At 34.6% G+C, this 71,436-nt stretch overlaps 6 protein-coding genes and 1 pseudogene across 7 annotated transcripts in view; 1 reads left to right on the forward strand and 6 right to left on the reverse strand.

Moving 5' to 3' along the window:
* Window positions 1–812: 812 nt before the first annotated feature.
* Window positions 813–8,357, reverse strand: LOC112038915 (putative disease resistance protein RGA1). The gene is made up of 12 exons (XM_065764643.1): window positions 6,545–8,357; window positions 6,301–6,447; window positions 6,131–6,203; window positions 5,858–5,950; window positions 5,449–5,630; window positions 5,146–5,352; window positions 3,952–4,092; window positions 3,726–3,807; window positions 3,136–3,494; window positions 2,068–2,507; window positions 1,453–1,548; window positions 813–1,348 (listed from the first exon to the last, which is right to left on the reverse strand). The coding sequence occupies exons 1-2, from the start codon at window positions 8,254–8,256 to the stop codon at window positions 6,402–6,404; spliced, it is 1,758 nt and encodes a 585-aa protein (XP_065620715.1). The 5' UTR covers window positions 8,257–8,357; the 3' UTR covers window positions 813–1,348; window positions 1,453–1,548; window positions 2,068–2,507; window positions 3,136–3,494; window positions 3,726–3,807; window positions 3,952–4,092; window positions 5,146–5,352; window positions 5,449–5,630; window positions 5,858–5,950; window positions 6,131–6,203; window positions 6,301–6,401.
* Window positions 8,358–8,772: 415 nt separating this feature from the next.
* Window positions 8,773–10,144, reverse strand: LOC112017947 (putative disease resistance protein RGA3; annotated as a pseudogene).
* Window positions 10,145–13,426: 3,282 nt separating this feature from the next.
* Window positions 13,427–20,887, reverse strand: LOC112038914 (DNA topoisomerase 2). Its single transcript, XM_024071751.2, has 19 exons — window positions 20,250–20,887; window positions 19,177–19,469; window positions 19,018–19,084; window positions 18,657–18,927; window positions 18,364–18,563; window positions 18,056–18,265; window positions 17,826–17,939; window positions 17,620–17,730; window positions 17,353–17,517; window positions 16,926–17,267; window positions 16,676–16,809; window positions 16,207–16,564; window positions 15,927–16,113; window positions 15,786–15,835; window positions 15,249–15,680; window positions 14,970–15,159; window positions 14,828–14,889; window positions 14,629–14,746; window positions 13,427–14,243 (listed from the first exon to the last, which is right to left on the reverse strand). Exons 1-19 carry the CDS (start codon window positions 20,844–20,846, stop codon window positions 13,609–13,611), a joined length of 4,536 nt encoding a protein of 1,511 aa, XP_023927519.1. The 5' UTR covers window positions 20,847–20,887; the 3' UTR covers window positions 13,427–13,608.
* Window positions 20,888–26,903: 6,016 nt separating this feature from the next.
* LOC112038918 (protein OBERON 4) lies at window positions 26,904–32,689 on the reverse strand. The gene is made up of 2 exons (XM_024071754.2): window positions 29,052–32,689; window positions 26,904–27,747 (listed from the first exon to the last, which is right to left on the reverse strand). The coding sequence occupies exons 1-2, from the start codon at window positions 32,281–32,283 to the stop codon at window positions 27,197–27,199; spliced, it is 3,783 nt and encodes a 1,260-aa protein (XP_023927522.2). The 5' UTR covers window positions 32,284–32,689; the 3' UTR covers window positions 26,904–27,196.
* Window positions 32,690–41,939: 9,250 nt separating this feature from the next.
* On the reverse strand, window positions 41,940–48,566 carry LOC112017986 (peptidyl-prolyl cis-trans isomerase FKBP42). The gene is made up of 8 exons (XM_024050490.2): window positions 48,414–48,566; window positions 48,080–48,169; window positions 46,902–47,084; window positions 45,077–45,166; window positions 44,051–44,235; window positions 43,824–43,946; window positions 43,560–43,712; window positions 41,940–42,597 (listed from the first exon to the last, which is right to left on the reverse strand). Exons 2-8 carry the CDS (start codon window positions 48,114–48,116, stop codon window positions 42,271–42,273), a joined length of 1,098 nt encoding a protein of 365 aa, XP_023906258.2. The 5' UTR covers window positions 48,117–48,169; window positions 48,414–48,566; the 3' UTR covers window positions 41,940–42,270.
* Window positions 48,567–57,004: 8,438 nt separating this feature from the next.
* Window positions 57,005–67,212, reverse strand: LOC112017946 (protein SEMI-ROLLED LEAF 2). Of its 2 annotated transcripts, none has more exons than XM_065764636.1 (13): window positions 66,776–67,212; window positions 65,764–65,838; window positions 64,050–64,165; window positions 62,489–62,603; window positions 62,221–62,349; window positions 60,779–60,826; window positions 60,145–60,326; window positions 59,841–60,037; window positions 59,413–59,705; window positions 59,120–59,269; window positions 58,467–59,003; window positions 58,204–58,350; window positions 57,005–57,181 (listed from the first exon to the last, which is right to left on the reverse strand). In XM_065764636.1, the coding sequence occupies exons 1-13, from the start codon at window positions 66,908–66,910 to the stop codon at window positions 57,020–57,022; spliced, it is 2,286 nt and encodes a 761-aa protein (XP_065620708.1). In that variant the 5' UTR covers window positions 66,911–67,212; the 3' UTR covers window positions 57,005–57,019. The 2 variants fall into 2 exon arrangements, with proteins under 2 accessions (XP_065620708.1, XP_065620709.1); XM_065764637.1 differs by having other exon boundaries at window positions 64,050–64,199; window positions 66,776–66,788.
* Window positions 67,213–69,641: 2,429 nt separating this feature from the next.
* Window positions 69,642–71,436, forward strand: part of LOC112017954 (cation/H(+) antiporter 28) — a gene marked incomplete at its 3' end in the record, with an annotated part of 2,789 nt that continues 994 nt past the window's right edge. Inside the window, exons 1-2 of the mRNA XM_065764627.1 lie at window positions 69,642–69,852; window positions 70,934–71,436. The exon at window positions 70,934–71,436 is cut by the window's right edge and continues 490 nt beyond it. Of these exons, the coding sequence (XP_065620699.1) occupies window positions 69,688–69,852; window positions 70,934–71,436 (668 nt within the window). The remainder of the gene's footprint in view (window positions 69,853–70,933) is intronic.

Raw genomic sequence — 71,436 nt, forward strand, 5'->3', positions numbered from 1 at the left:
CATAAATCATCGATTTTTAGACCAAGATAGTGCCTCTTCTTTGCAAAAAAGGTCTCACTGTTTGTCTCTAGAGCTTGATCTAATCAACATTTATAATCAATTGCTTCAACTTTATAGCTCTTCTCCTCTATATAGGGCAAACTTTGAGGTACAAAAATTGTGCTTCCTAACCAAATAGAAAGGGGTAAGAAAATTACACCAAACAATTAGCAAATATCTATTTACAGGAGATAATGAAATTTTTTTGGCAGATAAATTGGTTCAGTAAGTGGAACTAAATGATAATAGGAAAGCACGCAAGACAATTGATCTCCAGATTATCAAATGCATATATCTGCAATTTGCAGAGATTGAATTGGTATATTCATAAAATTCCACTACATGAAGCTTGATTTACAAGTACTTTTCAACCAAGTACATATATAAACATGGACTCGTCAAAAGGCACAAATAAAATAAAGAAATTATGGATGCCTTAAACTTAAGGAGATAAACTATGAAAAACTCATTGTATAGCTCACAACAACACTAAACATACTTAGAATTGCAAAATTCATCCAAAGAAATGGGGACAAAAAGGAATGAAACAAAATCAAGCTTGCAAGTTTTCTGCCAATGAAATAACCAAAAGATAAAGGGGGAATAGATTACCCTTCTAAATGACTAGCAGGAGAGAGGGATCAATAGAAGAGATTTATTGACATAGCAGAAGTTTTAATGTCAATTTTTTTGAAAGTGTGGAGAATAATAATGGGTTTATGTGAATATAAACAGAAAAATAGAAGCAAGAATCACACAAAAAAAGACAAAGATTTACGTGGTTCAGCCTTAGGCCTACATCCACAGGCAGTGTCAAGAAAGTTTCACTAAGAAAATAAGGAGATTACAAATGTGATACAAAGACACTCTCATAGAACCCCAACTCCAAATACATTCAAAGAACTCTCACTCTCTCAGTTGACAAGAGCCAAGGCTGAAGATATTTACATAAAGAGCCCACATATATACAGTACCCCAAGTCAAGGTGTAGTAGGAAAATGATTCAAATCCTAAACCAAGTAGAGTACAAAACCAAAAAGGAATGGAGTCCAAGCCAAAGTCAACAAAAGGAGTCCAAGTCAGATACGGCTCAAATTTGACTTTCACACTTGACATTGGTGGTTGAATTCCTAACTTAAGAATATCCCTCCCAGTTGGGGATAGAGAAGCTCTTCTTGATGGTTGTTAGGTCTTTGACTACATGGAACAAACAAGAACTTCAATTGCTTCCTTCATCGGCTAATTCTCATTCTCTTCTTGGTTTAAAATCAAATTTATATCTGCTCCAACATGATACCTAAACATTTTTCTGGACATAGAAGTCTATCATAAGACAATATGCAAGTTATGCAAAACCAGTCAACCAAATACAAAACCAAAAATTGATGTTTTTCTTTTATTATATCCACTTACCCTTATTTTCCATTCTACTGCACAAAAGCACGAGTCCTTCAAGGTGGTGGACTTCACAGTGCTATGAGATGACATTTGTTGCTCTTGTCATCTAATCTGCAAAAAAAGAGTAACCTGGCATTTGTTAGGACAAAACTTAATATTGGATGAATAACAAATGAAATTGATTAATTGTGTTAACTCCAATTAACATATTGAAAATTCTGAGTTGATCAGTGCCTAACAAGAAATGCATTCAAATAAGGTTAGCTAATTGCACATGTGGTTAATTTTCCACTCTCGTGGAAGAAGAAAGAACTCAAACACATAATCAATGCTTAAACAAAATAATATGGAACTTCATCCAAACATTCATATGGTGATTATCTTAAGAAATATTTTGAAAATCTTGTGGGTGAAAAAAACAATAATGCAAATTTTGTAACTGAATGCTATATGAGGTTTTTGTTTCCTAAAGTTAGTGAGTGCAAGTACTTATACTTAAATTTTATCCATTAAGTGAAAATAACTTCTTTCTCACAATATCTAGAAAGGATACTTCACACATTTATCAACCAATCAAAAATTTCTAAGATAAACAATCCATTCTAATGTTTAAATGTGAGAGAAACTAACCACCAAGGAGGACCAATAAAATCTCCAGGAACTGCAAACTAACCACAAATAGTTTGATCAATGGAAAACTCCTTGGCAGGAAAAAAACTCTCTAATCCACTTGTTAATCAGTTGAGACAATAAGAATTCAGAAGCCCATTTTTCCATGGGTTCTGAAAAGCTGCTACTTGAGAAAATTGTTGTGGAAAACCTTTGCAGTCATTCGTGCAGCAATTTTATTTGGCATACTGGGAACATTTCATAATTTCTAGTAAGAAAAAATGTCAAATAAGAGTCAGGTAGAAAACTAGGAGCTTCATTTGGATGAATTGAGACAGAGCCTTACCTTCTCCTAAAATGCAAATTTCTGTCCAGAGAAGTGTTGATATATCTAACTTGATTCATAGAATGAAACTTCTAGAACATGTGCCCAATTCCAATACTCACCGATACAAGAACCACTACCAAAAAAGTGAATATAATTGAAACATTAATATGAGCAATATGAAGAGAGGAGTTCCTATTAGTAACAATAATGTATTCATAATTTTACTTACAGACCCAAACAGTTGGAAGAGTACTTATTTGTTGTCTTTTGTTTGATAGCTATAGTTATTTAGCAATCACACACACACACACACACACACACATATATATATATATATATTTTGGCTTAATAAAAAATTTATTAAAATGAGTGGACCTCTACCCGTACAAGCAGCAGAAAAACTCTAAAGAATTACAAGCTAAAATGTAAATGATCAACAAAGTCTACAAAAGAGAAGGAACTGTAGCTCTGTCAATGCCGGTAGGCCACTAATTGCACTCATAAAAACAGCCAAATTTAGTTCAAGAGTAGACAACTCAATGCCATTAAGCATGCAATTATTTAGCATTCCATTTAAAGCCTTGTGAAAACGGAGTTCCTGTTATTGAGACTAGAAGGCGCTGGATTCAAGTGATATGCCATAGGCGTCATAACCATAATTTTCCATTGGTGGATTATTTTGTATGCCAAGCGTACTTAAGAATGTAAGGCAATTTCAAAGATGAAAGCAAATGTCATGCTAATGAACCGAATGCACTCACCAAGAAATCATTGTTCATGGAAAGTCTAAGGAGCCATCTCACTGGAAAATTATGCATTTTCCCTGCAAAACAGCTAGTCACTTGAACATGGATCCTGACAATGCTAATCTCTTATTTTCTTTAGTAAGTTGTAAATCAACCACTTTTCTGTCAGAGCAAGTTCAAATGGTATTCTCATCGAAATACATGGATCAAGTCTGGACCTTGCACAATATGTATTTTCCCTGCAAAACAGCTAGTCACTTGAACATGGATCCTGACAATGCTAATCTCTTATTATCTTTAGTAAGTTGTATATCAACCACTTTTCTGTCAGAGCAAGTTCAGATGGCATTCTCATCGAAATACATGGATCAAGTCTGGACCTTGCACAAATAGAGAAAATAATAATATCAAAACCTATTGTAGTAACTAGTTGCATCTTTAGTCCAGATTAAATCTTTCTCTTGAGAGTTCTTGTGATTAATTTCTATGAGAAGCTTTAAGAATACTGTTATGTAGGAATAAAGGTTATGCTTTGAGAAGCACAAAAAATAACATTTATGAAGAAAACAACGTCACAAGTGGTGAAAAGTCCAAGAATCATTTACCATGAAATCAAGCTATCAATGAAATCAGGGAGTTCTCTGTAGTCTACTCTGACAACAAGCTATGCTCTTCATTCATTAGAACCTACCAAAGATCTGTTTGAGAATGAAATAAAAACAGAATAAGAGAGGAAACTAATAATATGCCAACCATATTGCGAATAAATTTCCAAAAAATGAAACCTACATTATGAGAAAAGATTAAATTTGGTAATAATGAGATTGTTACCATTCCTTTTCTAATAGTTTGCTGCATAATCTTATTACCAGCTAGGTTTGAAGAAACATGCACTCTTAAGCTTTGTTGGCTTCAGTTTTCAATACTCCTCAGGCTTCTGTTAAGATCCAGTAACTGATAAACTCACCAAACCTGATGAAAGAGAAGAATTAAGATAGAGCTAGACTGGTATTCATAGAATTAATTCCTCATTTCAAGAAAGATTCATTGGGATTTTTGTATTCTCTACCAGAAAGTATTTTTCTTTCTTTCTCCCTCCCCAATCCTTCTCATCACACCCCAACAAAAGTAATGGGAAAAACTTGGTTGCCCATTCGCCTTAATAGGTAAAGCTAAAATGTACTAGCTAAGGCAATACTATGAAAATTCAAACAGAATCAAGTCGTGAAGAGGTGAAGGAAGAGTCAAATGACAAAGGACTCTAAATGGGGAAGTTAGTAACTAATGATACTGTATATGACTACACTCATGGATGATTCATGCAAAGAAACACATAAATAAACAGAGATATTGCATCAAAATCAAGTCCAAGAATCCAAATCCACCCCTAAAATTGTGAAATCCAAGTGCAGCACCAAGTGAAATCCACCCCTAAAATTGTGAACTTCTAGAACACCAAGTGTAGCACTAGCACCTTTCTTTTCAATTAACACCAAGATACTAAACAAAATAAGGAGGAAATGCAAAAATTATCTGTTATTGACAAAATGGTTCTTAGCAACTTAACTTAAATTTTGTGAATTTTGTTTGTGGTTGTCATCATCAATTGTAGATACTACACAACACGAAAAGGAATAAACCCAAATACTGCACAACAAGCTAATTATTGTACTGTAGATGTATATGCTAGATTTACTCCTCCCCACAAACATTACCACAATATCACCAAGTGCCAATTTTGACACTATTTACAAGTTACACGGTGAGAAACCATGGCAGCCAGATACGCCACCTAATCAACTCAGTTTGAGATACCATGATATAAATAAGAAATATATAAAAGGAAAATTCACATATTTTGTTGAGTTGTAGAGAACAAAAATACTAATACCATTGAGTTGTTGTTGAAACCAAAAAGTTTTTCATTAAGCTCCATTTCTTGGAGAGAACAAAGAAGAAATTTTGATTTTGATTTCTATCAAGGACAGGGAAAAAAGAATGATAGGTAGACATAAGTTTTCTTACCACCGAATTGGATCTCCTTCCAACTCTAGAATGTAACAAATCTTATGGAAAACCTCACGTACTTCCTTTTGCATCTTTGTGGTAAGATGGGACACTGATGAATTCCCAGTATCTACAAATCTCTGGGAAATCCTCACTGGTAAGGGCACAAATATCAGCGGCAAATCCACCTCTCCAATATCCTGCATTGCTTCATGCTTCATTCTCCTAAAAGTGACATACACACCTCAAAAATAAATAAAAATTACCATTCAAAAAAAAAATTTCCACAATCAACAGATGAGAGATAGAAAGAGTGCTAACCATCAGTCAAGAGAATCATGCAGAGAGGAAGTGCACATTTCAAAGCATTGATCTTTCTGAATTAGCTTGATTGAGATGGATCCTCGCCTTCACCTTGTAAGCCAATTCCAGAAAATTGTATACATATATAAATAGAATGAAGCTTCAAGATGTGCTAAATCCCTTACTGAATGATATGTCTCCTACAATAAATGAAATTTTTTATTAAAAACTGAAAAGTGAGGACTATTCAGTATCAAGACTGTGTTTTACAGATACTGAAATAAAATCAGGATGAAATACAAAAATTACTCTGTTAATTCAGATACTAAACTGTCTATCATTATTTGAAGATATAGTAGTATTTACCCCAAAAAAATAAAAAGTTCCGTAGATATAACAAGAAATTGAAATTAAATCAACCAAATACCTGCACAACATGCTAGTTCCTGCAGAATGGCTACCAGATTTTATTCTTCTCACAATATTACCCAATATCATCTTGTACCATTGATCTTTTACTCTGTTTATAAAGCATATAAAACAGATCAACTCAGTTCAAAATACAAAGATTTAATTTGCCAAAATGAAGAAATAGATTTGGAAAAATTCACATATTCTTTTTCCTAATATGGGAATTCATAAATTAAAGAATGAAAATCCTATGGGCATCTAAAAGACGAAAAAAGAAAAGAGATATTACCAGTGAGTTTGTTGACTTGTTGAGCAATTGTAGCACCAAAAGGTTTGATTAAGCTACAAATCGTACGAGTAATCTGAAATTTAATTACCAGGAAATTTAGTGAAGAAGAAGAAATTGGATTTTTGATGTTCTATCAAGGACTAGGATAAAACCGTGACTTAGATAGCTACCTGTCTATACGTAAGTCTGGGATGTGCGCAATCTTACTCCAATCTTCCCCCGCTTCCCTTTCGCATCTCTTCGATAAGATGGAACATTCCCAAATTCCATCTTAAAAGGTTTGATTAAGCTCCAAATCGTAAGAGTAGGTTCTCCATCTGAAATTTAATTACCAGGAAATTTAGTGAAGAAGAAGAAATTGGATTTTTGATGTTCTGTCAAGGACTGGGATAAAAGAGAGACTTAGATAGCTACCTGTCTATAAGTAAGTGTGGGATGTGCGCAATCTTACTCCAATCTTCACCCGCTTCCCTTTCGCATCTTCTCGATAAGATTGGACAATCGAGAATTTGCAGTGTCTGCAAAGAGTTAAGGTTACAGATCCATTCCGGTATAGCTAGCAAACTCGGACAATTGAAAATCTCAAGTGTTTGCAAAGAGGTGAGATGTTGAATCCCCACCGGTAGAGTGGCCAAATTTGGAAGATATGAGAAGTTTAACTTGCGAAGGCTCTGAAGGCCATGCCATTCCATCTCATCTCCATCGTTTGTTAAATCAACCTCTTTAGAACCAACAACTCTCAAATTCTGAAGGGCAGTGAGATGTCGAGAGAGAGGGAGAGGACCACAACAATTTTCTATATCTAAATGTTGGAGAGAAATGAGGTTGCACATCAACTCCTTGGGCAGAGTTTCCTCCATATTCCAAATTGACATGGACTTCAATTTGGAGAGAGGGATGAACGAGGAAGCGGCAAGTGAAGAAGAAGAAGAGGTTGATGTTGCTGCTATTGATGTCAGGTTCTTTGGGGTTGCCGTGTTTATCACCTCCATTCTCAGTGTTTGCTCCAATGGCTTCAAGCTACATTTATGCAGCTCTAGCTTTTCGAGATATGGAAAGAGGGGTAAGGATATCAGCTTAGGGCATATCCGAATTTGTAAGATGGAAAGATGAGGAAATGAAGGTAGTGAATGATTATGGAACTCCTCAACAGAATCCCTCTGTCGTTGCCACCATCCTTTTAGATTACGGCAATATCCAATTGTGAGTTGCTCTAGAGATGGGAGAAATGAAGAATCAGAGAACTCCCCGTTGTTTTCTCTCTCTGATATGTACTCCAAATCATTCATTTTATAAAGAGAGAGAGTTTTGAGAGAATGAAACTGATCCAACGGTGGAAGATGTTGGCATTTGTTACAGTCATCTAAGGACAATTTTACGAGATTTGAAAGCAAAGAAATCGCACTTGGAAGTTTCACTCCCCCGTATCTAATTAAACACAATTCTTGAAGATTTGAAGGTGGGCCATGTGGGAGCAAGGCTACAAGTAACTCTTCATCATACCCAACGTCGGACTCATCCACGTCTTCTTTTATCCATGATAACTTCAGGTCTTGAAGATGTATTTTCACTTTCATATTTGAATCCTTAGATTCTGATGCAGCTTCTTGAAGTAAGGATATCAGCTTAGGGCATTCCCAAATATGTAAGTAGGAAAGATGGGGAAATGAAGGCAGTGAATGATTATGGAACTCCTCAACAGAATCCCTCTGTCGTTGCCACCATCCTTTTAGATTACGGCATTCTTCAATTGTGAGTTGCTCTAGAGATGGGAGGAATGAAGAATCAGAGAACTCCCCGTTGTTTTCTCTCTCTGATATGTACTCCAAATCATTCATTTTATAAAGAGAGAGAGTTTTGAGAGAATGAAACTGATCCAACGGTGGAAGATGTTGGCATTTGTTACATTCATCTAAGGACAATTTTACAAGATTTGAAAGCGAAGAAATCCCACTTGGAATTTTCACTCCACCGTATCTATTTAAACTCAATTGTTGAAGATTTGAAAGTGGGCCGTGTGGGAGCAAGGCTTCAAGTGACTCTTCATCATACCCAACGTTAGACTCATCCACGTCTTCTTCTATCCATGATAACGTCAAGTCTTGAAGATGTATTTTCTCTTTCATATTTGAATCCTTAGATTCTGATGCAGCTTCTTTCCCGTGTCTCAATCCCTTAATCTCTAGTGTTCCTCTCAGCTTGTTTAGCCCGTTGAGTTCCTTCAATCCACCGTTTTCCTTGGAGGGAAGAATTTAGTGGGATTACAACTAACACAAAGTAATTCATACAAGTCACTTTGACATTAATCCTTGATATATAATTTCTAAGAAATTGTTTGATTTGAAGATCTATAAATAAGAAATGTTCTTATCCTGCTTCCTTATACAAGAGAAACATTCTATCAAATGACACGTGGAGAGTTTTCTCATGAATATCTTCCTCTTTGAATAAAAAGTGGCGCAATCATGATTCTGCTACTAATTTCGCAAGATCATGCATAAGGTCATGTACTTTGAATGTGATATATCTCCCCACTCATCTTCCAACTTCCTGAAAAAATGATCTCCAAAGTAATTCCATAAAATAGTCATGACCAATATCTTCTAAGCATTGTAATGAAGCTTGTGCCATCCACATTTTAATCAATGTTGGTTTATGAATTCAAAAATCCTTGGAAATAAACAACAATAAGCAAAGCATTGCTTCAAATAGTGCGGAAGATGATCATAACTCAATTTAAGTGTTGGTAGGATATCATCTTCTTTTTGAGCCACTTGTGAAAGTTCATTATTCTTAAAAGACTCCATTCTTTTCTGTATTTTTAAAATATAATAAACTTCCTATAGTCCTTATGGCAAGAGGGACTCCTCTACATTTTTCAAGGATTTCATTTCCAACTTCCTTAAAGATTGGTTTCTCTGGATCTTGTCCATTTTCAAATGCCATTTGTTTAAATAAAGACCAAGACTCTTTTTCGTCCAAACCCTTCAAGACGTATGGTTCAACCGTTTGTGTAATCTTTGCAACTTTATTACTGCGTGTAGTCACTAATATTCTACTATCTCTTGCTCCACCCATTAAAAGATCTTTTAGGCTAAGCCATTTATGAGGATCCTCATTCCATACATCATCCAACACAAGTAGGTATCTCTTTCCATCAATTTCTTTCTTAAGATCATTAGTCAATGTGTTCATTTCGAGATTTTCTTGTTTCATATTTTTTGCGCACTCTAAAATTTTTTTAACAATTACTTTTACTTCAAAGTCATCAGAGACACACACCCAAAGCTTTTGCTCAAAATGATTTCGGATTTTTTCATCATTGAATACAAGTTGAGCTAAGGTAGTCTTTCCTAGGCCTCCAAGTCCTACTATCGGAAGGATCAAAAGACTCTCTTTATCATTGGGTTCCAAAAGAATTTTTATAATCTCTTTCTTATCATTGTCTCTTCCAATGACTTTTTCAGTAGGTACAAAAGAATGAGTTTCTCTCACCCTATAACCCCTCACATGTGTCTCTACATGACGTTCATCTAAGTGGAACCCAGCCCTATCCTTTGCTATGGTATCTAGCCTTTCCCTCATTGCCTTAACCTTATGACCCATTTTAAAACCATATGCAAGCTGGTTCGATTTGGAAAAGAAAATGCGTACCTCTTTTGCCTTCTTATTCCGTGTCATTACCTCCCGTCGTAAAGCTTCAGTGGAGATGTCATCCAACAAGTTGTCTGCATCATAAATGGCATCCTTCAGCCTTTTCAGCCACACTTTGATTTGATTGTTGTGCTGCTGCTGCTCCTCAGCATCCAGAAGCACAGCACTGATTGTCGAAACTGTGTCATTGAGCTTTTCAATCTCATCTTTGAGACTCCGCAGTAATCCAATCTCCTGGATTGCAAGGTTGCCGGCTTTCTCAATGATTCCCTTAGCAACTTCGAAAAGAACTCCTTCCGCCATTTCTTTCTGGGAATTAAATGAATGCTATCTTTGTGAAGAGGGTAAAATTAGAACAATTTCTGTGAGGAGGATGAACTAGACAGAGCAACCAACATATATGCTAATTGCTTTTGCGTGCTTGCATTACATTGAGATTAACACACGTATTCTTTGCTTATGAACGATGACAAACAAAATATTCCCCTTCATGTTCACGAGTGTCGGCCTGCAATCATTTTATGTATGTTTGATTCTTTTCTCTGCAAACAAGAAATGGTCTCCTTCACATTCACGAAGTGCCAGCTTATTATGTCTGATTCTTTTCTCTCAATCGATTGCTCATTTGTTAAGTCACCTTATGTTACAATCTCACAAAAAATAATTAAATTAAAGAAAAAGTTGATTCCTTCCCGTTAATCATTACCTTTGTGTTCCTTTAAATAAAAACATACTCCAAACTCATGCAGAGCAAAAGCAACCTATAAATTCTCAAGAATCTAATTACAAAGCTTAGAACTTTGTAATTATCAAGTATCTAATAGAGCCTAAGATTTTTTATTCTATGTAAGCTTTTTTTATTTCATAGGTTTATATTGTTATTTGAATCGCTTAACATGGCAAATTGCATTTCACTCTTCACCATTATGGTTCGTGTAGTAATTCTAAGGACTAGCCGTCCCCCACATAATTTTGAAACATCTTGCAAGAAAGTATTTTATGGCCCTTGTATTATAATTATTATGTGCTATAATATTTGAAGGAATCAACTTCAAGTTTATTATTTCTTCTCAAAAAAAAAATTCAAGTACATTGCATGTCATTTAGAAATAGAGTAGACAAAGATAGTTTTAAGGGTAAATTATAACAATCTCCCTTTAGGTTCCATAGTACGTCCAATTTTTAAAAAATCTACAGTTAAATTTTCATTACTAAAATATTTTATTTTAAAAAAAGATTTCTATTAATTTATACATATCTCAAGGAAGTGTTATTCATCCACAAACCTCAACAAACTAAGACAAGTATCATTTTGTCCAAAATTTGGGTAAGAATCTTGAAAACGCAATTAACTATAACATTTATATATATGAACCTTAGACTTAGAGGAAGAGTGCTATTTCATGAAACATTTTGGAGTATGAATTTGTAAAACCTCAATGAAAGTTGGTGTAATGTACCCTTATTATAATTAAAAATATGAATCTATTGCTTGAGTGAATTAAAAGACTATTTAGTCATTTTTATTAATTTAATCTTACATTTATTTTTGTATTCTTGATTTTATGTTAATAAATTTTTTTATTTTTTACTAGACTTTGTTTTAATTGTTACCAAAGCAACTCAATTTGAGCAAGAATGTTATCTCCCAATTTCCAAATCTGTTTTTTATAAATAATATTTACAAAAAATTAATCATAATTTTTTTTACACCGTTACTATGCAGCTTCATTGGAGATATTTTATTAGAGTTAATAGTTACAAATTAATTACTTGTTAATTCATTAATATTCACAAAATTAATGAGATAACATTAACTACCACCACCTCACTTTTTTCTTTTTTCTTTTTTCTTTTTCTTTTTTTTGAGAATCACCCCACTTTATTCTTGAATATTCAAAATTCCACACATTCATCTCTCTAATAAGTAAAGTCATCATCACCTCCTCCTTATCCACATTTCCGAAATTCCACTTGTCATGGGTATGGCAGTGAGAGAATAACACAGTGAGCCAGCAAACTAAAAGCTCTTTCCCATTATTTCTGTTTTTTTTTTTTTTTTTGGGTAAATTTTTAGTGTTTTTTAAATCCATCCATTCCAACGACTATAGCAACAAGGCCATAAACATGGATCCCCACGTTTAGATTCAAAGGGATGATGGCTTGAACCCATACAGTGTCACATGCATAGAATTCCATGCACAGAGTTCTTTTTCTTTTTCTTTTTCTTTTTTGAGAAACCACATAGAGTTCTTTTAATAGGAACATTTTATTTTAAAATAAATAGTTCAAATTATACTATGTCATTAATTCACTAACTAAAACTTGAAAACAATGATATCACATCAGCTATAAAAATTAATGACAAATAAATAAATAAAAAGAAAACCGACATGTCATAGACTCATAGTGTTAGTTCCATGTTTATATATATATATATATATATATTTTACATAATATAGGTTCAAGTTACACCGTTATTTGATGTAGCTTCATTGGAAATATTGTATACTGAAAAAAACACTACTCAAAATTAATGAGATAACATCAACTACCACCACCTTACTTTATTCTTCATTTTTCAAAATTCCACAAATTCTATCTCTCTAATACGTAAAGTCATCACCTCCTCCTCATCCTCATTTTCAAAATTCCACTTTTCATGGGTATACTAGTTAGAGAATTATACTGTGAGCTAGCTAACTAAGGCTCTTTCCCACCATTTCTGGTTTTTTCCTTTTGTAAATTTTTAGTGTTTTTTAAATCCATCCATTCCAACAACTATAGCAACAACAAGGCCATAAACATGTAGGAAAAACGTGACCAGAGGGTTCAAAACATCATTAAAACTGCTACAAAGCATTATCCCCAATTTAGATTCAAAGTGATGATGGTTTGAACCCCCACACACAGTGCCACATGCATAGGATGCCATTTGAGAGGGGTGTGATATTTCCCAAGGTCACGTTCAAATCTAGTGCTCATTTCATACATGCAACATTGGTGAACTACAATATTATTTACTATATGATTTATAAGTTTACATTTTATGCATAATTTTAAACTATAAAAACTTTTAATTTAAACAATTTATTAATGACATAACTATTGATCTTTATTTTTCTAGATATTTTGCAAACATAGAACATATAAAAAGAAGATGTAATCCATTTGTCAAAATTCATCTCCAATAAAAATATATTAAATAAGATTATAGCCTTAGGCTAAGACTAAACCAATTTTATAATAAACTTTGTCCAAAGTACAATAATAATATACTACCTCCTCCTACGTTAATAATGAATTTCACGCTCGTGCTTTATAAATCAAGAATTTTAAAATATTATTCGCAATAATTTGACACACTCAAAACCCAAAAGTTCAACACTCTTTTTGATGGAGCGCAAGGAAATCCTCTTTAGACTTCTTAAATCCTCTTTCCATCCCTTTTAGACAATAAATCAAAATTAGTAAGTGACACTTGGGAAACCAACTCACACCTGGAAATGTTATTATATATCTCTTCGAGTTCAAGACTCCAATTATTTGGTACATCTATTTCTTTTGAAAATATTCCACTTATATAAATTGCAGACATTCTAATTCGTAATATATTAGTAAGTTGTTAAAGTAGAATTGCAATGAAGGAGAAAGAACATCCTTGCCCCATAACAAATCACAATAGACAAAGATCATTGCCAGGAAATGCAGTTTACAAATTATCCAAGTCACAACGAAGAGTAATGGAGTACGTTACAAGGGGAATGAGATTAAGTTCCCATTTCAAGAATTCCATCAGTCACTTTCTCAACAGAACTACTACTCTATTCATCTTCACTTTCATCAGTCACTTCATCAAATTCAGAATCCTCAGTGGCATGTTCACTTTCAGAGTCACTCAACACATACCTTGTCTGCGCACGGTTCACCCTTTGAGGTCTTGCTCTTGCTGGTGCAACTTCAACAGTTTCTTCAGTACTGGCAGAAGTAGAAGCAGAACCCGAATTTTCTTCATTTTCAGTCACTTCATTTACCATACCAACCCTTCCCAACACAGAACCACTTTTCTTGTTGAATGGAGATGCCCTCATCTTTCTAACTTTCTTCTCTGGTGAAATCCCAGAATTTTCAGCAGGCTTTAACATGTCAGTTAAAAGCTTCTGGCCCAATGTCTGAGGCTGCTGCTTTTTGGCTGCACCTCTCTTCTTTGCCGCTGCGGGGGCCTTACCTGCCTTAGCATTTGCAGCCGGTTTTCTCCCGCCCTTTTTCCCGGCTTCTGGAGCAGCTACAACTTCTATCTCACTATCTTCATCATCATCATCAAGTTCATTAATATCATCATCATCACCATCAGATATCTCCGAAACAGTTGCCAAGGGCTTCTTCTTCTGTGCAGCAGCAGCCCTTTTGCTAGGTTCTTTCTTCTTGGCTGGTACTTTGGGCACTTCAGTCTCCATGGCTGTCAGGCATAAAAACAAAGAGAAATTAACCTCACAAATACTTACAGAAAAAACTCTCCAACACATTCCTAATGATCACAGTAAAAGATCATGGAAAAATTCACAAGAAGCTAATTATTAGTTCTACCGAATCTCAAGTGGAAATTTTAGTTGATGCTTGTAACATGGAAATTTTTTATCTATGTACATTCCAGTATTTTGTTCTCTTGGAATTGGTTTTATGAAGAAGAATAATAGAAACACAATTTCTCACGCAAGATCATATATTATCCGGTTTGCAAATAATATCCCCATACCATCCACTGTAATTTTTCTTACATTTCAGCTGAGTTGTGTAAAGATAATAATAAATAGTCTAATAAAATATAATAATATAGCATTTACCGGCTGATTGATCAGGAGACGAGTCAAGGTTATAGGCAGCAAGTCGTTCTTTAAGCTCAAGCACGTCGTCGTCATCGTCGTCGTCATCATCATTCAAGACTAAAGTTTGCTTTTTCGGCTGAAAAGAAAAAGTAATATCAACACGAGTTCTAGAGAAATCCATTACAAGGAAAAATAGAACATAATAACAGAAACAGACCTTAGCAGGAGCTTTCCTAGAGCCTGCTCTGCCTTTGGGTTTTGCTGCCTCAGGAGCTTTCTCTGGTAAATCAAGCAGATGTAAATCAAAAATCAAACAAAAACTAATACATATAATAGACATAAAATTGTTTGACACTTACCAATTTCCATTGCAGCCATAGATGACGACACAGCTTCCGCAACAGATTCTGCATTATTTGCCTTCTTATTATTGTTCTTCCGTGGGTTCTTGGGTGCTTGTCTAGTAGACTTCATAGCAGCTTCACCCCTTGCTTTGCCTCTCATTTTCTTTCTTGACTCCTCTGACTGAGCATCACTTTTCTCAAGCTCCTAAATGACATAAAACTAAACAGTCAAGAAACAGAAAGACACAAAAATAACCAAATCATCACAAGGAATTCTTAATTTTTCAGTCATACATCGAGTTGCCCATCCAAAGCGTCAAGATCTTTCCTCCAAAAGGACTTTGGAGTTTCCTTTCTCAAATCATCAACCTCCTTATTGAGCTTATCCCTTTCAGCACATAGCTCCTGAACTTTCTCAATGGTCAAGCTTCCAATTGCCATGGCCAGTAGATACTCATAATCACTGATCTGTACCCCATTACTACTGCTGTCAGCAGGAGATTTCACTTCTGTTTCTTCTGTATCATCAGTTGCACCAGCAACTTCTGGCTCAACAGCTTTCGTTTTCTTTGGAAAAGGAGTGAAACCTTTTGTTTGCAGCTCAACAAACAGATCAGCTCTCTTCCTATTACTTACAATGATCTCACCCTTCACAACTGCAAGGATAAACCTAACCTTGTTTTCCAACTTCAACAACTCCATTTCACGTTTGTTCAGTAGAAATTTCTGCACAAAATACAAAAATTGCAATTAATAATTGTTTCCCTAAGAAATGGCTGAAATTATTGAGTATCAGTTCTACTCTTTTGCTATGAGCATAAGTGAGCTCACCTTTCTTTTCTCATAAAATTCAAGTCTTAAATGAAAAAATTCTTCAAGAACTGCAGGAGGGAAAATCACAAGCAGTAAATGTGTTATCATGGAAATTATATTGGTAAATCAATGTAAAGAACTTCAATTTCTCTCACATACTTTGCTCTGGGTTGTCATACTTCTTAATCACGCCTCTTGGGTCAAATAGGTGCATATTAGTTGTGCTAATTGTAGTGGTTAGTTTAAATTTCTTCTGCAAGCCCTCTTGAGTGACCCTAATCAAGTTCTCAGGGGTCAAGAAGACGTCAAATTCTACTGTTACGTCATCACAATTCATATCAAAATCCTGCAGCCAGCATTATTTTTCATGAGAAACTGAGTACAATCTAATTCACATTGTGGTGGATAACATAATTCTCAAGGACTTGAGCAAATTTACCTCAATGAAGGGATCTTTGCATTCTTTATTGCTAGAAGAAACAGATTCTAGGAATTCCTTGTAATCTTGTGTCCATCTACGGATTGGTAGCTCTGTTATCCTTAGTGTTGTCTCATTGACTTCCTCTATGGTTCCACAGATAGTGTAGCTATTGCCTCCTTCCTTTGCAGCAGTTTTCTCAATAGTTCCTTTAAACCATTTATACCATGGATCCATAGGCTCCATAGCTTCACCATTCAACAAGCGCCTAACATTTGCTATTATGTCTCTTGGATTGTAATTAGGAACGTAAGAGCTCCAACCAGTCCCAATTCCTTCACTACCATTGACAAGAACCGTTGGTATAATTGGCATGTACCTAAAATAACCAAAAAATTAAAGTATAAGCCTTATTTATATATAGGAGTTCTTCATACAAAATGCTAAAATCCCTTCTACCAAATAGATAGAAGAATGGGGAAAAACATACCAAGTTGGTTCAATTGATTGCCCATCTTCATTCAAGTAGTCAAGAAGGTCATCATCATCCTTATGGAACAGAAACCGCGTGATTGGAGAAAGCCGCGTATAGACATACCTAGCACTTGCATGATCTTTTCCTCCCTGAAATCGAACAGATCATTTGTGAATTCAAAATGTGATAATAAGATTAGAACTAAAAACGCATACTGAACTAGATTCAGCTTTAAAGAGTGACACATGAGGCATGTTCATCTCACATAATTACGAGTGCCAAATTGGCCATTTGGTTGAAGCAGGTTAATGTTGTTGGAGCCCACATAGTCTTGTGCCATTCCAATGATGGTACTCGCAAGACTCTGCTCACCGTGATGATAAGCTGAATGCTCAGACACATAACCAGAAAACTGGGCAACTTTTGCTTCCTTGACAAAGTTCCTCTTGAAAGAGCAGAAAAGAATTTTCCTTTGGCCAGGCTTCAGGCCATCAACCATGGAGGGAATAGACCTCTGAAGATCTGCCATTGAAAACAATATAAGCTCCTTGTTGACAAAGTCACTGTATTTTATGAGCTTGCCCGTCTGATCAAGGTGGGTACCAGGCTGCACATTCAGAAGGTGTTATGTTAGATATATATTCATTCACTTTCTCTAAAAACAAAAGAAGAAAGCATAGCAAAACTTTGACCTCAAACTGCCTAAGCCAACTCTTCCTCTCTTCTATCTTCTTCTTACTAAATGCCAGCTCAATTGCCTCCCCATCCTGTTCATCTTCCCAGATAAAATCTTTCCTGTGTTTCTCAAGATTTGCAAAGTACTCTCTTCCTTCCTTTGATGTGCTTGTTCCCAACCCCTAAAAAGACACAAACAAATCAATATGCAAAAGACAGAAAACAGATAATAAAATAAAAGGTTCTGTAATTGGTTCACATGTAACAAATTTAACAATGCAAACCTTATAGTACTTGATAGACCACCCACTTGCATTGCCCGTCAAATTGTGCTTCCATGACTCGTACTCAGGCATAGTATAAAATGATAATTGTGTCCCATTTTTGTGAGTTGCCTGCAAAGATGATAAACGATCATTTTCCCTCAAGAAACATTCCACTAATATTGAAGTTGTGCTAATATTTGAACTAGTTTGCTGAAAATACCAACCTTCACAATAGGAGTGATAAACTCAATTAAGAAAGATGGAACTTTTAACAGTGATGGCCAATACGAATGAATAAAATTGATCAACAGCCCTTTGATGTGGGAACCATCATGATCCTGTACAACAATTACAGTTAAAACTTTATATTTATTGAAGGCTGTCAAGTGTGCCTTGTAGAGAAAATTGTAAGCATAAAACAAGAACAAAACAATAACAGAAACTTAAGGCGCACCTGATCAGTCATTATCATCAAATGACCATATCTCAAAGATTTTACATTGGCATATTCTTTATGCTGCTGAAGTCCAAGAATCTGCTTTATATACCCAATTTCTTTATTCTCAGTGAGCTGTTTAGCAGTGGCTTCCCTCACATTGAGCAATTTACCTCTCAATGGGAACACACCATAGTAATCTCGACCCACAGCAGCAAGCCCGGCCAACTGTATTAAAATGAATGACGTCAAAAATCATACAAAGTGATACCCAATAGAGCTAACTTTAATGCTAAAATACTGTGCACAATGACACAACAACTTACTGCAAGAGCCTTAGCTGAATCTCCTTCAGTTAAAATCAAGGTACATCTATCAGATTCCTTCCCTCCTGCTTTGTTAGCATCGTCTAGTTTTTCAATACCATGAATCTTCTCTGTCTTTGTTCCATCACTTTTCTTAAGATCTTTACTCTGCTTGAAATTTGCCCATGATAGGAGACTGTCGACAATTCCAGACTTTGAGACTGCAAAAACAAGTGGTTCATAAGAATCACTTTCCCGTATTTCAATGGTAACATACTAGTGTCAACAATAATGAAAAATAAAGTGAAACGAACCATTCTTCAGAAAATCTTGTGAAAGCTCACACTTGGACCCAAAACTGCTTTGACGAAGTGTCAGAGTTTCTTTAGTTTGGGAATCAAATGCAGGGTTGTCAATAAGAGCGTTGACAAAAACCCACAAGTAGTTCTTCACGTTATGGGCTTTGATGTTGGCATTCTTGTTTTTCTTATTTACAAAATTCATTATATGGTTTGTAATTTGATTAGTGATATAATCAACATGAGTTCCACCCTTGGTTGTGGCAATCGAATTTACAAAGCTGACCTGGTTTAAAAACGAAAAAACCATGTAAGTCACACACAATTGCAATTTCAATTGACTCATTATTCCCTTTGCTTCAAAAGACTTAGGTACCTGTTGAAACTGCCCGTCACTAAGACTCACGCATATCTCCCACCTATCATTAACCTTCACATGATAGCTGAAGAAACAAATGATTCTAGTAAGCAATTATTACTATGAAGGGGAAAAATACAAATAAAATAGAAACATTCAGAGTTTCATAGAAAGAACCTTGGAGGCTTCTCAGGTTTAGATTTAGCAGCAGAATCTAAGTAGAGATTAACATAATCAGTAAATGATTTTACGGGGATCCGAGTTCCATTCAGTTCAACCTTCACAGACTTCCCAAGGCACCCAGCCAAGTCAAAAACCCGCTTTTTCATCAGCGCAACCACGTCGTCCTCAAGACGAGTCATGTTAAATTTTGCCAAGTCGGGCTTAAATGAAACCTTAGTCCAGTTCTCACTCTCTTTGCACTTTGAAATGACTGGCTCAGATTTCGTTCCCATGTTGTTGGAAAATACCTTCAGATCACCAAAACCATTTTACTGAATTAGCACATTGATGAAATGCTATGTTTTTCAAAGGAATAAGACTTAATATAGAACCACATTAAACAATAAATTTCAGTGACCAATATTATGTCTCCACAAAGTGAACAGAACTCTGAACCACATTAGGTACCAAAACACCCACAAATCTATGAACTATTAACATTTTAATTATAATATAATCACTAAAATAACCCATGAAACCCAGAACATTGTGCATATGCATCTAGACAAGAACCCTTCCATAACTACACAACAGAAGTACTTTTGTACAGTTTTTTTTTCTTTTTATTTGATAAATAAGCCAAGACTAGAATCAAAAAACAGGATCAGAATTCTCACTGTAATAAACAATAACTGAAATTCACTGATATCCAAAACCATTCATTCAGAAACATATTAAATCCTAAATTCCCATTTGAACCAAAAGACTGATTGAAAAAACAAAGGACTTAATCAAAAAATTGGCCCACATCACATAACCTAAAATTGTATCAGTTCCAAGAATGAATCAAAGAAAACAAAGAACAACCACTAAACAAACTGAATTTCCAAGAATCCAAAAAACCCTAAAATTCCAACAAAGGAACAATCAAGTCCAAGAATCCAAATCCATACCCACAGAAACCCTAAAAAAAAGGTCCAACACATCACTTTCTTGTTGAAATCAAACCAAAAACTCATTTCCAAGAATCCAAAAACCCTAAAACCTCTCAAGAAACACAAAACAAAGCAAACCAAACCAAACCAAACCTGCTTGTACTTCTTCAGTCGCTTCCCATCGGCGGTCTCGATAACAAACTCGGTCGAGAAGATGTTCGTGAGCTTCGCACCATAGCCATTCCTCCCACCAGTCGTCTTCTTCACAGTATCGTCGTAATTGCTACTCGTCAGCAAGTGCCCGAAAATCAACTCCGGCACGTACACCTTCTCCTCCTGGTGAATCTCCACAGGCACTCCATCTCCGTTGTTCTGCACGCTGATCTTGTTCTCCTCGACGTCGATCACGACCTTCAGCGAGTCCATCTTCGGGTCCCGCTGCTTGTTATCCGCCGCATTGACCAAGATCTCGTCGAAAATCTTGTACAGACCCGGGACGAAGGTGACCGGCCTGTGGACCATGCCGCGGTCGGGCTCGTAGACCCAGAGCGACTGCGTGTGCTTCTCTATGGAGCCGATGTATGTGTCCGGCCGGAGGAGGATGTGCTCGAGTTGAGACTTCTTTTGGTACATTTCTTCTATGGTTTTTCCATTTTTGGTGGCGGCTGCGGTGGCGGCCGCCTCTGGTGGTGTGGGGTCCACATTCGCGGCGGCCGAGGGTTGTAAGGGGCGTTTTTTCTCGACTACCATGGTTGTTGTTGTGGTGGCGGAGGTGTATTTGGTTTTTTTTTTTTTTTGGAGAGAGAAATGAGTTTTTGGGGTTTAGAGAGAGAGAGATGGGATTTATAGGGAGATTCCAACGGTCGAGAAGGGGAGTGTGGGGTTTTTTTGAAATTTTGAATTTGAATTTGAGGGAGTTTGGGCGGGGTTTTGAAATTGTGGAGATTGGATGGATGGGATTCGAGGAGAGGGATCGGACGGTTGTGGTTAGATTTTTGGAGGTCACGTGAGGGATCTGGACATTTTTGCGTTAGCTTTTTATACATTTTGTTTAAATATAGAGAGATATACCGTATATGACATATTGCCATGTATTCGTTCGGTCATGTTCATGCAATTCTTTTTATTAGGCCATTTTTGCTAAATAGTAATCATTTTTAATATTAATAAAAAAAATTTCAAAATAATAATATTTGAAGTTATTTGGTATATTTAAGGCCCATTTGGTAGAGTATTTTAGCAACATGTTTTCAGTTTTTAAACAATATTACACACATTTCTACACACTTTTTCAACTACACGTATTTTAAAAAAATACAAACAACATTATTCAAACTCCTTTACCGAATGAACCCTAACTTTTTCGAAAACAACATTCATGTTAAAAACTCATGGAAAAATTATCATATTTGAAAAGATGAGCTCCATATTTTGATACAAATACAATATTTTATCAATAACTTTCAAATATTGTTATTTTTTACCAAAAAAAGTTTTAATATAGATGATGGTGTGAAATCAGTATGTTGAATGCTTCAAGCTTTAACGACGGTTGGATGACCTGAAAATAAAGAAAAAGACTATCGAAGCTGACTAGGGTGAACCAGGCAAGGACCCTCCAACAATTAAGTCATTTTTCTATCTAGAATTCAAGTATAGTAAGTGAATGAATAGTAAAACATGTCTTGGTTGGATGAAGCATGGCCCTTTTATAAAGAATTTTGGAGTGGGACTACTAGTTAGATTCCACTAACATTATGGAAGATGTGTGGGTTTAGTGGAGAAAGTAGAGCAAATTTCGAGAAATTCACCCCATACTCTAAAACACATCAAGTGTTAGTTGGTTATCTACACCTTCCTGTGGCATGGACGACCAATATCTCTTTGGAAGAATAGCATTTCCTTGGACAACCTATTTTCATGTTTGTGATGCATCTTTCTATTTTCTCTTTTTTGAAGATTATTTTGGACGACATTTATGGATGAATAAAACTTGTTATAAATCAGTAAATCACCATCAAATATTATTTAGCGAAATTGGTATTCCCTATTTGAAATTTTGTAGACTTAATAATATTTAAAAAAGAAATGGCTTCCCTTCCTAGACTTAATACTAGACTTAATAATATTTGAAATTTTGAATGATATTTATCCATTTTCACCAAAAAGAAATGGCTTTCCTTCCTAGTCCTACATAGGCTAGGTCTTTAGGCTTTAGCCCAAAAGAAACAGTTGGGCCAAGTCTATCTTCTTTCCCTGATAGAAAGATCCACGCGGCCTGCAGGAACAGAGAAGATTGGATATAGCCACATCCATATTACAATTTCTTAACCAATGGACCTAAGTATAGACCATAAATTTCTCTCTCTTGATATATACTCAAAATTCATAATAATAAAAATGGGCCAACAAGGCCTTAATGTCATTTATAAGGCCTGAATTGCCCAGTTCACATTAAACTAGTCTTCTGCGAAGGCTTTGAAAGTTTTATGACTTTCAATTTGTTTCTACTTTCTCAGCATTTGCATGATAGCCATGAGTAATCCAAATAGCCCCTAGAGATCTCCAAGCTGAGCTAGAAATTAAATCAATAAAAGACACAACACACTGTAATGCAACCATCAAAGTAAAAATATACGATCATCAATTACCTTATAACAAATTTTATCTTTTATCAACCCATTAGCAGCAAATTTTATCTTTTAAAAATTTACCTGCTCTTATTTACCAAGTCATATTATATTATGGGAAATGTTAACAAGCACCGTGTGGTGCTAGTTAAAGTTTCCCTAATGTGAGTTTTTACATAATAAAAAATGAAATAAATGAAAGAAAAAGACATAAAAGTACTTATAAAACTGGAAAAAAAAATAACATAAAGCTGCAAAAAAATACAGAAGAGTTGTCAAAAAAAAGTCTAAATGTTGTTAACAGGCACCAGTTAACAGGTACCTTGTGGTGTTCATTAACACAACCCTTATTTTATATGCTAAAATGCAAACTGACCCTCTAAGTTTCTTCAAATTTCATTTCAATCCACTAATTTTGTTTTTATTCATTTCAATCCTCTAAGTTTTAGATTTATTTAATTAAGGCCTTTTAGCCAACTTTAGTTAAAATTGTTTGGGAAAAAAAAATCATTAATTGAATTTTTTTTTCAATTAAAAAAATTTGATGAAAAAATTAAAAAATTGAAAAACTAACCACAATATATAACAAAAGTTGATAAAAAAAAGTCTTAATTGAATAAAATTGAAAGTTAAATGACTAAAATGAACGAAAGCAAAGTTAAAAAACTGAAATAAAATCTGAAAAAACTTAAATGGTCAGTTCTACATTTTAGCCTATTTTATACTATTATAGGATTTCCAAATTAAAATTTTAATAGTAACTACATTTGGAACCATTTTGAACTGAAGGAATGAAAATAAGTTTTATTGTATACTTTTTCCTCTCGAAAACTGTTTCAAGTTTTTCTTTTCCTAATTATTAATGTGAAAAATCTTCTCAGTCCCGTCTTCCTCAATCCCAGATTGTCATAGATTTGATTTTGCAAGGGAAATATATTAGAATCATGCATAAATTTATATACGAAACATATTTCACATGCTTTTTTCACAACTAATTAATTGTCAAAGTGACAAGTTGTAATTGACGGCGTGTGAAAAGATTGGCTCAAAAACTAGGAACCATTTACACAAATTGTCCTCTTTGCAAGGAGAAATTTGAATCAGGAATATACTTTTTCTTCAACTGTGCTGTGGCCAGAGCTGTCTGGTTTGCATTATAATCTAATTCCTATCAACAACCATGTGGAGATTGCTGAGCAGGTCTTGGATGCACCAGATTTTGTGACAAACTCAATTATATCATCAAAACTTCTCCAAGAGCAATATTCCTTGCAAATAGCACTCACATTGGAAGCCCTCTAGAACCTTAGAAACTAGGTAGAGTACAAAGCAGCACAGGTAAACATTCTAACTACTATACAAGCCCTAGAACACAGGTTTATGGAGCACACTGCAGCTGTGGAATCCCATGAAGAGACTGATGGTAAATAAATTACACAGCTTGGAAAAGGCCACCTACAGAAACAGTGAAATTGAATGTGGATGCAACTATAGCAACTTTAGCAGTGGTAGCTCAAAATAAAATTAGTAGGGATTATGAAAGCTTGGACCAAGGAAGCTCAATCCTGGACACCTGCTGTAGTTGAAGCTGAAGCTATTTTAGGGGCAATCCAGTTTGCAAAACTGGAACTTTTTCATAAGGTTTAATTCTAGAAGGTGATGCAAAAGTGTGCTTTGATGCACTGGATACCGAGTGTCCTGATTGTCCTTGAGAAATATAAAGTTTTGGTAATGACTCTAGAGTTTAGATTTTTTCAAATGTAGCAGTAGTTTCTGTTGGGTGAGAAGGAATGCCAACATTTTGGTCTTATTCAGTCCATTCAGTCAATATGGGTTCTATTCAGTCTACATTGTTCTCATTCAGTCCATTCCGCCAATGTCAGTCCTATTCGTTCCATTTGGTCCATTCTATCCACTTCGGTCCACTTGGGTCATATCCTCCATTCTGTTTTATTCGGTCTATTTTGGTCATTCTGTACACTTCGGTCTACATTGGTTCTAATTGGTCCATATGTCCATTTTGTTCACTTTGCACCTATTCAGTAATTTCTCACTCCCACCTTCTGTTTGTGAGGTTTGGAGGAGAGATCATTCTTCTTCTTAATGAATTCATGAGAGAGAGAGAGAGAGAGAGAGGGAAATATTTTATATCCTTGTCATTGCTCAAAAATCACATATACCATTTTAATTTCATGAATGACAAATATTTCAAACCCTGATTAAACAAAGGAGGGGTTTCAACGGTATATCAAATATTAAAATCTCTTGTTGTCGAATAAAAGATTTAGAGTTTTATCACCACTTATACTGAAAATCAATTGATATCTTAACCAGATGATAAAGAACAATCGTCACGGAGCGGATGTCACAAGTTTAAAATAATACCATATCTATCAAAAGGTTAATTCCCCTTTCCTTGAAAATGAATCGCCTATCACTTAACTGATACGTGCTAAATAAGTTACAATCTTGATTTGGTTTGATAATTGATATAGCATAAAGACAAGCAAATAAAAAATATGGTAATGAAAGTCCTCAATCTTACCAGCATTAGGAACCAAAAGGACTTTTAGACATTATTTTAGAACCAAGCACAAGTGTATGTAAAAGTGGTGACTGGTGAGTGTATCATCACTACCACTTCAATTGGGTAAAAGAGAAAGGCCGGTTTGAGTTTTGACTCTTTGTTAGGCTTTCGGCCAACCCTTTGATAGCTCCTTTCGAAGACTTGTTCATTATTTTTGAACTTTTGACCAAAGTAGAAAAGAAAGAAACCAATATAAATTAAAAAAAGATAGCAAAATAGCTACATGGCATTGGGCTTGGGACTCTACATCTGTTATAGTCAAAGGATATCATAATTCTGGCTTCATTGTGAATTTTGTATAGATCAATGATTCAACGTGCAGTTTACTTAATTCAGAATAGGAAAAACTTTTACCATCTTGGTATCTTTTTGTTTGTTTTTTGTTTTAACTTTTAACCCCTGAATTTTTCAAGCCATTTAACAAATTGATTAGGGGGACTGATTTTAAAAATCCATTTAACAAATAATGAATCTATATGGTTTTATTTTATTTGTATCAAATTTAGATTTTAAGGTTTACTTTGAAACATTGAAAACTATAAGAATTAATTTAAAACCACCCTAAAATATAGGGGGGCTTTAAATATACTTTGATCAATTTCTTTGGAATGGTTGAATTCTCAACAACATTAGTCTGTGTTAGTCAATGTTGGCTTAGTTACATGTTTTTTTTTTTTTTAATCAATTCTATTTGATTAAAATAGTCCCTATTAGGTACCGTTTAGATTGAGCGTCTCTCATGTCCACGTTTTGTGTTTTTTTTTTTTTTTTTTTTTTTTATATTTGATTAAAATAGTCCCTATTAGGTACCGTTTAGATTGCGCGTCTCTCATGTCCACGTTTTGTGTTTTTTTTTTTTTTTTTTAGCTCAGCACCTCTTGCACTATTCATGGAACATGAACAGTATAAATAAGTAAATGAACAGTAAGCGGCGCATAAACAATAACTTTTTTATTATTTTCAATTTTCAACAAAATAAGTGATATCCAAACGCACACTTAAAGCCTTAATCTATTACTTCCTTAATTGACATGTCTTTTTAACTACTTCTTCCAATATTATTTTTTAGTCTTCTTCTACTTTCTTTTCTTTTTTTTGGTTAAAACCCCATAAAAAATAAAATCTGATGATTACATTACACAATACCTGCAAGTTGTCACAATAATGCAAATCAAGCATCTTTAAACCAGCAAATATAACTAATCCAAACAGATCTCACGTGTTGTTTTAAAGTTGTCAAAAAAAAAAAAAAAAAAAACATAAACAAAAACATAAATGTTCCTTTCTTCTTCTTTTTTTCCTTTTCTCACTCCTTAGAGGAGTACTTTTTGTTTAACAAAATACCAATTCATTGCCAATCCTAAATGCAATCAAGCCAGTCCAAAATGGAGAACTCAAGTCTCAACCATTACAATAAATCCCTTCAGGTTGTGTTTTGAGTTTGAGGATTTAAAATCTAAACAAATTTAAAGAATAGTTGTTAATATAAACTGTTTGAAATCTTTGGAGATTTAGCTCAAGTACTTTCAAACTAAAATTTAAAATTGAAATCCTTTTCTTTAACTAAAAATTCCATCAGGAAATAAAGGCTTGATGTAAAATAATCTCTTTCATATTGCTTCACTAAAAGGGAAACCTTTCATCATACAAAGAGATATAAAGAGATGTTGCAATCTCTGTACAGATTCTGGTTAGCAGCTGATAAAAAGAAAAAGAAAAAAGAAAAACAGAACCTAGAACAGAAAATTCACCTACTGATCATGAACTATAACAGATAGGACACATGATGTTATAATACAACATAGAACCTTCAGCAGTAAGGGTACAATTACCTGAGAAGATGACAATTCTATAGAAAGACCTACTGATCGGCTAATCACAAATCAAGATTGTCTTGTAGCTTCCATTTTCAGTAACAGATCTTTAATATCTGCTTGCATCCTCCTCTTCATATCATGGTACTCTCGATGTGCTCTGTCTAGAGCCTGGACTTCTTCATATTTTTGTTTACGCATTTCTTGAGCCTCAGCCAAACGCAACTTTGTGAATCGACCTGTATACTCCTCTTCAATTTTTTCCTTCTTTGCAATGGCAATGCGCTTTAGGCCCTCAGCTTCTCTTCTTGCTTCATCAGCACGGGCTTGGAACATTTTAGCCTCTGCCTCTTTGATTCTCACAAGACTCTCCAATTCATCAAACACGGGTTCCTTTTGAATACTTGTCTGCAACTCAGTCTCCAAAGTGCGTTTATCAATCTGGTCATAACTGAATCTAGGAAATACAACAGGTGCCCTGTCCAACTGAGGGGCCTTCTCTGAATAAACAGATTTTAGCCAACTTGGATCCTGGCTCGTCCCAGCAATCCCATTGCTTTCTTTACCTTGTTCATTGCCAGATGAGATTGGCATCTTGCCTAACTTGGGAGTTTCGGCCTCTGCAATAACAGTTAAAGGATATAAATTATAACCTCAAGGTTCAGCTTGAGACCTCAAACGAATGATATATAGAAAAGAAGAAAACACTGCAGTATATTTCATTTGATGGCACTAGGTCTATCACACATATGAACCCATGCAAAAAAATTGACATATCTTCGCCTTCCCCATTCCAATACCTGATGCAAATATCTCGGAAAAAGAAAAAATAATTTTTCCCCTCTTTAAAACCTTTATTGATCTTATAAACATAAAATTGCCCTCTGAACAGCAATGAAGCAAATATTGCAGTTCCAAGCCACTCTATTGAATGGTTTACCATTTTCTTATATTACAAAAGTCAAATGCTAAGAACCACACTCAACATAACCAAGCAAAACACTAATGCATGATTTCAATACAAAACTACAGAAAGCAGATTAGTTTTGGTTGCTCAGAAATATTTTCTTACATAAAATAATCAGTTCCTAAAGTCTACTTCATATGGAATGCTTGAGTTGCCTAAAGATTGATATGATTTACACTTAAAAGAGATGGTTTTGGACTAGAGATGCTTTAATTTTTATTCACTATATTGAATTCAGAAATTGCTCGATTCTTCTCTATCTTCCATTAAAAAAAATTGCTCGATTCTGCATTACAACATCACTAGGATATCATCATATGCTTCACAAACATAAATACAGAAGCTCAAGCAATTATCAAAATAAGTCACACATATCCCCTACTAAATTTTTTGATACATCAATAGTTGGAGGTGGGTTATTTTGAACCCTAGATGGCTCCATAGGAGGTGCCAACCAGTTGAGCTACAAGGCTCTTGACACATATCCCCTAATATGTCATGCATATATTGTAAATAATGCAGATTATACGGTGTTCACATTTATGATAGAAGAAACAAAAGGCATAATGATAAATAAAGCAGTTTAGTTGGCATTTTTTCTTCCAAAAAGTACCTTCCCCACACGTTAAATTTCACCCATATAACTTCTAAGAACCAAAAATTATTTGTCTTCCTCGGAAGTCATCAGCTCTCTTTTACTGGTATCCTGTGAATAGCTAAAGTTATCTAAAATCATTTCCTAATGAATGTAATTATAGACCCCAGAGACAACGACCAAAAGTTATCCCAAATCATGTCATATTGTAACAAATACATGAAACAGGTAAAGAATCTCTAGTATATATGTCCATGACAAGTTGCTAAGTTAACACGATCTCATAATCATACAAGGAAGAAAAAAAATACTGTACCCAATATAAAGAACTCATATTACCAACAGAGTTGTAAAGGACTTACCACGAAGGAAAGCCAAGATATGACTGCAAACCTCAGGAAGGTCCAACTTATTTGCCAATCGTACCAGCATCTGATCAGCAATTTCGTGAAGCCGTCTCCCTCTCATATCCTTGCTGTCACGAAAAATTCTCTTCACATAATCAAGTTCTCTGGAAAGAGTTTCAGCTGTCCATTCCTTTACAAAATTTTGAAAAACCTCATTCACAAAGCCAAACAACTCTGAAGGATGATCACAGGCAATACAATGAAACTGCATCTCAGTAGTCCCATAAGCCCCTTTTGCACTTCTTCCATTTATAATATAAGATTTTCGTAAAGCACAATCCGTATGGCACCAATGAAGACAAACATCACAACCAACCCAACTACATGTTTTATTTGCCATGTCAAACTTTGAACACACAAGACACATGCAAGCACTGCAAAAACCTTTCTTCTGCACACAAACCTTGCAATCACATTCATCCACAGGTAAAGAACTCTTACAGGCAAGATTTCTGCATTTTAAGTTGAGAAATACCTCCGCCAAATGAGCATTCGTAACACTGTCATCTAACTGAAGGTACTCCGGAAGACCAGTTCTCAAAGCGACCAAGATTTCCAGTTGAGCCCGGGGGGATTTCTGTAGTGTCTCCAAGGTTATATCAGACTTATTCTGCAGAGCTTTCTGAAAATCAACGAGTTGCTTTTGCTTATCAACACTCAACATGATATCGTTGATGCTCTCTTTCAGACGCACTATGGATTGTGCTGTCATGTCATGAAATTTCCTAGCCATTACATGTACCGGTTCCTCAACTATCTTGGCAATGATTTTCTCAACATATTCAGCTCCACCACCACTGTATTCAAACTCCTTCTGGCCACTAGTCCTATATAAACTACCACTACTCTTTTCCCTCATTCTCCGCTTCTTGTCATAACTATAATTTGATCCAATATCATGAGACCCTACACTTTGCGAAGGCGATCTAACATCATCGTTGAACGACTGCTGCCTATGAAAGCTCAACTGCCTTTCTAGTCCATTGCCCATTTTAGAGCTTCCTTCTAAACCCCTGTGATGTTGTCCTTGCACAGCTTGACCATTCGAAATGCCTTGTAATACTTGAGACTGATTAAGAGAGCCATTTCCATTCATCAAGATTCTCTGATATAGAGGGATATCTTTAGGCTTAGACTCATTCTGAGACTGTCCCTGCCAAGCTCCCTGAGAAGCTTGATCGATTCCCTGAAATATGGGGCGGCTGCCAACCGATTGTTCAAAGTTGTCCATCGAATTTTGTGTCAGAGAACAGCTGGGGTTGTGGAAAAACGACTGAGAACCTGAAAAAGACATTGATGCAGTAAATCCATCCGAATTAGTACGAAATGTAGTACTCATGGACTGAACACTCCTAGCTTGACTAGGTGAACCAGGAGCTGCTTGAACTGTATCCTGAGAAGCACCAATCGGTAACAGAACATTCGGTAAGCTTAACGAAAGATCAAACGGTTCCAACACAAGCTTCTCTTCCTTCGGCCTATTAGCACCAGATTGATCATTCTTCTCCTCCCTTCTAACCGGAGACGTACTAAACAACTCAAACCCCCGAGTACTCGGTCCTTCCATATCATCACTATCCCTCTCAAACTCCCTCGGTTCCCTCTCCATCCATACACCATCTTCAGCAGAATCCGCAACATGGGTCGGTTCAATCGACACACTTTTCCCCTTATCCTTGAAATTCTGACTCAAACCCTCCTCTCTTTCTCCCCCCATATTCACTTCACCCTCTCCTCCATTTTCTTCCCCAACTTCCTTATCCAACTCCTGTACTTCTTCCACTACCACCTCCATTTCCACATCCTCTACCTTAGCTTCAAGATCTATGCTCACACCCTTGTCTTGTTTATCACACTCCTCTTCTGACCCCAAAGACTTTTCATCATCATCATCATCTTCATCATCAACAACCCCATCATTCTTTCCTTCCTCCTCAACACACTCCCCATCTTCCTTCACACACTCTTCCTTATCATCACCACCACAACCTTCATCATTCCCTGCCTCAGCCTCGTCCCCATCCCCGCTCTCGCTTCCACTGCTCAATTCATCAACTTTACCATCTTCTTTCTCCACATCTTTCACCTCACTATCACACTCCTTATTTAGCACCTCTCTCTCTTCTTCTTTACTCAATACTTTCACCCCATCCTCCTTATTCTCGATACCCGATTCGATTTCAGCTTCAGCCTCAACTTTGAGGTTCGATTCCAGTTCTGGTTCTGGCTCAGGCTCTGGCTCCTGTTCGGGTTCAGGTTCCGGCTCGAGCTCTCCTTCCTCCATTTCGCTACTACTTCCACTCTCAACTTGAGTCTCCTCACTCTTCTTCACCATCTCCACATCCATTCTCTTTGATTGCTCGCTCGCACCCGATTCCCTCGACCAAGTCGGCGACTTTGATTTCGATTTCGACTTATTCGAATAAGCCGAACTCTCCTTCGTCGCAGCCACCGCCCTCGAATCCGATCTCGACACCGTTCGTAACGGCGACGAACCTGAATTCGAAACCGTATTAGCCGTCACAGTCGAAGCCGCCGAAACCCTAACCATCCTCGACTGCTCGCTCGCCGCCGAATCCCTAGACCAAGTCGGCGACTTCACGTCCCTCAATCCAATTCTACTCCTCTCCTCCGAATCCTTATTCCCATTGTTACCGAACCGCCGCCACGACGACACGCTCCCTTCCCGTCTCGACGGATCCGAACCCGAAGACGACCGCTCCGATCTAAACCGCTTCGGAAACTCCCTCCTCGACGAAGACAAAGACAACGAAGTCGACGAACCACCGCCGCAGAAACTCTCCGACCGGTGAATCAAACTCCGATCGTAACCTCCGCCACCGCCTCCACCTCCTCTACTCTCTCCACTATACCGATCGAACCCCTTCCTCCTATCAAACCCATCGAAATCATGCTCCGATCTCTTCCTCAACACCCTCGACCCCTCCCGATCATCTTCCCCGCCGGAAGACCGATCCCTGTCGTACCTCGACGAAACCGCCGACGACGAAGAAACCAACCCGCCCTTCCGCACATTCTCCGACTTGTGGTAGAAGCTAGTCCGATACTGCGAGGAGGAACGGCTCGGGTTCGAATTCGAACTCGGGTTCGGATTCAAACTCGGGTTCGGATCCTTGCATTTGTCGCCGTACGAATCGAGATCTTCACTAGACCTCAACCTCTTCATCTTCCTCTTCTTCTTCTTCTTCGCCTCTTTCTCTTTTGCCCAAAACTCATGCAATATTTACGAGAACTAACCCCCCCTCTCTCCCTCTCTCTCTCTTAGGGTTTTTTGGTTTCAGCTTCAGAGCTACGAAGAGGTTGTGGTGTTGTTGTTGTTTTCTAATTAATTAGATTTGGTATTGTAAAGCCCAGAGATTACGCCGAAATTACATAAACTGACATAAAAGGTAGTGAGATCTTTGGTTGGTGGTACGCCGGTGTAAAATGTGAGGATTGGGTGAGGGCATAATGGGGAATAGAGAAATGATGAGTCAACGCAGTTTAACTACTGAAAGAGAGAGAGAGAGAGTTGGATACGCAAAGTGCGTGGAACGAAGGGGGCATAAGAAAAGTGTGAAAAGCTTTGGGTTTTTGGGGTTATGGGATTGGGGGGGTGCGTAATGCGCTTTAAGGCGCATGATAGTTGTTGGTGGAGAGAGAGTTTCGGGGTTTGAGGGGTTTGGGTAGAGTGTAGTATAGGTCAAAATGTAAGTGTGTTTGGTGTGACCACTCACATGATTCCACATGCCCTCCACTTTCAACCATTTTTCTTTCTTTTTCTTTTTTTAATTATTTTATTTTTATTTATTTTAAGTTAACCGATGCCTTCAGATTATTGGTTTAGCATATATTTATAAAAACTTTTTTTTTTTTGAAAAGAAGAAAAAAAACAATTAACTTTTTAAACACCTTTTTATATTTATCTTGAAAATAATATCAAAATTTTTGAGAAATGTTTTTATATTGATTTAAAAACTATTTTTAGAAATATTTTACTTAGAAAAATGATAAAATAATAAATATTATTGACAGCTTTTTATATTTTACATAAAAATAGTGTTAAAACTTTCCTATTATAGGATTAGTTTATTGACAATTTTTCTAAGGACATCCATTAACACATCACCCATGTTTTATTATCAACTTTTTACAATGTGAAGATAAGATCCAATACACTAAACAATTTTTTCTTGTTATCATCAAGTTAAAACACTAATTAATTTTTGGAATAGATAGAATTCAAATTCCAAATCATATTTCCTATTTGATGAAAGAAATTTATATTGGTTAACTAATTGGAACCTACACTAAAAAATAATGTTTTATAAGACATTAATTATTAAAAAATATATATATTATTGTTTATGAGTGTCTATGTAATACAAGTTAAGGATTAGTAAATATGTTTAATGAATTTTTGGCATAGGTGGGTTCAAAGTTTGAACCTCCAACTTTTTTTTTTTTTTTTGCCAATTAACCTAATTGGAAACCTCACTAAATAATGTTGTTTAAGGTCAAAACTCTTGACAAAAGGAGCAATACTTTATAAGACATTAATTATTAAAAAATATATTGTGGGGGTCAAAAACAACCACCAAAATGATAGTGATGGAAGAAATGATCCTTTTGTTCATTTAATTTGCTGTTTAGATCTCCCATTGTGCAATATTTTGCCATTTTTTTAGAAATTAATTGTGCAAGTCATTTATTCCATGATTATCATTTTGGTGGTTGTTTTTTGACACCCACATATATATTATTGTTTATGAGTGTATATATGATACAAGTTTAGGATTATTAAATATGTTTAATTAATTTTTGGTGTAGCTAGGTTTGAAGTTTGAACCTCAAATTTTTTTTTTACTAGTTGACCTAATTGAACCCAAATTAAACAATGTTGTTGATGTTCAAAACTTTGGAAAATTTGAGCAATATTTTATAAGACATTAATTATTAGAAAAATATTATTATTTACGAGTGTCTATATGATACAAGTTAAGAATTATTAAATATGTTTAATGAAATTTTGTTATAGGCAAGTTTGAAGTTCGAACTAGAGGTGGTAAAATCTGACACGACCCGCGAACCCGACACGACTAACCTGTTTATAAACAGGTCACGGATTGAGGGTAAACAGATTCAGGTCATATTCGGGTTGACACGGCTAACCTATTTAATAAACAGGTCGGGTTCATGTTCAGCATGTGAACTCGTCTGACTCGTTTAGCTTATAAAGTTATTAATTATTTTGATACTATTACTTAATTTATGGTTGTTTTTATATGTTTATTACTATATTTATAGTTATAATTGTATTTTAATTTTATATACATGAGAATTGATAAAGATTATATTGGTTAAGTATGACCTATTAATTAAATAGATTATAAATCGGGTCATTTGTATTAGCTTTTACATAACTTGTTAATTAAACAAGTTAAAAGTGTCGGGTTGGGCTGACCTGTTTAATAAACAAGTTGTGTTTAGGTTAAGGATTCTTAACACATTTAGTAAACAGGTTGAATTCGAGTCAACCTATATAATCGAATTCTCATGACTCAACATAACATAAACCCGATTCGTGAACATGAATTACCACTCCTAGTTCGAACCTCAAATTTTTTTTTTAACCAGTTGACCTAATTGAACCCACATTAAACAATGTTGTTGAAGTTCAAAGCTCTTGACAAATGGAGTAACATTTTATAAGACATTAATTATTAAAAGATAATATTACTGTTTAGAGTTTCTATATGATACAAGTTAAGGATTATTATATATGTTTACTGAGATTTTGGTGTAGGCGCCTACTTCTGTTAATATTTGTGTATAATTTAACTTTATTTATATATAAATAAAAAATAAACCATTGAATAAAATGCTAGAGCACTAGATATAACACATAACAATGTTGTTGAGCACTCATCACTTTTGTGTTTCATTTACTACACTTGAACATTGAACCAATGAGGATGTAGATCTTTTTAGAGTTTATAGGTAACTTTACTAGCCAGGAGCTTGGTTTACATTTAGTACTTTTTTAATTTGATGTTTCATTTTATTTTAAATACACAATAGCAAGTGGTAGTGGGTTTTAATCTCCACGTTTTTATTTAATTAGTGGGTGATGTGCCAGTTTCTCATTAAAACAAAAAACAAAAGGAGATTCCAGTTTAAAAAGTACTGGATGTAAGCCAAACCCCTCTATTAGAAAGTTCTTGAAATCCTATCCATTTATTTTGAAATGAGTGGATTGAATTTTACCATGTCATCAACATTTAGAAAAATCTTGACTTTTAGTATCTATTCAAAATATTCTAAAATTCATCATTTTCATTTCAGAATGAACTGCAAAAACTCTACCGTAGAGTTATTTTAGGAACTTATTTTTATCTGGATGGAATCATTGTTTGTTGATGGTATTCTCTTTTTCTATAACTGATAATTGGGAAATTGAGGATTTAAATCCATGAAGTTTTTGTTAAAAACATCAAAAAGTATCAGTTGAGTTATAAAATTCTCAACTTCCATAAGATACTTTTAATGTGCGTTTGACATCGACTTATTTATTTATTTATAATTTTTTTGTTTTTTGTTTTTGTAAGTGTGTTAAATATGCTTGTATTTTGAAAAAATGAGAACTTAAAAAGCTGTTCAAAAAACTAAAATCTAACAAAAACAGTGTGGGGACATTTTTTGCTTCAAGGCCAAGGGCTAAACCAATTGGAGCCTAGGCAATTTTTGCTCTTGTCCCACATTGGAAAGAAAGTCTCCCTCTTCATGCCATATAAGGGATGACCAATGGTGACAGAGTACCATTAGTTTGGTTCTTCATCCACTTGGTCATCCCTTATATGGCATGAAGAGGAAGCGTTTCTTTCCCATGTGGAACCTGAAGCCAAAAAAGATTACAGACATTTTTGCCTCAAGACCAAGAGTTGCACTTTGTAATCTTTTTTGGCTTCAAGTTCCACATGGAAAAGAAATGCTTCCTCTTTATGCCATATAAGGAATAACCAAGTGGATGAAGAGTACCACTAGTTTGGTTAAAGAGTAGCACATGTGGGACTTGAAGTCAAAAAAGATTATAAAATGCAACTCTTGATCTTGAGGCAAAAATGTCCCTACAAACAGCTAGTCACGGAAGGACACTTACTCATAACAAATAATATTAGAGTCCTGTTAATGAGTGTCCTTAAGACACTTGTTAACTCAACCATTTTAAGAAACTTTAAATACTACTCATATGAAAATATAAATAAAAAACTGTAAAAAAAAAAAAAAAAAAAATATATATATATATTTTTTTTCTTTCAATAAAAGATATGAGGTTCTATCTTCGCCTGCATAAAAAACTAATTGATATTTTAGCTTAATGATAAAGGAGAATCACCAGGAGCAGATATTGTAGGTTGAAATTATACCTCTAAAAAGATAGTTTTCTATAAAAGTTTTGGACAATAACATTGAGCTACAAAATTGTTTAACAAATTCACATATGTACATTACATATATAATAAAAGAAGTTTTTGTTGTCAAATATGGATCCATGATTGAATCCAGTTTACATCAAAAGGGAACTCATTAATATTCAATGTAATGATAAAATGTAATATTAATATAGAAAAAGTTAATGAATGTGTTAAGGACATTAGTTTAAGAATTATTTAATTTTTTTTTTTTACGAAAAACAATTAATTTTTTGATTATTTTTATATTTCCAATAAAAGTGATGTCAAATTTTTTCTAAAATAGTTTATTAACAATTACCCTAAGGACATTCATTAACAAGACCCTATTAATATTAAAGAGTGAAAGTCACAAGTTTCTAATCATATCTTATATATTAAAGGGAAAAATTAACGGATACTTTAAGGATATTGGTTTAAGAAGTATTTTTAAAAACTTTTTATGGGAAAAAAGTAATTGATTTTTAATAGTTTTTTTTTAAAATATTTATAATAAAAATGATATGAAATTTTTTCTAAAATGATTCATTAACAAATGTTCTAAGAACATCCGTTAACTAAATCTCATAATAAAAATATTTAGTATCTTATGTATTAGTTGCATATAATCTCTTTTGCATTGTGTAAGTTCCATAGGCAACTAATATTCACACAATGCGAGAGAGATGTTGTATATAATAGATACATAATATACATTTTATATTGATCCTATGTTTGGTTGCATGGAAGGGAAAGGAAGGGAAGAGATTTCTTTTTGTTTGGTTAAAATGAAAATGAGGAAAGAAAGAAGAGAGGAATGTAAAAGGTTTTTGTGAGTCCACCATTTTTTCAATTAAAAAATTATTTTAATACCTTTTAAAAGTTTGGATTTTTTTTGTAAAATTACTTTTATAACCTTATTATTTTATAATTTAAGAGGATAAAAGTGTAAATACATTTTTCACTTTCCCTTCTCTTCTCCTTCACATCCAAACACTTTTTTTTTTTTCTCTTTTTCTTTCCTTCCTTCCCATATTTTCCGTTCAACCAACCATAGTGTGAAAGAAGAGGAGCCAAAAAAAAAATTTTTTTTTTTAATTAAAATGTTGGACATTAAACTAAAAGTCCAAAACACAATGCACTAGTCAAAGACATTGTTGTACTACTTCTCAAGAAAATGTTGCCCATGAACTGAAAACTACATGTACTAGTCAAAGACATGTTGTACAACTTCTCAATCCTAGCCTTAGATCTTGTTCAGAAAACAAGGAATGCTTGGTGCACCATGTTTCATGTAATCCCAACCCCACATTTCCATTAACTCCAATGTCAAAATAAAAAACTCTCCCTATCTTCAGCAAAAAAAAAAAAAAAAAAACTCTCATATTGACAATTCAGTACAGAACGCTAACGTGTCACATTCCTATTGGTTCTTGGGATGCCAAATTCTGCAACCCTGTAAAACTTTTGTCGGGTACATTAAAACCTTAAAAAAATTTAGCCAACCCTACTAGTTGATTGCTCAGTCTGCAATTCAAAGCTATTCAAATCAAAATACTCGCAATCTTGACCGTACATATCTTTGAGAGCACACGTGTCAAAATCTGGAAGAGAGTTTAGTCAATGTTAGTGTTACATGTGGAACACGTAAGAAAAGTTAAGAGACTCTTGTGGTTAGACTTTTGACGTCATAATAATACTTTTCTTTTGACTATTTCTTTCAACATTATAACAAAAATTCTAATCCCATGTAAAATGTTATAATTTGTGCTCTAATTGTCCCCGTGGTGTCGTGGTATATTATTTTTGACATTTGTCGTAGTATATTATAAGTTATAGAGAAAATATAATTATAATAAAAATTGTGACGTTTTTATATGATATTTCTTTCCTCTCATTTTATTTGTCTGCTTTAAAAAGACAAATTTTTTAAAGAAACATAATTTATTATTTTGTCTATTTTTTAGAAATATATAAATTTTTAAAACTATTCTTAAAAAAATTTATCAAAAAATTGAATTAGTAAATAAATAAGTTATAATAAGAACATTAGTACATTAATAACTTTTATTTTTAAAAATATAACAATATTTTAGGACATCTCAAAATAGAATAAATGATAAAAAAAGTGAGATGGAGTACAAAAATACCCATATTAATACTCTTGTATGATGATGTATGTCAAGGGTGTTGATTGAGTTTTGGGGGTTTTGAATTAGAGCCGTTGGATGATTTAATGGGGTCCCACCACTTTGGATGAGTTTTGAAACTTTGATAGAAAGGACAACTATACGTGTAAGCTAAGGTTGGGGACTAATAGTCAAATTGGGTGAAGGCCAAGAAGAAAAGATAATGATTAAAGAATGAAGAAGAGTTCTGTTGTTTGAAAGATCTAGAGATTAAAGAGAGAGACAGTCTACGAGTACGAAGTCAATGCCAATGGATTAATAACTATTTGCACAAAGTTATCCCCTCAAAAAAAAAAAAAAATGATTCCCCTTGAAAATACTTATATTCTCCATTAACCCCAAATTTTTTTTTTAAGAAAAGAACTCTAGTTATATTTGTGTGCCCGGAGACTTAAGGTAATTATTAATATATTATTTTAGAAAAATTTTAATATCACTTTTATGATAAATATAAAAAATTGTTAAAATATTAATTTTTTTAAAATAGTTCGTTAACAAATTTTTTTAAGACATTGATTAATATTTTCTTTTATACTTATCATAAAAGTGATCCATTAATATTTTCTTGGGTTTTCAGTTTTTGTTATAGAATGTTTTATTTCAAGTTCATATAACAGTACATTTCTCAATAATTTAGTGGCTCTGTATACAAAATTATTATGTCTGCGCATGTTTTTCTTTAACATGTGCTGTGTTTTTCTTAGAATTTATTTTTTACTACAGATAAGTAGATAACATATATAAGAAGGACGTTTATTCACATTAAAGAAAATAGAGAAAAAGGATATTCCGCTGCTATGAACGAATAGCTTGTTAGTGTTAGGTTGGTAAGATTTTTTATTTTTGAGATTTTAATATATCAGTGAGCTCAAATTATGGACTATTTGAATTCCTGATAGGCTGATACATTATTTATCGATTTGGTTGGTCTTAAGAGATTAGTAGATAAGATAGTTTAAAACAGCACTTTATACCAGTTTTTTAGGTACCATTTTTCTAACAATTCATGTTAAAAACATATAAAAATAAGCTATTCTAAGTTTCTAACTCACTAAGTCTTAGAATAAATATAAAAAAATGGTGCCAAATTGAAGTAGTTATGGAAAATAGATGCAGGGACAAGTGTGTTAGCAACCTTTTCAATTAGGGGTCACATTGATGTTTGTCCCACGAACTGACACAATGACAAGTGCCAGACTCTTATCCAACGCATACGTACCAAAAAATATAAGGTAAGTATTTGCTTTTCCGTGAAAGATATTTTCTTGCACTCCACAAGCAGCGATTGAAAGTGATTGGCATTATCTTCTCTTTGCAAAATGAGGTCAAACACAGCACCTTCACCTCTCCTTCCTCACAAACATCCATGAACAAAGCTTTTCCTCTCCAACTGATCTAAACTTGAAGATTCAAAAACCCCATTTTATCTTCCATGGCTGCTCTCTCAATTGGCCCTTCATTCCACACAAAACACAGCACAACTCAAGAACACAGAAAGACTAGAAGCAGCCCAAGAATTCTCATCCTTCTATGTTGCCAAAACCACAAGCCTGTGGATACTTCCAAACCAAGATTGAAGAAAGAGAGCAAAAGGAAGGCATTGTTGCCACAACCTTTTGTTGGGTTTGAGAAGTTTGGGAGGGTTTTGCAAGAGAATCTGAGCCCCAAGCAGAAGGGTGACTGGAAGGATGTGATGTTAATGAGTTTATCATTTGCTGTTTATGTATATATATCACAGAGGATTGTTTGTGCTTATTGTGCTTGGACGTACATGCCAAAGCAACCATGGTAGACATTTTTAATGTTTCATGTAGAAGAAGCTGTGTAATATCTTTGGGATCAATGAAAGATTATTATTATTTTTTTTTGGGGGGTTTATAAGCTCAACAAAGAACAGAGACTACATTTTTGTGATGCATGAAATGTTATTTAGTAAATTGATAAATAAATAAAGAAACAACCATGCAATATGAGTCAAAGTACATATTCATCATTTTTCTTCAGAGAATGGATTATTGCTCCATTGTTTAACATAGATTTTTGCAGAATACTCTTTTCAATCTTCTGTGTATTTCTATAATCTTTTGAACCTGTTTCGGTGACTAGAGTAGTGTCACCAAGAGTACTTTGAGCTCCTCTGTCTAGGATCAAATTATTGGAGCTCTAATTTCAACATTAAGTAGAATATTTATTTCAATTTAAATAATCACAAATGTTAATGCTACCAGCAAACATTTGAGGTTATAAGTTATAACAAGAACTGCAGACTGAGTTTGGTCCTAGGTGCAAGAAAAGGAGGGTTAGAGGTCTAGACTGTTAGGGCCAATTCTCTATTTAGAAGATCACTTCATTTAAACATAGTTCCAATAACATACATTAGAGTGGAGGCCATGGGATTTTTTAGAAAATAACCATCAAACTCAAATAATATCATTAGTTAGGCAAACTTTTAAACTAATTTCGTTTCTAACAATTCGAGTCCTCTGGAGTTGAGTTTCCCGTAGCTGAGGTGAACGTAGGCTAGAAAACGACATAGAAATGGAGTCCAGAGGACTCGGTTTCTATACATAGAAATTGAGTCCTATAGAAACCGAGTCCTCTAGACTCGATTTCTATGCATAAAAAACGAGTCCATTGGACTCGATTTCTCCTGTCTCATCACTCCACGCAACTTAGCCACAGCACAAACAAGGATAGAAATCCAATGCTCTGTTTTGTGGAGAGTAAAACAAAGCATGTCCGGTATTCTCTATATTGCCATGGATTTGATGCAAGTCCGTTGGTTGTTTAATCTCTATGTAGAGCTAGTTGTGTGGAGTCCTCGTTCTTGTTGTGTCTTCGGGTAGACTTCAACCATTACAGGCAAAGGAGGAATGTCAAAGTGGGAGATGCTGAGGAGATGAGACAGGAGAAATCAAGTCCAGTGGACTCGTTTTTTATGCATATAAACCGACTCTTCTGGACTCGATTTTTGGCCTACGTTCACCTCATCTACAGTGAACTCGATTCTAGAGGACTCGAATTGTTAGAAACGAAATTAGTTTGAAAGTTTGCCTAACTAATGATATTGTTTGGATTTGATGGTTATTTTCTAAAAAATCCCGGAGGCCATCTTCATTCCTGCAACAAGTTTTTCTAATAGGCCATAAAGTAAAACGCTAAGAGAGGAATGAAAAAGTTCAATTCATCAGCGATACACAAAATTGAAGTCCTTCAAAAGTAGTAGTCATCAATGAAATATTTATCATATTAAAACACCAATCCTAATGAACCAGCCCACAATACAAGGTAAACTTGTTACATCCTATGTAAAAGAGAAAAGTCCTGTTGGATTATAAATCAATTTAACATATTGGTTCAGGGTCCCACTAAAACATGAAAAGTTCATTAGTAAACATATTTAGGCTCATTATAGCATACACGAGGAAAGAACTGGATGTCACTGACTGAATCCATTGGCAGGTAAACATTCAACACCAGAACTCATACTTAGTACAAAAAATCTCTTGCTCGTCTGCTTATTGAAACCTCTGATTAGTCTGCTTTGTACCTTTCACGTTTGAAGAGGCGATAGAATAGTGACAACAGCCACTGCCAAAAGAGAACCAACCAATTAGTTCGCTTTGGTTTTGGTTCGGGTCTTGGTCCAAAGATTCCTTTATAAATCTCCTTTTGCTTCTGATAAAGAGCCTTGTCATGTTCAGCAAGCAAACGTAACTCCCTCGCAACTGCTTTGTCTTCAGGTGCAAATTTACGCACTTTTAGATAGTCCTCCCGAGCAGCATCTGTTTGCCCAAGTTCTGCTCTAGCCTTACCTCGCCTGAACAGTGCTTTCGCATTGTTTTCTTCCTCCGCCAACACCTGTGAACCCATCATATCATTTTCTTTTTTGACAAGTCATTAAATAGGTACATGTCAATGTTCTAGAACTCTAACTGTTCACCACATTCAATGGTGTTGATTACATGAGAGATGCAAATTGTTGTTTCCTGAAATGTTGGCTGCCTGTGACAAAATGTTAAATTCTAGATACCTAAGAGCCGACAAGACTTCACTTTAATTTCCAGGTCCTAAAGAAGGTTTAATGACCTGTTGCAATTAATGCAGTCCCTGTATAAGCCCTTAAATATAGACCCACAGCCAAGCTCACTGTGGCTTTGCATGTTAAAGTTTTAATTAATGTCCATTGCATTAGAACACAAGTTCCTGCAGACTAAGAAGAAACACAAACTGTATTTGGGCTTATCTGCAAAGAGCTGGCAGACTTATCATTAGAGACATTTGAGTTAAACCTTTTATAAGTTATACTAAGGAGTAAGAGAGAGAAAGAAAGCAACTGTTAAGATTCTTTTCCCTTGTTCCTAGATACAAATGGAGCCTTAATAGATTAATGATCATTAGGTCTTCAAACAATGTATAAGCATAGAAAACCATGCATTAATTGTATTTGACATCAGTTATATTAACAATGTGGGACTGCAATAAAAATAGCCATACAGCATGCCACAAAGTTACGTATTATGAAGATTATAAATGTGTAGTGTTGAGTAAGAAAGTCAATAGGGCTCCTAAAAGTCATAATTGACTATATCGGGGCTTGTAAGTAATTAGTACAATTTCTGAGGGCATATTGAGGTGGCATAGTGTTTTCCATACATGTCAAAAAGATAAACGAAAACATGGGTTCATGGAGTAAAATATGCCAATTCAAGCATGCTCTTAACGTAGATAAGCTTCAAAATTCTCTAATATTGTGGAATCTAAAGATGAAAAGACATGTTTGCACAGATCAAATGAACCCATCCATCAAACTATATACTTACAACGTTGCACTGCATAATTGCTTCCTCATAGCGCTTGAGCTTTATCATACATGCTGCCATGTTAAGGTGACATGGATTCTTAACTGCTAATGCCATGTCCCGGTACTTCCCAAACAACTGGAACATGAAGTCGTCACCCATATATGCAATGGCCTGACATCAGGAAAAACCATCAGAACTTGCTTAGAAAAGGAATATATATATATAGACACACACACGAACTCAAGCAAAGAAACAATAAATTGAAGGAACTAAGTGTGTAACCATTTCATACTGTTGCATAGCCTCCTCCAGTTTTTCCTCCTTGAATAAAGCATTTCCATCCATCTTTCTTCGATCTGCTGCACCAATTCTTTCCTCCACAGTCATGTCACCACGAGCTTTCCCCTGAGAAATGCATCACCCCATGTATGTGTCAAGCTTATAAAATCATATAGAAACTTTGAACATCCATAAACAAGTACTTAGAAAGTCACTTAACAGAAATTTACCTCTTTGGTCTCATCAAACCCAATTAGCTCAGCTTCATAAATGATGTCTGCCATGGGTGGAACATTTGGGAAAGAAAAGCTTCCTTCTTTCCCATAACCCAATTCCCAGCCCACGTGTAACAGAGCACGTTCACCGGATTTCATGCTGGACAAACCAATAGCCAAGCCAGTCATTTCTTTCTTCTCTGTTGCAGAAGGAAGTACATCAATGTTCTAGAACTAGTTCAATAGAATATTACAGCAGATAGATGATTTGGCTGATATCAATAAAATTTAAACATACATGCAAATGTGTCAATGTGAGTGTGTTAGGTGTATTTATGTGTTGTATACTGCTGCAGCTGTATTCTCCAATATAATTTTCCATTGTTGGCTTTAACCTTCATGTTGGATCTAATTGGAATTATGAAAAAGAGATATTTAGCGATCCAATTTTCTGAATGAGTTAATTATATTTTCAAGTTTCAACCTTGTGGAAATAAGCCTACAGCCTTCCAGAAATTTATGCTTTTTTATTTTTTTTATACACAATAATATTTATTAATAGAAAAGATTACTTCACGTTCACGATGATGAACAAAAAGTAACATAAACGGGGCCTACCATAAATTTATGTAGTCCATAGGTAATGAATTGCCTCAATCCCAAGTTTTTGGGGTTGGCTATGGATTCTCAACGGACTAGTTAGAGTCGGTCATATGTATTTTTTTCCTCCATTCTATTCTATCTAAGGTCATATTCTTTGTTACTTCCTTAATTGATAAAAATTCATGAAAAACCATGCGATTTTCACTCACTTCATCTTAATTAAGAAACAACACCATACTACCATAGATTAATAAGAACTCATTGTCTGAAATAATCGTAGATGGAAAAACATAGATAGAGGGAATCGGTAATTAACACAGTGAAAAATTACAATGAGATAATCCATGTGACAGATAAAAATTTTAGTGTAGCTATTATGTACATTTTGAAAAGTAAAAAGAAAAAAAGAAAAGAAAAAAGGATCATACAAGCAAGTACCTTTTCCTAATACCAACTCAACTGGTTTTTGTTCATTCCATGTGTCTTCAAACTTGTGCAGGGTGCTTTCCGTCCAAGCCCTGTAGTGCACTATCACAAAGTGTGGTTTGGAAAGCATAATGGAGTTAACATCACCCATATATATACCATGAGACAGTTCTGAATAGCTTCTTTGATGGGTATAATATTACTATATGTATAACAACTATCTAACATCATGATGCCACAGGAATATGCAAAGAAGTCAACTAAACCTTAATCCCAACTAATAAAGGTAGGCTACATGAATCCTTTTACACTACTTGGCCCTATATAGGGCCAGGCCAAAGCATACCTAGTAGAAAGAGAAACATAACATGAGGTGCATGAATTGCAGGAAATCAGACATTTAAGTTGTCACCTCATACAAGTACAGATAACAATCTTATAAGCATGAAAATTGTTACACTCTTGTAAGACCATTTTTGAACAGTATTTCTAAAACGCACCCTCTATTTTGGTACCTTGTGCATTCAGCCTTGAAGAAAATACCCCATAAACTGTATTAATTCAGATCCCTTGGTTGCAATATTATCATTTAGTGAATGAAAAAATTTAGCTTGAATTAGTAAAATTTAATGCCAGATCTTCTCAATGCCTTGGAATAAGTGGTTGAGTTTTTTTTTGGAGAAAGGATATTCTCTAAGATTTATGGGACCCAACACATGAAAAACATTCCTAACAAACAAATTTCAGGCTGCCAACACACTAACTTAGAAATGAGCTTGCTAGATGAAAAATTCATCTGCAACATGATTGCCCTGAAAAACAGAACAGTGAAGAAAATTTCATCCAGATTCCAGCAACAAAGGCAAATACTTAATCCAACCTATTAGACAAGATTTTCAAATGGATTTCCAGTACCTATCTCTTTACCCAGCCAACCAAGGCAGCCTTATATGTCATGTCAACATATAAAGAGTAAAAAAATTAAAAACCTCAACTTGCAAGGCACAATTCTAAGATGTAAAATGCAAGAAACAATCAGCAATCAACACAATATTCCCCTTCAAAAGTAGAGAGAAAAGTGAAAATCAAAGAAACATCTGTACCTCCTATATATATAAAAGAAAAAATTGCATCGACATAAAGACTTTTCACCTTAGCCAGTTAATTAAATGGCAGAATGACTTCGAATAGTGTGTATGTCTATAGCTTTAAAGCTTAATATACTAGGTTAAGGACCCCTCAAATTGACCAGTCTCAACCTTTGCCATACTGTTTTCCACAAACATATCAAATATGAGTTTATTAAGATCATCATCATTGAAGTTTCAATGAGATATTGGGTAAAGTACCATCACACATTCAATACCAGACATGAGACACCTGATACGAAAGCAGAAATTTAGACAGATCAACTAATGGCATACAACTACATGAGTTAGGTAATATTAGCTGCAAATTAGTTGTAGATATGAGAATAATTAATGCTCATGGAAAACAGCTCAGAAGCACAAAAATAAGAAACTATCTGGCACTTACAAAAGCATGTTGCATATTTGGATGGTTTCTGACCATGACCTTCCTTAATGATTTGCTTTGTGACTTTCTCATGAAGAACTTCCACCTCAGAGTCCACTTTTGGGGGCCCATTACCATCTTGCGGAGGTTCCCCTTGCACAAATGCAGCACTTTCAGTTCGTATTTCATTGTCTTCCTCTTGATCTGCAAAAGATGAGGCCAGGCAGGGTATAAGTACGGATTGGTAGTCACGATGTTACTTCCTAAACCTAAAGTTTCAAAATAATTGTAGTATGTAAATAAGAAACTATCTGGCACTTACAAAAGCATGTTGCATATTTGGATGGTTTCTGACCATGACCTTCCTTAATGATTTGCTTTGTGACTTTCTCATGAAGAACTTCCACCTCAGAGTCCACTTTTGGGGGCCCATTACCATCTTGCGGAGGTTCCCCTTGCACAAATGCAGCACTTTCAGTTCGTATTTCATTGTCTTCCTCTTGATCTGCAAAAGATGAGGCCAGGCAGGGTATAAGTACGGATTGGTAGTCACGATGTTACTTCCTAAACCTAAAGTTTCAAAATAATTGTAGTATGTAACTACCTATTGAGCAATCTTTCTTAATCATACAAATCATAGAGAAAAGTACCATTTTCTTCTCCCTAATAAGCTGAAAACCAAGCAGAGCAAGACTCCAGTTACTAGATTATGCGTATATATATTTAAGAAGTACAATAAACATCTTTTTAATTATCAAAATCTTTGGAAGACTATATATGTATATATATATATATATATGTTGCATAGTACATCAAGTATTAACTGGACCTCTGTCAAACTTAGCATGATCTAGTCCAAGAATTAATTAGATATTTACATTCATGGCAAACACAATCCAATGATAAAAATTCACACAGCGTATTTGGCAGGAACGGAATGCTAGAAGTTTTGAGGGCTGTGAACAGTCCATTCTCAAGATTAAGTCTTTTTTCTTCCTTACTCTCCTTGAATGGAGTCTAGTTTTGCCATCCTTTTCTTGTTTTCCCCTTCCTATTTTAATTGATCACTGCAACTTGGGCTCTTGATGTTTTGCCCCTATAGCACATTTCCAGTGTACTTGGGTTGACTATTATTTTAATAAAAGTTCTTACATTACCCATCAAAAAAAAAAAAAAAAAAACCTTCACATCCGCATTACCGCATTGCATTGCCACACAATTAAACAAGTTTAGCAATTACATATATATTAAAAGGTCAGCCTAGATTCCCAAAACTTGAACTATATCATTGAAAATTACCCTCAAAAAGACCATAAAAACACTTTCTTTATCAACTAAGCTTGTAATTTTCATTCACTACATGCCAAATGCGATGCATAAAACAGCTCAGAATCATTTCCATTACAAAAAATCAAGCAAACAATTTTTGTTCAAAATCGAATGACAAAACATACAGTGACCTAGATTAAACCTTCAAAGATCAGAAATGCAATGAATTACCGAGCGGTTGACTTCGCTCCTCGTGAACTTCGTCCATTACTCACAAATTTAGCAAACGCAGCTAGGGCTTTGACTTTCACGATCAAATCTCTGCACCAAAAAAAAAAAAAAAGTCAGCGTACAATTCGAACATAGCTTACTCTTCGTTTGGTTACCGAGAAAATGTAGCTGAAAACAAACAGAAACTCCACTATTCAGCCAAGACTAGTTCACGGTTACAGTTTGAATTTTCACTAGTTCAGAGCAAAACTGTAAAACATGAAACAGATTGCAATCGAGGATAGAGTTTTCTCGGGAAACAAACGGATTTAGAGAGAGAGAGAGAGAAACTCACGGGTGGAGGAAAAGAATTTGAGAGCTTGGAATTTGGAGTGGAAAATGCGATTTGTATTTGGTTTTTTGGTTTTTGATATTTCAACGATCCCTCGAAGATTCTAGAGATAGATAGATATAAAACATTTTATACAGTTTACTACTGCTTTTTATTTTTGTAAAGAAAAAAAAGATTGGCATTTAGTTATGATAGGTTTGCTAGGTAGATGCTCTGCTCGTACATAATGGCATTTTGTGGTGACTTTAAGCCTTAACCATGTGCATCACGTGAGAATCATTTTTACTCTTTTTACTTGGACAAGATTTTAATGATGATTGCGATAGAGGCACTAGCCATGAGGTGGCATTACATACGTCATGTATCTATTCGGAAAAATTGGACATTTGCCCTGATTTGTAAATTATGCAGTAAAATGTTTATATTTTTTAATTATTTAGTAAAATGTTATTGTTTTTGAAATTTAATTTTAACAAAATTGAGTTATAGGTATAATTCGACATTAGTAATGTCGAGTTCTATGCATATTTTGCCATTTAAATTTTTTTGGAAATTTAATTAGAACTCGACATTGTTTATGTTGAGTTATACTTAAAAATATATATAGAATTCGATTTAGAGGATATCGAGTTTCACCTGTAAGTTAATTTTGTTAAAATTGAGTTGCCAAAAACAATAGCGTTTTGCTATATAATTTCAAAATAAGAGTATTTTACTAAATAGTTTGTAAATTAAGGGCAAATACCCATTTTCCCCTATCTATTCTCTCACATTAAATGGGTTTCACACTTGTGGGGTTCATCTTATGTGAGATGATAGATGCATGTATCAAATATATGATAGATTTTCTTACTACCCAGTAGCTACAATGCAGCAAATAAATATCTTTGTTAATTTTTTTTTAAAGATAGATTTATTATTTTGTATAGAAAAATGCACACCCAACTTCACACTAAAATCCATAATATGTTTAATTAAGTGTTACATTGTAATTGATGCACCTATATTTTTTTTATTTATTATTATTAAGTTTATGTGGTGATTCTGTTTGTAAGTGCTCAAATTCTGTCAAAAATTTAATATCTAAGCAAGTTGTGTAATTGACCGTGAGTTTGGTTGTGGTTGTAGGCGCTTTGTTTTGTAGAACCATTTTAATTTTATACAACATTCTTCTTACATGAAAGTGGACTCCATAAGCATAGGGATTCACCTTCATATGAGAGGAATGTTGCTACGATACATAATACCACCTCCATGGAACCGGACTTTCACAAGCATCAAACGCGTGTAAGAGGAATCTAGTTAGAACATAAGAAGAAATATTAAGTTATAAATTATAATTTAAAAAAAAAAAAACCCTTTATCAATGACTAAATTAATTAGCATTTAGCAAGTACGTATAAATTTAAAGTGGTTTTGTGTATTTCCCTTATTTTGAAATTTTGAAAAAGAGGTCTACATTAAACAAACCATTTTTTAATAAAAACAAAACAAAATTCTTACTGCCAAGATTAGACCCAAAAAATGTACGTAATATGGAAACTCAAAGCACCCTAGAAAGCACAGATCCTAAAGCCTTTAAATTCTGCTAAACAAGTAGGATAAATGTACAAGCAAATTAAAATAAATTTTGGTATAATTTACAATCCATCGAATATAAATTCACTCGCATAAAAATATCCCATCTAAGTGTATGATCCAAGAAGTCGTTCATAAACCAAAAAAATAAAATTAGATGGTGGCAGATAGAAATATGGGCAAACTTGCATTGCTTAGCTTCTTTTACAGAAAATTTGAATATTACAAACTCCTCTCCAGCTCTCCTATACCAAAATAATAACTTCACAAATGCCTCATATGACAATTATGCAATGTGCCTTGACAACAATGAAAGAAAACCCATATTCAGCCCAATACCTATTGCACATTTCAACACTCTACACAAAAATGGGGGAAGAAGCCAATATAAGGGGAAAAAAAAATCCTCCCTCTTAAAATGAAAGAAAAAAAGAATAAAAATTAATGATGGCATCGGCTATGAATTGGTGAACTGTTTGACTAAAGTTAGAAAACAACACAATCACTGATCCAGCTATAACAGCTGAGGCAATGCAAAATTTGGAAAGCAACCACTGCAAGGAATTCTGAGCATTATGTAGCCCACCGAGGAGTTCAAGCCCCAGTCATTGCATGCATCACCACAAAAATCTAGTCGATACATCATCCCTATAAGAGTTGCTATCCATTTAAGTACATCAACAACCAGCAGCCTTTAAAAAGTTTTCATATGGGCTTGATGATACTCTCTCTCTCTCTCTCTCTCTCTCTCTCTCTCTCATAAGCCTTTTTTATTCATACACTAGTCCATCCTTTTTCCATCTTTAATTAAAATGAAGATCTTAAGCAGAGACTTCAAGTAGCTTGGTAAAAGATATAAGTATCTTATGTAATTCGCGAGATTGATTGTATGGTCCCCTATTGTGTACTTCCTGTATATTTGGGTAAATCTATTTTTTGATATCAATGAAATTTTACATTACTACACACTCACCCAAAAAAAAAAAAAAAAAAAAGAGGAAGAAGAAGAAGAAGATATAACTCCCCTTTAAGAACACTACAATTTATTAGTTTAAGCTCACATGCACCTAGAAAGTAAAAATGAATTATCAAGCAATGCTTTGTAAGAATTAAACTCTGATTATATATCAAACATCATCTACTTGAATACAAGATCACACAGTAGCCTACTGCATGAAGCATAGAATCACACAATTCTCCTTACATCTTTCTTCATAATAGTCAAAACAACAACGAAAAATGGCAGTTTTGCCCCTATCTGTTGTTTTATATGTTAGAATTATAGTCAAATGATTAAACTTACAATTTCCTAATAGCTTAACCACTTGGGACAATTAGTAACTTAACATAGTATCAGAGCATGAAGTCCTAAGTTCGATCCATGTCTCCACTCTATCTCCCATTTAAAATTGTTAAAAATTTCACATGTTGGGCCTCAATTATCAAGGGGGAGCTTGGGCCCAAACATTAGGGGATTGTTAGAATTATGATTAAATGATTACATTCACAATTTCAGTCCCACATTTTAACTGGTTAATTTCCAACTTTGGCTAAATGGCAAGAACCTAGCATGCCAATCATGATTGATTATGGTGGTGCTGGTGGCAGGCATTTGATGTGTGGGGTTGGCTGAAGAGTGGTCATGGTTGAGTCTAATCTAGATTTCATGATTTTGCTTATGTCGATATAAGTATGTATAAACGTTTTTCTATAAATATGCCCCCATCTAGTGTGTGTGTGTGTAGAAAACTATGCACACACAAACACATGCTACATGAGGACATACACGGTGTGTCTCTTTTTTTAACTATTTAAAACTAATTGAGAATTACTACAGTTACAAACATAAAAGATAAAAGAAGTTAAATGAATAAATTTGGTAAATTATTTAGTTGCAGGAGAGAAATTGAAAATGAAGAAAGGAGCACAGGGAAATTAAAGAAGAAAATGGCAGGGAACATGGGTTGGAAGCTAGGAAGCATGGGTGCGTTTTGGGATTCGGGTGCGGGTGCGGGTGCGGGTGCGGGACTCGGTAATTTTTAAAAAATGTGGGTGCGGGTGCGGGTGCGGCGGGACTCGGCGATTAAAAAATTATTAAAAATATTTTTATTTATATTTTTAATATATTGCTAAGCATACTTTTTTATATTATATACACATATCCCAAATTTAAAAATAATAATAAATAATAACTATAATATGATGTTCCTAAATTAAATAAAACCCACAAGATTAATCTTTTTTCTTTTATTCTCTCTATTCACCTGCCACAACAAGTCAACAACACATCTAATCTCATCAAAATATCAACTTTACCTTTTATTTACTTTTTATTTTATTTCCCCAAGACTTTTGGTCTCATCAGAATATCAACCTCACCTTTTATTCATTTTTTATTTTATTTCCCCAAGGCTTCTATTTTCCAATTTCCAAAACTTAATCTACACCACACATTTTAAAGAAGATCTCCACACCAAGTCAGACTCAGCCTTTTCCTTTTGCATATTTTTTCTTTTCTTCCCGTTAGTCTTTCACTCTTTCTTCCCCAACCGTCTCCGCCTCTCCTCTCTGTCCCCTTCCCAGTTCATACATTTTTTTTCTTTTAACCTTTCTTTTGTTTTCTTAAGCCAGTCCAAGCACACCGCACTACCGCAGACTCGCAGAGAGGGAGAGCACAGAGAAGAGAGATGAGTTTCGGCCTGAACCGGCCATATCGGCGGTTTCGGCCGAAACGGCCCGAGTTGAGCCGCGTCCGCGCGAGTCGGCTTCGCCACGTGGCAGGACGCGGCCCAACGCGGCACGGACGCGCGGTCAGCGGCGTCCGAGGCGCGTCGCCTCGTCCGGCCCGCGTCTGACAGGGGGGGGGGGGATTTCTAGTCTATTACACTAATTTTCTCTGTTCAATATTTTCTTCTTCTTTGTTTTGCCTCTCCACAAGCCCTGTAATTCTAAGAAATCTGAAAGATATTCCGTGTGCTGATAATGCCAAAGTATCAAGTTGGTTCATTTATGTTGATTTGCATGCATTCCGATAGCCCCAATTAGAGCCATCTTAGTTTATAATCTTATACCCTCTCTAGATCATTCACCATTTGGATAAAATCCAAAACCACTGCTCAATCAGTGAAGAATTGGTCAAATGAATGAGACAACTCACCTTATTTGTCAATGACAGGTCAAACAACAAAGATTCTAATACATCTTACATATTGATCAGCTATCAACAGCAAACATAGGTTCCAAATGAAATATGCCAAGAGATTTTAGAGGTACAAAAGTTAGCATCAAAAGTCAAACCTCAAAATCACAAAAGTGCAGAAGAATCAAGCAACCATAGTACCATCAAGAATTGTGAATTCTTGGATTCCATTTTTTAGTTCCCATGTTGTTCACTTCTTCCACAGTTCCACTTCTAGGGTCTGGGATAGGTGATTGGTAGGTAGCCTTACCCCCCATTATTATTATTATTTTTGATAAATAACGAAATATCATTAATCAAAAAGACCCAGGCACACTGGAAGTGTACATGGATAGGAGTACATCGAGATCGTAAAGTACAATGATACCCCCAATTTTTTTTTTTTTTTGGAGAGGCTAGTTCTCAGACTTGAACCCGCAACCTTTCGCTTTTGGTGGAATGCACTTGCCATCATACCAAGGCCTGGCCTTCCATCTTGGCGGTTTTTTTCTACACTGTACCGTGTATGTGGCTCGTTGGCGCGAGTCTGCTTCGCCATGTTGCAGGACGCGTCCGTGCTTTGCAGAGTTGAGTAGTATGTTTTCCCTTGTAATTAGTAAACCAGTACCAAAGAAATTACTCATGGCAAGACCCAAGCATAAGTATATCCAGGAATCTTTCCACCAGTCTAAGGGTATCACAGATATTACTAATAGCACTGTCACTACCATTCTCTGGCTTCAAGCTGTTTCTGTGTCAGCTTAAAGCCTAATTCCTATTTCCATTCAAATATAAACTATACTTTCCTCTTTGAGATGAAGATACCTCTTCTTCATTACTCTACTTTGGAGCCCCTGTGATGGCACAGCCATAGCATGGTACAAGAAAGAACATCCTCTTTGAAAGCCTAAGGCTAAGGCAAAGCCCAAGAATAAGTGTCCATGGTAGTTAATTAGGTTTTATATTATATTTGGTTATTCTAGAGTCAAGGATATTTTAGTAGTAAAATTGAGTGTTTTGAACGATAGGCACGTTGGCCTTTGTTGGTTCTTTCTCCTCTCTTCTCTTTCTAAAGTTTCTGTTCATGGGTACTGTCATGCAGCCCCTGAACAGCCCTAATTTCTCTCTAATTCTCTTTATTTCCTAACCCTAAGCCCACCACAAGCATAGAAAATTTTTCTAAGTTGTCCTACATCACCCTGTGGACATTTTCACTTACTAGAGATTCTAATTTCAAACACCTTTGCAATAAAGCATTGAAGTTTTTATTTTTTTCGTAGATCATGTCCCGTCATAATGATGTCAAACATACTCAATAAATTTAGTGGTAATATTCTCTAGAATTCACATGACTGGAGTATGTATTACAAGCCTAATTATGTAAACATTAAAGCTGCAGAAAATTTTGAACCAAGATTCTTCTTAATACTATGGGTTTGCAGACCTAATCTTTCACTAATAAAGGGGAAAAAAACCAAAGAAAAGAAAAGGCAAAGTGCCCTCTCAGGAGAATTGATTTTAAGGCAGATTTTTTAACCACTAGCAGGAAAATAGACTGCCCTGGCACAAAAGTTAGATAGACAAAAGAAAGAAGAAAAGCAAGAAACTATAACAGTTCCTTTAACCAGAGCCAACTCAAAGACATTTCGACTTCTAGACGTGCATGCCATGGCAAAATCCAGACACAGAACCTATAAGGAGTGACTTTACAGATATTGAAATTCTGAAAAATAAGCTGAGTGGGAAGGAAAAAAAGGGAGCCAATGCTAATTGTTAATCACACAGTGAGAAAATCTTAATCTCAGCCCATCTTCTCTCTGACCTCACAGCCTCTTGAGAGCTTTTTGCATGATTTGGGAAACTAGGGAAAATTTTTAGGGCCTATTGAAATGGTATTTGGGGCCACATTTTGCTTTAAATATATCACAAAAGCCCAATGCCCAAATGTTTTTTAAATTTAGCCTGAGAGCTCAAACAATTTTCATGCCAGTCTGCAACAGTCATAGCCCAAATGATAATAATTGCAAGACTAGTGAGGCATCATAAAATTGTATGATCCTACTGATCCTAACCAATCCTGAAATGATCAATCCATGATTCTATTTCCAAACGATTCAGGGAGCACTGGAGTGATTAGAGTCATTTGCTAAAGTGGGATCATTGGATCATATAATTCTACAATCCAGATCGTGATTTTGATAACATTGGGATCTGGATCATATAATATCAAATGAAGAGAGAGATCTAAAAAAGAAAAAACTTCATCTGTACATTCATGAGCTAAAAACAAAATCATCTGTGCACACACATACATATATACAAATATATATGTGGGTGTGTCTCTCAAAAATAGAGATAACTTACTGAATTTAAAAGTTCATCAACACTCAGTAGGGTTGTACTTTCCATGCCCTGCTGTGTGCCAGAATCAGCTGGTCTTTCAAATGCATTGGGTAAAATGTCATTATCAGTTGTAAATAACGGATGGTCAACCTGAACAAGGACACCAAGAGTACATCATGAGACACGAAGAGTGAAGTCAGAACAACCATATTAAAGTTAGGGTCATTTCTGTTATTTACACATACATCAAAAGAGTTGGTGGAGTACAAGTATACCCTGGTTAATGAAATATATATATATGATCGAATAAATTAGTATACGATAATTCTTATGGACAAATTACTACATATCAATACATATCTTTGAGGTTTTTTTTTTTTTTTTTTTTTTTTTTTTTTTTTTTTTTTGGTGCAGTGCTGCTGCAAAATGCATCTCTTCAGTTGCAGAGATGGAATCCAAAATTGCTATAAAAAACCAAATGGTCATTATGTCCATTGCAATTCTAGGGGACTCATGCAAAATATACCTAATAATAATAATTAAAATAAAGCCATTCAATTGCTAATATTAATTCAGAAAACATCTTTTCTCCTCTCACCCCCCCCCCCCCTCAAAAAAAAGGAAAAGAAAACCAAATTCTTGAATAAGAAAAGTGAATTATATAAATTATCAACATAAAACCATTCCAATCTCATTTCACTAGTTCCTTAATATATATTTTTTAATCTGAAAGCATGCTACTATAATTTTATTCTGCTTCTGACCCATAATTGTGAAGAAATTTGTTTTCCCCCAGATAAGTTTGCTCCTCTCATGGTATTTGGAATTTTAAAGTACGAGTGGGAAAAGTAGAAATCACGCAATTTGATTATTAGTATCATGCATTCCCATGGTATGAGCATCTTGTTATATGGCCACAAAACCTTGCAAGAGTTCAAGAATTGCACATACAGAACAATAAATTGTAAATAATGTCGGACTAGAGAGCCTACCTCCTTCTCCAAGAGAGATACTCCTTAAAGAAAATGCCAGTTGAAAACTTCTAATTAGAACCTCATTGGATGAGTTCTACATGACAGAGAGAATTATAAGAAATACACCAAATGAAAACCAGGGAGCACCATGGAAATAAATAACCAAATATGAATCCCATGGTAATTTGTAAAGACTAAGAATCTTGAAAAGGATATAACTAAAGNCCCCCCCCCCCCCCTTCAAAAAAAAGGAAAAGAAAACCAAATTCTTGAATAAGAAAAGTGAATTATATAAATTATCAACATAAAACCATTCCAATCTCATTTCACTAGTTCCTTAATATATTTTTTTTAATCTGAAAGCATGCTACTATAATTTTATTCTGCTTCTGACCCATAATTGTGAAGAAATTTGTTTTCCCCCAGATAAGTTTGCTCCTCTCATGGTATTTGGAATTTTAAAGTACGAGTGGGAAAAGTAGAAATCACGCAATTTGATTATTAGTATCATGCATTCCCATGGTATGAGCATCTTGTTATATGGCCACAAAACCTTGCAAGAGTTCAAGAATTGCACATACAGAACAATAAATTGTAAATAATGTCGGACTAGAGAGCCTACCTCCTTCTCCAAGAGAGATACTCCTTAAAGAAAATGCCAGTTGAAAACTTCTAATTAGAACCTCATTGGATGAGTTCTACATGACAGAGAGAATTATAAGAAATACACCAAATGAAAACCAGGGAGCACCATGGAAATAAATAACCAAATATGAATCCCATGGTAATTTGTAAAGACTAAGAATCTTGAAAAGGATATAACTAAAGAGTTAAATATATTAACCGTCACTAATACAAAACCAGGGAAAGAAAGTAACTTTATGGCTATATTAGAATCCTATAGAAAAGAGAGAAAAATAAATAATGAAACTTGCTACCATACCATTCTTGTGCCTTCTACAGTTTAACAAAGAAACCCAATCTGTAATTCTTTTCTACAGAAGGAATCCACACTATCTCTATGGAGTCAAATAGGAGGTTGGTTGAGAAACTAAAGCTTAAAGATAAATATATTATTTCCATAATCATATTTCATAAACAATTGAGCTATTTTTAAATTGATTGTCACAATCAAGATTCCAAGAACTCCAAACAAAGAACTCAAAAAATCATGATTCCAAGAACTATTTGTTAAATTGATTGTCACAAGCATGCCTCAAAGCAAGACCAATCGTCATGGATTTGATTTCACTTGTGTAAAGTCAAGGAATGTCACATAATGTATGTTTATTGTGGGTACTTGACTCCACACAAAGGATTTTGTTCGCTTTGGGAAGCCAGGCCCTCACGAATTTGTCCCCCGACCGAGTGCAAGCGTTCACCCCTTGAGGCAACTTAGTCCCACATCGGAAGGAGAACCCTCCCACTAGCGCTTTATATGCTTCTGGAGTGCTAGTGGGAGGGTTCTCCTGTGTAGTAGTGATATACTAGTGCAAGCTCCAGAAGCATATAAAGCGCTAGTGGGAGGGTTCTCCTTCCGATGTGGGACTAAATTGCCTCAAGGGGTGAACGCCCGCACTCGGTCGGGGGACAAATTCGTGAGGGCCTAGCTCCCCAAAGCGAACAAAATCCTTTGTGTGGAGTCAAGTACCCACATAATTTACCAAAGAAGAATATCACATTCATGATAATGTCAACCAGCAAAGAACAACACCGATACCTTGGTCCGTGCAAATAGTAACACAAGGCTGTAGGTATGAGCTATTGCTTCATAGTTTTCAGGTGTATTTAAAGGAGAGATGGACTGCGCCCAAATTGATGAAAGTAGTAGAGTTATCTGAACACTGCTCAACTTAAGGGATAATATCTGCCATGGTTTAATCAGAAGACAATGATCATACAAGATGATGATGATGCATAAATCTGAAATCTAAAGTACTAATCTATATAAAGAATGTGAAAATGAGAAATGTTAGCACATACCAGTTCTTTATTTGAATTACAAACAGATATTTCTTCAACAGCTATAGATGATGAAAGCCTTTTAATACTATAAACTCGGCTGTGAGTTGGCTTCAACTTGTTTAACATGGAATGATTATCTTTTGTTGCATCCCCATTATCTACAGTTTCACCTGGGGTTATGGTAGATGGATGCCTTTTTGAACCATGACCTTGGCTGTAAGTTGACTTCAATCTGCTCAGAATCGAATTATTATTCATCTTTTCATCCTCAACTTCTAAAGTCATAACTGGACAGCCATTTTGTTGTAATGAACACTGCTCCCTTTTCAATTTCTCAAAGAGTGCGGCTGAAGAAGAAAACGCAGATACATTTCTTGAGAGTGTCCTTTGAATAGCAGTTGCCTTGGTGGAGTAGGAAGTAGCAGCACAAGAACGGGGGAAAAAAGAAGATGGGACAAGAACAACAGAAAATATACGGTGTGCGCCCACCCTTATTTCATGGTCTGCTGAGACCATAGCTAGGAGTAGTTGATGAAATAATGCAGCAGGAAAAGACTAGAGAATTCAGATAAAAATAAAATCAAAAAAATTATATAAGAAACAACTGCAAAAAGTCAATCAATCATATTATAAAGATCAGACAATGACTCAAAAATTTGAAGTGTGCTTGCCTTGTTTTGATATGACAAATTTGGTATGGATGCCACAATTTGAGCAGCCCTATAAACTGTGGAAATCAGGGTCTGGGCCATAACTGTAATATTTGACATATTCTCTAACATCACAGCCATAACGTCAAGAACCGGACCTGCATCTCCAACCTGCACATCATTCAGATATTTTACCTGAGGAGACTGATAATTCGCATTAGTATCTAAAATTCCAAAATAACTAATTATAGAACATATCAATTATAGAAATATTCAAGCAAAACCCTCCAAATCATCGAGGAGAATAGAATCACCAAGTGTGACAACTGCACTAGGCATTCGTCAACTGCAGCTCGATATTTTTGGTTCCGTTGAATTAATTCAGCACCCAGATTAGAATCATCAAGTGAGCAGTGTATACTTTTCCGCAGGTGTCTCATCATATCACTCAGGGCTACAATTATGGCCACAGAATGCTGAACCTTTGTTTGTTGAGCAAGGGAGGTAGCAACATCAACAATGTCTAGCTGAATACTAGGATTTTCAAGAACATTCTTGTGATCAAGATGCTTGATCAAGATGGACAACAGAAAGTGTATGTTCTGCCCTGCAAATTGAAGAGAGAAACATTTACACTAGAAATCCAAGATGAAAATTCATAAAGGACAAAACTGTGTTAGAAAGCAAAATAGGTTGAGTTCACTGAGAACAATTTTAAGAAACTGAAAAAAAAATTAAATACCAGATTTCTCTATCATTGACTGCATGTCCAGCAAGACAGAAAGAGCGACACCATGTTCTAGAGACCAGAGATTGCAATTATCAAAATAACGGAACAAAGATTCCAAGACACGCCGTACAGTTGTAGCTTCCTTGGCTAACTTGGCCATGTTGCACAAGCATACCCTTGACCAAAATCTGGGATTCTTGGCATCATCTCTGTAATAAAAATTATTTTTCCAAAAAGAAGTAGATGTTGGTTATAATAAGATTAATAATGCAAGGATATTTAACTAGATTATCTTATTTAGGTCAAGAGGAATTACACAGGTATGTTAACTTCGCCTTTCTCACTCACTATCATCCTCCAAGAAGAAATCCTTGTCAAGGCATCTGAGGAAGGAGAAGCTTCTTCGACAAGCCCATTCTGGGCATCTTGTTTGCCATAGGTAAGAGCATCAGAATTTTTCTTCAGACTTCCGTAATTTTCCAAGACAGCCGAAACAACCTAATTTATGAAGAAACAAAGAAAGCTGTCAGATGCTAACAACAGTTTCGCTACATAAAACCATAAGATAACAAGTATGCCACTGGAATTATTAGGAAGACTGGTGCTAATAAAGGAAGAAGTAACTACAGAAATTCTAAAAAGAAGAAGAACAAATAATTAAAAGGTAATACACATACACACACATGCACACTTATCTTGAAGGGGAGATAAATGAAAAAAAAAATTGTCTCAAAAGTATTAAGTTTGATATAGAATAGTTCAACAGCTATTGAATTCAAAAAAATGGATTGTGTTTAGTTCCCAGTCAAAGAACACAGCATTAACATATTAACAAGTTTCGAAAAAAATCTCTAGCAATACCAAAATACCTTTTTTTTTGTTGATAAGTCTAGCAACACCAAAATACTCAAGATATAAATCAAGAAATAAATGGTAAAAAGTTAACTCACATGATCAAATTGAGCTGAAATATGGGAGAATTCACCCATGAACCAGACCTGCAAATAGAATAATTAACCAAAGGTCTGAATGATATCAAATCTGTCAAGCAGGAGAAGCTGTGGTGAAATGGCAATAGTTTTCAAAAGAAATGTGATCTAACAAAAGGGGAAGGCTTGCAACAAGACAAAGATATTTATATGAAAATGTTTAAAACGATATGATCGAGGCCTCATAAAAGATTAAAAGAAATATAGATTCTTTTAGAGTGTGCATGATGATCCTGGTTTGTTAAGGATAACAACTCTTTATATGTCAACATCTGATCCTCCTTTTTGATGAAGTTTTTTTTCCTCAAAATATTACTTAAGAATCACATATACCATAGTATCCTTTATTTCTAATCCTCACCAAATGGGTCCATGCACATCCTGCCTGTCTATCTATTTCCTTATTCAATTACTCTGTTTCTGTCTGTCCCATAATAAGTGGCTCAGTTGACAAATGCAAAAATTTGAGGAAGAGCCAAAATGTTTAACTTTTTGCATAAATTTTCAAATCTCTCCTTTAAAGGTAAATCAACATGCAAATTGAGGTGCATACATGCTTTTAAAACAAAGTATTACGGGAGAATAATGCTTTGATTTTTGAAGTGGACATTTTATGGGACAAAGTATTGGCAACTCTATCACTCATTATGTGACAGGAGTAAAACATACTTCATCTTTCATGCAGTTGTGCTCATTTCACTCATATAGTATTTATGAGAAGTACCTGAGTACCTGGTACTTGAGACTTTTAATCCAGTGCTTACGATGTAATTCCAACAAAAGCTTACATTATTATTATTTTTTTTTTAATGCCAAATTACAAAAATGAAAGCAGGCAGTTAAAATGAATTAGGCAAAGTGGGATATCCTTATAATGCTGCCAAGTTGTAATATCTATGATGTAAAAGGTAAATGAAGTTAGTGAGAGTATGTCATCATATGACATAATTGTAAAGAAAGTATTTCTTCATACAGATTATTTATTTATTTTTAATTTATTTATCAATGGGGAAGCCTCAGGACTTTAAATTATTAATTTATGCAAAATTGAGAGGTACTTTTCATGCTGTATTTCAGAGAGAAACGAAAAAGTACCCATGGAATCTATACATATATATGATAGAAATAAATGGAGAAAATTCATATACTTTAGAAATAGAAAATGAAAACACAGCAAAATTAAGAGTGTCTCATGTGGACTCTAGTGCAGTGGAAAGTATGACAAATAGCACATCTCCCATAATGCGTGAATGAAATATCATGTATTCAAGACCTATTGGGTACATGTGAAATCTACCAATTAAAACAATGTTATGCATAACTATGTCACTAAATATGTTAATGTGGAAAACAAGTATCATTCAGTGCAGAGGCATAATTATACTGGCATGTGGATGAACTACCATTGATGAAAGGGCCTGAAGCCCAGCTGAACGCAAATGTAGTACCAAACCCTCCTCACCCATTTCTTGAGCTAAAAGACAAATTTTTGGAATCAAACCATCTAAGTTGAACATATAAGTACCATCCCTCTGCAAAATCAAAATATCTCATGAGCTTAAGGACTTCCAGAGAATCTGCAAGCTTAAAATATAAGCAATTACAGTCAAGTATTTCCTGAAATAAACAAGCGACAACCTGAAAACAAAAGAATCTAACAACACCACCCACCTGGTTATTCACAAAGTCAAAAAGAGCTTGGCATCCTAAAATGCGTATTTCATCATGCCGTGTTTGATCTAGCAGTATGTGGATGATGCTAAGCAAGCTACTTGCAAATAACGGCCTGCCATAAATTGTCACAGATCATAACTTGTAGATGTAACTAAAGCATATGTAATGTCTATGTGCATAAAGTGAGTTTAAAAATAAATGTCCATTTCAATAGTTAGGCATGCAGTATCCTTTTGCTGATACTGTTCCAAGAAACTTCTCCTGCCCAATGAAGAGAAATTTTCTTATTACATAGAAGATCGTACCCAATGCACAAAGTTTATGAAGTAGCATCTTAAACTTCATGTCCAACAAAAAAATTCCACATGATTAATGGACAATACCTAGTCTCTTTTTCAGGGAATGTATTTCAATGGTATTTAGAAAGAGACTATGTGCTGAAACAGATGCAGAAGACATCAGTCTAAGGTGCTTGACATTGAACATCAAAAACAATATACAGGTATTGTGGCATGGGTCGGACAAGAACACACGTTGATTAGAATGGGAATAATGCTAGCTATCCATATTCCTTTTTGTGTGAGTTTGTGTATGAGAAAGCCTACAAAAAACTACTCTATGTACCTAAAATCACGATGTCTTAAGAAAGCTGAGGGATACATCACATGAGGAAAAAATAGGGCAATACATCAAACTTGTCATCAGCATATACAAAACTAATTAGCTAACTTAGCTAGGTCAAATTCTAACATATCTATTCAACTAACATGTTTCAAATCCTACTTCAAAGCATTCACATATGCAAATTGAAAAGAAATCTTTGAAAAACCTAGTGCATGGGGTCTTACAAATAGATCAAAATATCAGCTAGAAGCTTCGTACCACCTTTGATTGGTACCAGGCGTGTCTCACAGATGGTAGCACTCTCCTAGAATTCAGAGAATCAATTCTATTTTGTGCATAATCTTTCGTAATTCTTTCAGGTTATTGAATGCTCATCATCATGAGCTTGCATAACATATTTTTTTTAATAAATCTAATTGCTTATAAACAAATTTAATTAAACTCATTTTATTATAATGCAAAAGACAATGAAGAGTACCTAATCAGCTTGTAATTGGCTAGCATGACCCTCAAATAACAAATTTATGTCCATTATAAGTTTATAACAGCAACTAATGGAAGAGGTCAGCCTGACACATATCTAATTAGTGGAGTAATCAAAGTTCACAACAAAAGTTCTGGGACAGTACAAGTAATTAGCTCATATTTGACGAGAGGTCATTTTTTCCCCTACTAAGAAAGTATATAAAATTTCAATCTGCTAGCAATTAGTAAGTGAGAAATATCACACCAAACAGTCTGCTGTTGCTTAGATCTGATTACTACCTTAAATTCTGGTTTTAATATATCAATTTAAGATATAATAGATGGAACAATGGATTTGTATGCCATTAACAGCTCAGCAGCCCTTAGATCTAGTTTCTCTCAGGAATCTGAAAAAGGAAAGTTCCTTGACTCAAAACTGATACAACAAGAAAAGGGGAAAAAAACTCACATTTGATCCTTACAAGTGATCAACAACTTCCTGTAGATGCACAGGACAACTTTTACTGAATGAAAGTGCTCGTTTCTCAAATCCCTGTAGCACCTTTGCTCAAGAGAACTTGTGATCTGGGAAGAATATAAATATGGAATTTCTATCAAACTTTCAAAAAAAAAAAAAAAAAAAAAAGACAAAATATTAGAATTTGAGAAACAAAAAATGAATTTTCAGAACCAAGAAGTAAGTAACCATCTGAGCAAGGCTTGCCAAAAAAATCAGAGCTAGAAAAGCAACTTTACACACTTCAAAGCTTTTCTACTTATCATTGATTTCATTATTAAAGTCATATGACAATACGCATGCCCTAGAAGAATTGTTATAAAGAAGTAATTATGAAATTTCAGCTGCGAGCATGAATGCATGATCCCTACAGCATGATAGAAGTATTTTTTTTACAACAAGTACCGCAACTTCAACTACAATTGTGAAACAAAGAAGGACATCAATAGGGAGACAAATAAGTGGTAAGAGGAAAGACAATAACAATAAGGGAAGGGATAAAAGCAATCAAATAACAAATATAGCTAAAATTTTATTCCAAAATGTTTAAATAAATTCCAACTGATTTCTGGAACTGATTGCAGCATATAAATCATTTTATAGAAAAATATCAATCCTTCATCACAGGCTTATCCTGATTTTTAGGCTTCTAGTAATTGCATGATGCCTTCAGGGTTGAAGTTATTCTCTAGAGCTACACAGATATGGAATTTCAACCAATAGGCATGTGGCACAATGCGTCTACTTAAATTTTCAAAAGATGATGGAGCTGAGTGATCCAAGATATTGAAAACTCATGCTTTTTTATATCTCTTAACTATCAAGACTTACAGCCACTTCATCTTTGTTCCTACTTATACTAAACTTACATTCCATTTACTCTATTTTAATCCTACTTAATCAAAAGTTATCTTGCAAATTTCTAACTTGACAGTAACTCCACAAAACTAAACCCAAAAAAACAAACCTCCTAATATATTGCCCCACAAGCTAAGTTTCCAATGGTCAATAAAACTATATGCTTCTTTTAAATTTCTTTTTCTTTTTTTGATAGGTATGCTTCTTTAAACTTTCTTTCAAGTCTCTTGGGCTCCCTCAAAATGCCTGATTTATTCAGTCAAACAATACAGTGCATGTAGGAGTGAAACAAATCTTCAACAAAACAAGCTTCCTCGCTATAGGCATCAAACGTGTCCATTCAATTTGGTTATCATCAGTAACCTCTCCCAATAAATTTTTTTTGGATAGCCACTATCACACACTCTATCTCGATGGCTGCCACTAAACCCTTTCAACCCCTGGAGATTAGAAGTAATGTAACTATACATTAACCAAAGTGCATGCAATAACTAAGATCTTTACACAATCAAGGTGTGTCCTTCCCTAGACTCAGATATACTCTTTCTATTTGGATAGCCTTTTATCAGTCTTCCAAATGGATAGCTTTCCATCAAGACTTCCATATTAACACCTTCTACATATTAATTTATTTATAGCACATAAACATAATTCATTTAATTCCAATTATATGAAACTGTTGCATAAACAGGAATAGATAAATAATGAACCAAATATGCAAGGTCCTAGGCAAATATGATCCTCATGCAAAACAATGTATTCACACCCATTCTTCCACAATGTCAGTCACAAAACAGAGACCACGTACCTTAGGGATACGGAGAGGATTTTTTGAGGCATATTCACATAGTTTACTGATCTTCCGATCATTTGGTTCCTCAACCTGCCAAAACATGTTAGAAAAGTTCCAACATTATAACAAGGGTAAGAGGATCAAACTTAAAAAAGAATTATTATCCATAATGCTCTCAATAACATAAATTAACAAATGCCAAACCAATTATCCCAATTTTAAAACCATGTTTCACAAAAAAAAAAAAAAAAAAAAAAAAATCAACAATCTAAAATGTCAAGCCAAGTCAAAGCACACCACTTCACATGACCACATCAATATCAGCATGCAGCAGTTTTACAAAGCTCCCAATCCTTAGCACCCAGTCTCACACATAAACAAACAAATGACAGGTTTAGATAATAACTTACGCTATTTATACTAATCGAAGGCTCCACCAATCAACCACAAAGAACTCACCCACCCTAAGTTATATTTTCCTTATAACCCAAGTAAAAACAAACACATATTCAAAGTCATAAATTCTCTTTCCTTTCCCCTCATTTCCATGACAACCAAACCATCAAACCACATTCAACATAAGATTCCACCTTCACCATGCTAATGAGTTCAAGCTCACATTATAAGTCTTCCACCTCCACCCATTCTAAAGCGAGAAATCATGACTTCAAAACCCATATGCATAACTTATCAATAATAAAATTGCACTTTCTCCCTGTTGGGAAGATTACAATTTGACTCTAAAAAACGACCCNTGCACTGTTTGTGGATTCTACGCTACTTTTTGTCTTACATATAAGCTACTGAAAATAAGCAATTCTCGAACCGACACTAAACCATAGTTAAGCGCAACTTGCGCTAAAAATAATTCAAGGTCCATCATTATTTTCCTTTTTAAATTAGAACCGCAACATTACAATCTAAACTCTCAAACACCAAATCATTTTCCCGCATTTTCTCGGCAGCCAAACAGACATTACACAAGATTGAAATTTTTTTTTAAAGAAAAATTCACAGAAAAATCAACCTGAGACCGCGGAAATATATCCGCGAGCAACTTCTTGTACCGCTTCACTGGATGCCGTGACCTCGCTCGCAATGCGGGGCAAAAGAAACACAAGCTCTCGCACACCGGAAATATCTTCCTCGATATCACTCCCATTCTTTTTTTTCAACTTGTTTTCCAATCCTCCAAAAATCAAAGCATATAGATGTGTGCGTGGATTTTCGGAGATGAAGAATCAGAATCGGATTTGGCTCAGGATTCGAGCGGAGAACCTGAGCGCGCGAATCGCTAAAAGAGAAATGAGAGAGAGAGATAGAGAGAGAGAGAGAGAGAGAGAGAGAGAGAGAGAGAGAGAGCGAGAGCACCGGATCTTCGAGTCTCTTCGCCGGAACAGAAATGAGAGAGAGAACGAAAGCTGTTTGTGCTTTGTATTCTCTCTCTCTATCTCTCTGTTTCTGTTGAGAGCTATTTAAGTATTTATAGTCTTCGCTTGCAATCGACACGATTTTTTTTTTTTGGAAAAGAAAATTGTTTATTATTTAGTTTGATAAAATGATCAAGGTTGATTTTTTTTTTTTTTTTTTTGAAGGTATCAAGGTTGATTTATTTTGATCTTTTACATTTTTAAATTTTCATCTTGCTATTATTATTTGGCTTAATTTTTTGTTTGGCTTTTTCTGTTTATTTTAACCAAAAAGTTTAATGTCAAACCGATTTGTAATTATCTTTATCAATCTATTTTGTGTTTGTTGTGGTTGAAGAAACTATTTATATGTGGAGTTTAATTTTATGAATTTTTAAATAAATTTGTGACTTGTTTAAATAAAAAATATTAATAATTTTATAAATGGTGCATAGTAGGCCAGAGGAAGTAGCTCCAAAAGTATTTTAGAGCTGAACTTTGTTTGATTTTGATTATTTTTTTAGTAAACAAAATTCCATAATTAGTCTCATAAATACATGTAGGATTCTATGGAAAGACATATCTAGACTTAAAGGGAGATCTTTCATATCTTTCAATGTTCCACCCTACAATATGGGGCCAAAAAGCAAAAATAAATGCTTTAGCCCTTAAAAAAATTTGATTCTTAAACCTCTTTCATGTTCATGTCATATCAAGGCGCTGTAGTAGAAATAATTGCAAATTTTTGAAATATGAAGAGCTAAGAGTTTTGTAACTTGATCAACTCTTCTAGTGTTTTCCAGACATTCAATGTTCAAATTTCTCTCCCTCGTTATAAGTTATAACTGTCAAATTATTCAAATTAAAAATAATTCAAACATAAAAAGAGTCAAAATGAAATGTTTGGAATTTAATGGCCAATATAAAAACAAATCAAACATGAAGAATCTAAATAAAAAAATTTTATTTTGAAGAATAAAAAGTCAAAAGGAAAACAATTTCAAATAGACAAAGTTTAGTTACAAAATTTGTTGTAGCCTAACGCTATATAATCTTACTCAATATCTTTTTATTGGAGGTGAATTTTGATAAATCTACCATTGGATTATATATTCTTCTTTTATCCTCTATACTTGCAAAGTTTCTAAAAAATTAAAAATTAATAACTATGCCATCAATAAATTTTTTAAATTACAAGTTTTTGTAATTTAAAATTTTACATAAAATATATTCTTATAGATCATATAGTAAATAAGTATTCAATTGTCACAAAATTTAATATATGTATTAAGAGCATAAAGAACATGCAATTCAACAATTAGATTTTCAAAATATAAAGTAACGTTAATGATATTAAGTAAAATTATATCTTTAAGTCATAATCAATTTTGTAATTTAATTTTGTTCATTTTAAATTTTCTGACAAAGGTAAGAATATGACTCGTTCTGGTCTGTGTTTCTAAAAGCGGGAGGTTGACTTTACAAGATGATTTGGTAACGACAAAGATAGTAGTACAAAAGCGAGTGGATTTTTTTGAAAGACTTGTGTGTGTGTGTCTGTCTAGAGTTACGTTAACCAACTGCTATAATTGTTACGAACTCCATGCAACGAGCCAACGACTTCTTTAAAGAGATTTTTTTTTTTTTTTTTTTTGGAGAAGATTCTTTAAAGAGATAAGTCTAGCTAAAAGTTACTAATTTTTTACAATCTAGTTGCTTTGAAATTCCATAATTTTATGTTTAGTTATTAATTAATTCGTTTTGTATCTATAGGATTTATTTGTTAATTTGTTATATATTCGTTTGAGATTATTATTATTATTCATTTATTTATATCATATAACGCTTTTAACCAAAATAATAATGATAATCATGAAAATGAACGCATACTATGTATTTTAGTGCATCCTATTAGAGAATATATTAGTTAAGAAAATGACGCAATACACTAGATACAAAAAGTTATTTCACATCATAAGATATTATTCTTTATGCACAATAAACTACACATTTACACCTATTTCTCATAAACTCATATAAAAGTGGACCTTACGTAGAAAATCCATAGATGAGACCTACACTTACATGAACATGCAGAAGGAAGTGTAGTATACTGGTGTACATAATAATTTTGTCCAAGACCATTGTGTTGCATGTTTTTTTTTTTTGGTAGTTACCAAAATGAAATAAAAAAAAAAATTTATTATAATTATTATGGTGATTTGTCCCTTTAATTTAATTTTTTTTTTCACTTTACAAATCATCTAGCTAAACCACTTAACATGTCTATCTGTCCTAAAACTACTCCTTTGTTTTCTCTCCACAAACTAAGCATTCATTCACAGCCACTAATACCCACCGGCGAAAATCCGAGACAGAGAAGCTGTGACATTACTGATTTGCTGGGTAAAACTGAAACTAAAACTATAACATATATAAAATTAATAAAATTAAAACATTAAAATTTTGGGGACAAAGATCATTTATTGATCAAGAAAGTGAATTTTAAGAAGAAAGAAAGAAAAAAAAAATGTCAGATACTAATCCAGATGACCCATGTTCGGGTAAGCTATCAGCACTTTTTACAAGAGTAGCAAAACATGTATTCGGCTTCTTCTTGATGGTGGTTCTATGCAACGTCACACATTACCTGTTAAGGCCTTTCTCACAACCACGTATCACCTCCGATACCTTTGTAAGTCTCTCTCTCTCTATCTCTATCAAAAGTTCTGTAACTCAACGATATTGTCGCATTCTCTTTATAGGAAAGAACTCAGATTCAAATCTCTCAACCCCGACAATATGAATAACACTAAAAAATTACTGTGCATTTTTCTTGTTTAGTGAGATTTATAGGAAAATATGCTTGCATGTGACTTTGATGTTGGTTATTGGGAATGAAAACACAGTCATATAGAGATCCTTGTATAGCATGATTGTGGTCCTAGGTGATTGAATACTAATATCACTATAGAGAGCAAAAGACCATTTTATATACAAAATATTATGTAATAATTAAGCTGTTGGTGTTAGCCGCTACTTCTCTCTTATCCCCTCAAAATATTAGGTTAATATATTATCAATTGAAACAAAGTAATTATTAAGATTCAAGCCTCCAGACCCTAAAAACTAACTAGAAAAACAAAAACTCCAAGCCTAACCCAGTTGGTCCTTTAGATTTCAAAGTTGTTGTTCAAATGTAGCATTAAAGAATCGCTTTCTCCTGTTGTCCAAAATTTAATCAAATAGAAAAAACCTCAATACCCAAAAGCCTATTTGATAATCTTAATTATTCTTTGTGCATGCATGCATCATCTCTCTCAAAAGTGTGAATTTCATGCAACATTAGGACTTACACATTGTAAGAGAAATGATGCATAGTTGTACTGTATATATCGGATAGATAAGATAATTATTACTTGTGCACGCACAATTCATTCTTTTTTTCTTTTTTCTATATATTAGATATATAGCTTCATTATGTTTTCCATAACACAATAGGAAACTGAACAAACCTTATTATTGATGGGAGTTTTGGCATGAAACCAAATTAATTTGTACAGTAAAGAGCAGAGTCGCGTAGGAAACAAAGCCTACCATAACTTGTATATCTAACAAGCACTGGATATATATATCAGTCATCATTACTCATTAGTCACTTTATATTAGAACTTTGCTAAGAAATGCTTTTTTTCTGGTTGTATAGTAGTGCTTATCTATGCCATGACTCTCTTTTATTGTGATTAAATTCCTCATCTTTTTCTTATTACATGCAGATAGGGCTACTCATTGGCAACTTAAGAATCGTACATGGTTTTTTTGACATATCAGCAGCTCAAACTTTGCGTTTCATCATTGATTTTGGCATGATCTGTTACATGTTTGTGTTGGGCATTGAAATGGATCCATATGTACTCTTTAAGTTACCAACCAAGGATGCTACAGTAGCCTATGCAGGAATGCTCTCCACATTCATCCTAGCCAGCGCTATAACCCCATTTCTGAACTATACTCAGGAATTTAAGATGAATTTCACCCTCACCCTCTCTACTGCCCTCTCTAGCACAGCCTCTCCGGTCCTGACCCGTCTAATTACTAGTCACAAAATAGGCAAGTCAGACATAGGGCAGCTTGTGATTGCTGCAGGAATGCACTCTGATTTTATATCCACCCTTCTCATTTCCATTGGCTATATTGCATATCCAATAAGAGAAAAACCTTCAGGTAAGAGTAGACTTCAAGATTCCATGGAGATGACAATTGCACTAGTTATACAAAC

The sequence above is a fragment of the Quercus suber genome, unplaced genomic scaffold, assembly GCF_002906115.3.
Source record: "Quercus suber isolate HL8 unplaced genomic scaffold, Cork oak 2.0 scaffold_573, whole genome shotgun sequence".
Lineage (NCBI taxonomy): Eukaryota > Viridiplantae > Streptophyta > Magnoliopsida > Fagales > Fagaceae > Quercus > Quercus suber.

What these genes read in the sequence shown, in the direction of transcription:
- LOC112038915 (XM_065764643.1), bottom strand. Translation starts at nt 8,256, where the DNA reads ATGAAAGAGAAAATACATCTTCAAGACTTGACGTTATCATGGATAGAA. An exon ending in CCACACTTACTTATAGACAG is followed by an intron (nt 6,448 to 6,544) that starts GTAGCTATCTAA and finishes ATTAAATTTCAG; the next exon opens with ATGGAGAACCTACTCTTACG.
- LOC112038914 (XM_024071751.2), bottom strand. Translation starts at nt 20,846, where the DNA reads ATGGTAGTCGAGAAAAAACGCCCCTTACAACCCTCGGCCGCCGCGAAT. An exon ending in GTATGACAACCCAGAGCAAA is followed by an intron (nt 15,836 to 15,926) that starts GTATGTGAGAGA and finishes TCCCTCCTGCAG; the next exon opens with TTCTTGAAGAATTTTTTCAT. An exon ending in CTTTGGATGGGCAACTCGAT is followed by an intron (nt 15,160 to 15,248) that starts GTATGACTGAAA and finishes TATGTCATTTAG; the next exon opens with GAGCTTGAGAAAAGTGATGC.
- LOC112038918 (XM_024071754.2), bottom strand. Translation starts at nt 32,283, where the DNA reads ATGAAGAGGTTGAGGTCTAGTGAAGATCTCGATTCGTACGGCGACAAA. An exon ending in TATCTTGGCTTTCCTTCGTG is followed by an intron (nt 27,748 to 29,051) that starts GTAAGTCCTTTA and finishes CTGTTATTGCAG; the next exon opens with AGGCCGAAACTCCCAAGTTA.
- LOC112017986 (XM_024050490.2), bottom strand. Translation starts at nt 48,116, where the DNA reads ATGGACGAAGTTCACGAGGAGCGAAGTCAACCGCTCG. An exon ending in CAAATATGCAACATGCTTTT is followed by an intron (nt 45,167 to 46,901) that starts GTAAGTGCCAGA and finishes ACTTTGTGATAG; the next exon opens with TGCACTACAGGGCTTGGACG. An exon ending in CTATGCAACAGTATGAAATG is followed by an intron (nt 43,713 to 43,823) that starts GTTACACACTTA and finishes TCCTGATGTCAG; the next exon opens with GCCATTGCATATATGGGTGA.
- LOC112017946 (XM_065764636.1), bottom strand. Translation starts at nt 66,910, where the DNA reads ATGGGAGTGATATCGAGGAAGATATTTCCGGTGTGCGAGAGCTTGTGT. An exon ending in TTTCAGCTCAATTTGATCAT is followed by an intron (nt 60,327 to 60,778) that starts GTGAGTTAACTT and finishes TTCATAAATTAG; the next exon opens with GTTGTTTCGGCTGTCTTGGA. An exon ending in GTAATTCAAATAAAGAACTG is followed by an intron (nt 58,351 to 58,466) that starts GTATGTGCTAAC and finishes AAACCATGGCAG; the next exon opens with ATATTATCCCTTAAGTTGAG.